At 37.1% G+C, this 52,695-nt stretch overlaps 7 protein-coding genes and 1 non-coding gene across 13 annotated transcripts in view; all 8 read right to left on the reverse strand.

The window, feature by feature from the left end:
* The window catches only part of LOC104778103 (putative LRR receptor-like serine/threonine-protein kinase At1g51820), a 4,461-nt gene extending 2,605 nt beyond the window's left edge, over positions 1–1,856 (reverse strand). The window contains exons 1-4 of the mRNA XM_010502470.3: positions 1,580–1,856; positions 924–1,449; positions 147–604; positions 1–70 (exon numbers count right to left, since the gene is read on the reverse strand). The exon at positions 1–70 is cut by the window's left edge and continues 90 nt beyond it. Coding sequence (XP_010500772.2) covers positions 1–70; positions 147–604; positions 924–1,449; positions 1,580–1,652 — 1,127 coding nt within the window. The 5' untranslated portion in view covers positions 1,653–1,856. The remainder of the gene's footprint in view (positions 71–146; positions 605–923; positions 1,450–1,579) is intronic.
* Positions 1,857–2,127: 271 nt separating this feature from the next.
* Positions 2,128–6,414, reverse strand: LOC104778104 (putative LRR receptor-like serine/threonine-protein kinase At1g51820). Of its 2 annotated transcripts, XM_010502471.3 has the most exons (13): positions 6,194–6,414; positions 5,566–6,091; positions 4,734–5,209; positions 4,497–4,641; positions 4,340–4,411; positions 4,191–4,262; positions 4,053–4,124; positions 3,793–3,968; positions 3,452–3,699; positions 3,229–3,355; positions 3,090–3,155; positions 2,791–2,980; positions 2,128–2,708 (listed from the first exon to the last, which is right to left on the reverse strand). In XM_010502471.3, exons 1-13 carry the CDS (start codon positions 6,267–6,269, stop codon positions 2,300–2,302), a joined length of 2,655 nt encoding a protein of 884 aa, XP_010500773.1. In that variant the 5' UTR covers positions 6,270–6,414; the 3' UTR covers positions 2,128–2,299. The 2 variants fall into 2 exon arrangements, with proteins under 2 accessions (XP_010500773.1, XP_087363115.1); XM_087506989.1 differs by lacking the exon at positions 4,053–4,124 and having other exon boundaries at positions 6,194–6,392.
* Positions 6,415–9,820: 3,406 nt separating this feature from the next.
* LOC104778105 (putative LRR receptor-like serine/threonine-protein kinase At1g51820) lies at positions 9,821–13,935 on the reverse strand. Its single transcript, XM_010502473.3, has 13 exons — positions 13,741–13,935; positions 13,123–13,642; positions 12,435–12,910; positions 12,207–12,351; positions 12,046–12,117; positions 11,899–11,970; positions 11,707–11,778; positions 11,445–11,626; positions 11,121–11,344; positions 10,899–11,025; positions 10,745–10,810; positions 10,464–10,653; positions 9,821–10,363 (listed from the first exon to the last, which is right to left on the reverse strand). The coding sequence occupies exons 1-13, from the start codon at positions 13,811–13,813 to the stop codon at positions 9,955–9,957; spliced, it is 2,628 nt and encodes an 875-aa protein (XP_010500775.2). The 5' UTR covers positions 13,814–13,935; the 3' UTR covers positions 9,821–9,954.
* A 6,810-nt stretch (positions 13,936–20,745) lies between these two features.
* LOC147947807 (small nucleolar RNA R71) lies at positions 20,746–20,852 on the reverse strand. The gene has a single exon (XR_015595677.1). It is a non-coding gene; the product is annotated as a small nucleolar RNA R71 (small nucleolar RNA).
* Positions 20,853–30,515: 9,663 nt separating this feature from the next.
* On the reverse strand, positions 30,516–34,921 carry LOC104778110 (putative LRR receptor-like serine/threonine-protein kinase At1g51860). Its single transcript, XM_010502479.2, has 13 exons — positions 34,457–34,921; positions 33,804–34,344; positions 33,234–33,712; positions 33,000–33,144; positions 32,822–32,893; positions 32,637–32,708; positions 32,474–32,560; positions 32,215–32,366; positions 31,873–32,120; positions 31,662–31,788; positions 31,515–31,580; positions 31,195–31,384; positions 30,516–31,117 (listed from the first exon to the last, which is right to left on the reverse strand). The coding sequence occupies exons 1-13, from the start codon at positions 34,536–34,538 to the stop codon at positions 30,709–30,711; spliced, it is 2,670 nt and encodes an 889-aa protein (XP_010500781.1). The 5' UTR covers positions 34,539–34,921; the 3' UTR covers positions 30,516–30,708.
* An 877-nt stretch (positions 34,922–35,798) lies between these two features.
* LOC104778109 (putative LRR receptor-like serine/threonine-protein kinase At1g51880) lies at positions 35,799–39,980 on the reverse strand. The gene is made up of 13 exons (XM_010502477.3): positions 39,754–39,980; positions 39,107–39,647; positions 38,431–38,909; positions 38,212–38,356; positions 38,040–38,111; positions 37,879–37,950; positions 37,714–37,797; positions 37,403–37,554; positions 37,070–37,317; positions 36,852–36,978; positions 36,723–36,788; positions 36,429–36,618; positions 35,799–36,334 (listed from the first exon to the last, which is right to left on the reverse strand). The coding sequence occupies exons 1-13, from the start codon at positions 39,833–39,835 to the stop codon at positions 35,926–35,928; spliced, it is 2,667 nt and encodes an 888-aa protein (XP_010500779.3). The 5' UTR covers positions 39,836–39,980; the 3' UTR covers positions 35,799–35,925.
* Positions 39,981–40,277: 297 nt separating this feature from the next.
* On the reverse strand, positions 40,278–44,423 carry LOC104778111 (putative LRR receptor-like protein kinase At1g51890). 4 transcript variants are annotated; one of them, XM_087506991.1, is made up of 13 exons: positions 44,074–44,423; positions 43,424–43,961; positions 42,862–43,343; positions 42,638–42,762; positions 42,490–42,561; positions 42,350–42,418; positions 42,173–42,256; positions 41,891–42,021; positions 41,570–41,817; positions 41,347–41,473; positions 41,200–41,265; positions 40,908–41,097; positions 40,278–40,817 (listed from the first exon to the last, which is right to left on the reverse strand). In XM_087506991.1, the coding sequence occupies exons 3-13, from the start codon at positions 42,865–42,867 to the stop codon at positions 40,409–40,411; spliced, it is 1,527 nt and encodes a 508-aa protein (XP_087363117.1). In that variant the 5' UTR covers positions 42,868–43,343; positions 43,424–43,961; positions 44,074–44,423; the 3' UTR covers positions 40,278–40,408. The 4 variants fall into 4 exon arrangements, with proteins under 4 accessions (XP_087363117.1, XP_010500783.1, XP_019099485.1 ...); XM_010502481.3 differs by having other exon boundaries at positions 42,638–42,785; positions 44,074–44,367; XM_019243940.2 differs by having other exon boundaries at positions 41,200–41,473; positions 42,638–42,785; positions 44,074–44,361.
* Positions 44,424–49,980: 5,557 nt separating this feature from the next.
* Positions 49,981–51,649, reverse strand: LOC104778112 (putative flavonol synthase 5). Of its 2 annotated transcripts, none has more exons than XM_087496349.1 (3): positions 51,104–51,649; positions 50,676–51,003; positions 49,981–50,570 (listed from the first exon to the last, which is right to left on the reverse strand). In XM_087496349.1, exons 1-3 carry the CDS (start codon positions 51,187–51,189, stop codon positions 50,340–50,342), a joined length of 645 nt encoding a protein of 214 aa, XP_087352475.1. In that variant the 5' UTR covers positions 51,190–51,649; the 3' UTR covers positions 49,981–50,339. The 2 variants fall into 2 exon arrangements, with proteins under 2 accessions (XP_087352475.1, XP_087352477.1); XM_087496351.1 differs by having other exon boundaries at positions 50,146–50,570; positions 51,141–51,604.
* Between the last annotated feature and the right edge of the window lie 1,046 nt (positions 51,650–52,695).

Here is a 52,695-nt window from a genome sequence, read left to right on the forward strand (position 1 = left end):
TGCCAACTGATTCTAGTTAATCCGTAAGTATCTTGAACATTCTTAATACCAACAACTGTAAAGTTTGATGATATCAAGAATCAAAACATAAAACACAGATATTTGTAGATAAGGTCAATAATGTATAAAAAATCGACATACCGTCATCTCCATTTGTGGTAAATCAATCACGCTGAAAGCCTCGATAGCATTAAGTATAGGTGGAAGGGTCGATTTCAGCGTCTTCACAAGCTGCAAAATGCATGCCCCTCCATCGCATTGCTGTGGGATCGAGTTGACTATGGATGCGGTTTTTAGCGGTAGAGGACTAAAAGGTCCAAAAGTATATATTCCGTTCTGTGTTACATTGAATTCCCTTGTGTCGTTAGCCCTTAGATTCTGAAGCTCTGCAAAGTGTACGTAAGAGTAATACTGTGTAGGAGGCTCTATTGTCCATGTGATGTTCAAGGTCTCGTTAGCCTCAAGGGGCGTTGCGGCTTTTGCCATTACACCTTGTGGTAGTTCATATGTAATACCAGTGTTTACATTGAGAGTCGTAGTTAGTTGTGTCCATGAGTTGTCGAAGAGAGGGTACCATTTACGGTCATAGACATCCTCCGGGAACCTGCACAATCATGTATTAGATTACATTACTAATCTGACATATGGCTTTCCATTTTTTCAAACGCAACAACTATATTGACATGTGAAAATTGTTTTGTTCTCCTCAAGAAATATAATTTATTTTTTCAAATAATTTTTAAGAAATTATAAAATGTAAACACAAAATCCAGTATCTATTTTTTTGGCAGTTTTTGCTTTCACGTTTGCAACGTAATTACAACGTATGTATAGAGAAAATTTCATTAGAACACATATATAGAGAAAATAAAATTTAGATAACATGAATGCAAACAAGCAATCGAAACATAAAGTTTATGTACCTTATACGAGTACTTGAATTGCTAATATACCCTCGGAATAAGTATTTCAGTGAACCGCTTTGAGTAACGTACATATTTTTCTTCAGCGGCCGTAGCTCCAACATATTTATAAAAGGTATACTTATTCCCGTGTTAACAAGACACACCTGTAAAGAGTTGGAATTGGTCACATGGATGATCTCCTCTATAGTGTCATTGCTACTCACCGTTGACCACAAATTTGGACCCAAGTAAAGGTCAAAGTTTGGCACAACGTTAAGACCATCGTAATTTCCATATACAAATGTGGCCTTGATCAAATAGTTGGTGTCGCGGGTGACGTTTAGATTGTAGCAGTTTCGTACCCCCTCTGGAAAATATCTCATAATCAAGGTCGGCCTATCGTAGAGCGGTTCGAATTCCTTGGCAACTCTACCGGTTTTCCCACTGTTTACTAAATCAGCATCTGATGTATATGTTAAACCCGTTTCTGGCGCATTGTAAGGAGATGCAAGAGGGGATAAACCACAATCCACACTAATGAAACCTAATAATTAAGACAATACATGAAAAGCAAAATAGTGTATCATCTAAGAAACAGTTTAAGAAATAAGAAACACGCATATATATATATATATATATATATATACAGACTGGATCAACAAATTAGTGCTTACCTGTTTGATTTTGAGCTTGTACAAGATGAAGTATCAACAGAAAAGTGACAACGTACACAAAATATCTCTCCATTGTTCTCCGTACTTTCCAAAAGAAAGAACGTTTTCTTAAGATATCAAGCTATGCATGTGAGTACATATGACTATATGAGCCACTTCTCAAAAGTCTCAAAGGCAGTTATACATATAAATAAAATAATTGAGAAATTTTTTCACGATGGAAAATGATACGACAGAACAAGTTTTGAGAAAATGACAAAGTGTCTTTTGTTTTTATGTCAATGACAAGAGTTATTAGTGGTCGAAAACATTTTCATGTACTTTAGACCGGTCACAATACATTGACGAAAGTTAACGAAAAATAATTTCGGTGTAGTCGACATCGCAGAACGAGGAATAATATCTAGAAAGGAGACGTGTATAAATAAATAAATGACGTTTTTCGTTGAATTTGACTTTGTATGGCATTTCATTGGTTGATCTGTCTAATCGTGTCTTCTTCGTTCTAGATGGATAACGTTTTCGCAATTGCAAGCTCCACCGTCAAAAGTCATCGATCATAAAGCTTATATCTCTTTGTGTACTGTTATACATCATAGTATTTGTGCATGCACAATGAAACCTCCAATGATGTTGTACATTAGAAACATATTTGAGTACTTAAGCGAAACAGATTAAACAAAAACTTATGTAATATCGCAGAAAATTTCTTCATTTGAACTACCGAGCTATTGGGCTCACTTGGGTAGTAAAGGTCAAGCTTACGTCTAAAGAACTTGTTGAGTCAATGTCTCGAATCGCTCCTCCCCTTGAATTTTCACATGTCAAACACTCATTTAATTCAAAAACAACTTGAGACATGGTGGGTCTTCTAGCTGAAGAAGAATTAAGACAACACATTGCTAGCTCAACAGCTTTCCAAACAGAAGTGGAATCATAATCTCCATTTAGACTTGGATCCATAATGTTTCTTATGTCTCCTTTTGTAAGCATTTCCCCAACCCATTCCGCTATATGTGGCTTTTCACGACTATGGTCGATCACATGTTGGTTTGTGATAATCTCTAACAATACGATCCCAAAACTATAAACATCACTCTTTTCTGTCAACCAATTTTTTCTGTAGTATCTGGAAAGCAAAACATATTATAAATTTTACGTAGTTTCTTTTTCATTGAAGAAAATGGATAATCACTTAAAAGGTAACTTACTCAGGATCGAGATATCCAGGAGTTCCAACAACAACTGTTGACACATGAGTTTCACCTTCGATTGGGAATGATCTCGAAAGCCCAAAATCAGCAAGTTTGGCATCAAATTTTTCATTCAGCAATATATTTGTTGTTTTGACGTCTCTATGAACCATTGGTGGTTTGCATCCATTATGCAAATACTCAAGTCCTATGCCACAACATTAGGTTTTAGCAATATTGCATAGTTTATCTAAATGAAAAATAAAATAAACAAACAAGTATAAGAACAAATAATGGGGGATAATCTCTAAACCGACCTTGGGCAGATTCAACTACTATTTTTAGTCTAGTTCCCCAATTTGAAATAAACTGGTTACGTGTTCCTGTATTTTAAATGTAAAGATAAATGTTAAAACTATAGAACTAATAAATAACAGTTAGTCATGATTGTCTTACCTGACATGTGGTCTTTTAAATCTCCGTTGGCCATGTATTCATAAATAAGAGCCAAGTTCTCTCCTTCGTCACAGTATCCAACAAGGCCTACCAAATTTTTATGATGAACTCTAAGAAGAAGTTCCACCTAAATACCAAGCCAGTAATCACAAGTTATATAATCTTTAAAATATTTGGATCATTGATTATTTCGTTTGAGATACTGATGAAAGTATGATTTTACCTCAGCTTTAAACTGTTTATATCCTTGCGATGAAGAATGAGAGAGTATCTTAACAGCTACTTGCTCTGTGCCGTTCACAAAACCATGATAAACAATTCCAAACCCTCCTTTCCCAAGGATTCTTTGGAAGTTATTTGTTATTATCATAACTTCTGAGTATGTAAATCTTCTATTCTTCGTCACTATTGCTGGTTTAGCTGATCTAGGGGATCTACCATCTGACGCTTGTACATATGATGTTGGTGGCCCTAAGTTACCGAAAAAAATATTGTAGTCAGGCTTAGAACTTGGTCTGATATTTAAGTGTGTTGTGATATTACTCTTGAGCTAAGGTATTATACCTTCAACTTTTGATCCCGTTTTCTTTTTGAGAACAAAAAATATTGCCAATGCACCTATAAGAACAGCTATTGAAGCAATTGATGCGATAATTGGCACTGTGATACTCTTTTTCTTATGTACATCTCCTTTGCTAACACATAAATCTGTGCAAAGAAGATGAGGGTTGCCTTCAACACTGCAAATTTTGTTGTTGTTAAAGATGTCAAATATATAAATTTGCTTGATAACAATCGGAAAAACAAAAAAAAAAATTGTTTACTTTAGTTTTAATCCTTTCTTCTGGAGAAGAGAGAGAGGAACCGAGCCAGTGAGATTATTACCACTTAAGTTTCTGTTGGAGTAGATGAAGAGTCAAACCATAAGCAATCATGTTTTAGAAAAAGTTTAGGAAACTTACATATCCAAGAGTGATTGTATGTCAGCTAGAAATTTAGGTATTTCTCCAGTTAATTTGTTATCTGACAAGTCCCTGCCATTAACAATAATATAATTCACTTCCAAAAGGCGAAACAAATATGAGGTCTGGTCAGCCGAAGAGATACGTACAGGTATTGAAGATTGGTTAGATTTTGAATTCCTTGTGTAATGACCCCAGTTAAACCACTTGAAGATAAGTCTCTGAAGACATGAAGTGTGAGAATTGTACTTGAATTGATATGATTAAAAAATATATATATATAAATTATCGAATGATTCTTCTCACAAGGAAGAAATTATTGGTGGCGTAGAAATATCGGAGTTGTTGCAATTTAGACCATCCCACAAAAACTGTTTGGGGACACATGGATCTCCTTGCCAACTGATTCTATTCAATACATAAGTGTTTTGAACATTCTTGATACCAGCAACTGCGTTTGTAAAGCTTGACGATATCAAGAATAAAAACATAAAAAACGCAAAAGACTTGTAGGTAAGACCAATGATGTAAAAAGCGACATACCTTCATCTTCATTTGTCTCCATTTGGGGAAAATCAATCACAGTGAAAGCCTCGATAGCATTAAGTAAAGGCGGAAGAGTTGATTGCAGCGTCTTCACGAGCTGCAAAAGACATGCCCCTCCACTACATTGCTCGGGGGTTAAGTCCTGTACGGTTTCAGTTTTGAGCGGTTTAGGACTATAAGGTCCAAATGTATTATCTCCATCCAACGTCACATTAAATTCTCTTGTATCATTGGCCCTTAGAGATTGAAGCTCTGCAAAGTGAATGTAGGAGTAAAATGGTGTAGTAGGAGGCTCTATTGTCCATGTAATGTTCAAGGTCTCGTTAGCGTTTAGCGGTGTTGCGGCTGTTGTCATTACACCTTCTGGTAGTTCATAACGAGTGCTAATATTTACATTGAGATTCGTAGTTACTTGCGTCCATGAGTTCTGAAAGAGCGGGTACCATTTACGGTCATAGACATCATCCGGGAACCTGTCAAAATCTTGTATTAGATCACATTACTAATCTGACATATGGCTTTCCATCGTTAATTTCAAACGAAAAAAAAAAAAAAAAAAACTATCGACATATAAAATCTTGATATCTTTCAAGAAAAAAATAAAACCATGCTTTTCAAAAATCTTTTTTACTAAATTATAAATGAAACTCAAAATACCTGTGTTTCTCTATCTGTTCTTGCAGTTTGATTATAAAACCAAATTTAATTAGAACGCGAAATATCGTAAGAAAATATTTACGATATAACATGTATGTATACGTAAATCCAAACAATCAGTCAAGAGTCTGACGTATGTTTATGTAACATGAAAGTTTGGATCGTTTAGTACCTTATACGACGACTTGAATTGCTAATATACAACCTGAATAAGTTCTTCAGTGAACCGCTTTGAGTAGCGTACACATTTTTCTTCAATGGTCGTAGCTCCAAAACATTTATAAAAGGTATACTTATTCCCGTCTTAACAAGACAGATCTGCAAAGAGTTGAATTTGGTCACATGGATGATCTCTTCCATCGTGTCATTACTACTCACCGTTGTCCATAAATTTGGCCCAAAGTAAAGGTCAAAGTTGGGGTCGACATTAAGACCATCGTAATTTCCATATACAAATGTGGCCTTGATCAAATAGTTGGTGTCGCGGGTGACGTTTAGATTGTAACAATTTCGTACTCCGTCTGGAAAGTATCTCAGTGTCAAAGCCGGCTTATCAACGAACGGTTCGAATTCCTTGGCGATTCCACCAGTCTTCCCACTATTTATTAAACCGGCATCTGATGCATATGTTAAACCGGTTTGGGGTGCATTGTATGGTGACTCGGGAGGGGATAAACCGCAATCTACACTGATAAATCCTGTTAAGAAAATAGCTGAACTATTATTTCGTAGTCAAATCATCTAAGAACAGTTGAAGAACACACACACACATATATTAAATCAACAAATTCATGGCGTACCTGTTTGATTTTGAGCTTGAGCAAGACGAAGTATCAGCACAAAAATGGCAATGAACACAGAACTATATCTCTCCATTGTTTTCCTTACTGTCCAAATGAGACGGCTTCTGTTTTTTTTTTTTTTTTTCTTTCTCTATTACGATATCAAGTTATGCATACAACTGTATAAGCCACTGATCAAAATTCACAGCCAACTCTTTATAAGATTAAAATTCTTGAATAGATAAATAATTGAGTATATATATATATATAGTTTATAGAATGAGTCTGAGTTTGCTTGTTTATTTAATTTTTAGTTTTTGATTCTCATTATGTTAAAGGTTTTATCAAATAGTAATTTAGTAAAAGAATTGTTTTGGCAATAATACGTTTTGCGTCAAAATAATAATTACAAGAGGCTCATAAGGTTGTTATCTAAACTTATGGATCATGAAACGATTCTAATAATTGCTACAAGTTTGTTTCTGTGGCTAAGTCAATTCTGTATAGAACTTCGGCGTAGTCGACGTGGAAAAATAAGGAATGATGGAGACGTGCTGCACAAGCTTCAAATGATCTACCATATTCGTTGACTTTGATTTTTTTTTTTTATTCTAATTCGAAATTTCGTAATTTTTTTCTTATTTCTGAGATCACAACTGGAGCCTGCACTAGTTGTGTGCTTGAAGATTTTTTTTTTTAATTGGAAATTTCGTAATTTTTTTTTTGTTTGTGACATCAAAACTGGAGCCTGCATTAGTTGTGTGCTTGATGAATTTAATTCTTCGAAGTATTTTACATACAGGTAGTTTATATATTACATCCAATATTTTGAGTTTTAAATATTCGGATGGCGACCTAAAACCTAGCATTTAACCTCATCTGAGCGACTTTAGAATATTTAGGCATTTATAAAATAATTTAATGGATATAAATTTATATTACAAAGTAAAGTTAATAAAATAAAATGATTTATAAGCAACATATATAATAAAAAACTAGAATATATATTTTTATCAATATAATATGTCAACTTGGTTACAAAAGTTTAAAATTTGCTTGTATTTTAAAATGTCATCTCATAAAAATATGAATATTTGCAGTTTAGATGATCATTCCTTAATTAAGAAATCATTGAGAATATAAGTTTTACATAAAAATTAGATGGGCAAATAATTTGATTTAATTAAATATTAAGTGGACAAACCCTAAACCCTAAATCCTAAACGTGTAAGCAAACGTTATTGATTTTGAAATAGTCATTGACATGTATGGTGTATGTAGCCTTCACTAGTTGTGATCTTAATGAATATATAACATATTATTTATATTATATAATTTTTTTTAGACGTAACTGCAGTTTACACCGTCCCATCAATAAATATGGGAAGAACTGATCACATAACAAACCCACCACGGCACCACACGTGCAGAGAGTAAACAAAATTTAATGATAATAACACATTGGTTAAAGAACTGTTTAAGACCTTACATTCATATAACTTTTCTCAAATTATGGATCGTTTTGACTTTATCTACCTCGTGGCTGTTATAAGAGGAGCAGTTGAGTTATGGTCATCGAGGATGTGAACTTGATTTTTGTTATATCCAAAATAGAGAAAATGTAGTGGTGCATACATGGTTGATATACGATGGTTTTTACGGTTTTAACCATATAAGTATGGTTTTTGAGTTTTTTTATTTGTTTTTTAGATTGTTTTTTAGTCTTTATAAGATAAGGTATTCATTGTCAGAGATGGAATATGATAGAGCTAAATATAAAGATTTGGAGCATATTTAAGCTTTAAGGCTGAGCTGTGAAGTTTGAAGACAAGTTAAGAGATATATATGCATCGATCATGCAAGTGATGGCATCGATCGATGCAGTTCTCACAAGACGAATACGAAGTTTTTCTAAAACTTTTGGAAGATTTACAAAGTTCCCTAAAGTTTTCCTTATTTGCAGTTAATATCAATCCGTGTTTTACGAATATATTTAAATATGTTTTCTAGATCATTGTTTAGACCTAAGTTTTATTTTCTGTAAATTTTTGAGAGAGAAATCCTGAGAGTATGTGGAGAGACAAGCCAATAACTCACCCCTGTTGAGAGAAGCTTTTAAACTCCAATATTTCTTTAGACCTAAGTTTTATTTTTTTGTGGAACTTTTTGGGAGAGAGAAACCCTGAGAGCTTTTGGAGAGACAAGTCAATAATCCAGCCCTCTTAATAGAAGCTTCTAAACTCCTTTGTTTTTTTTTTTGAATTCTTTTATGATATCTATTTTATTCATGGTTTTTGTTTCATTCATTATGTCTGAGTAGATCTCTTGTTAGGTTCAGGATTTTCATAGGGACTTTATGGTTTATTAGATCTCTTAATACTTAAGATTCATTATCTTCTTTGATCTTCATCTTTGATTGTTCTTCATATTAATTCTTGATTGATCACCTAGAATTAATAACTTAGGAAAGTAAATTGATATGAGAATATACTTGATTTTCCTGATAAAACATTTGATGAAAAAATTACTTTCTGCAAAGAGAATTAATTTAGTAATTTTGTGAACAAATCTAAACTTATTTTCAAAGTTGGTTTTTAACTTGAATTTTGCAAAGCGATTTGAATTTTCGGGTTTTAAAACTTAGATAATATTTGCAGTGAGGACTGATTTGTTTTACAATTGAGTTTAGAATTCTATATCTGATTTTTATTCATTCAATCTTAATTAATTGATTGATATGATATCCTAGAATTTCCCTAGACCTAGCGTTTTTAATTCTTAAATTTACAACACTTTTTAATTCTGTTTTTGATTGTTTTTAATATTATAATTTTGATTTAGCATAATTAAAAGATTAATAAGTCTATTGTGTGATCTAGAGTCTATGTGGATTCGACCCCTACAGTATTACAACTGCAAGGTTGTTAGTAGCATGAGGGTCATATCAATAGTGTAACATCCTAGTTTCAATTATTATGAGAAAACTTTTACAATTAAACATGTTTGAGCTGAAGTAAATTTAAAATGGGTAACTTTTTTGAGAAATAATTGTTGGAACCGTGCGAGCAGGTCAGCCCAGAGCTAAAGCACAACAAGCAAGGGTTTTAGGCAACAAAATAGATAAGTAGTTTTGAGGGCATCACAATGTATAATATTACTCATAGTATAGCGGTTAAATCTCAATCAGTATTTTCTAAAATATTTGGTTCGAACAAGTCATTAAAGTCTTCTAGACGTAACAAACTAACTACTGGATAAGGATGGGTCCACGAACCAAAAAAGACTTAAGAAACATTAAAAAAAGTGGTTGTCGGGTTGTTACATGTAGCACTTAAAATAATTAATTATGCTTTTTGTGTTATCAACATGCAATTATCTTTTCTGTCAAACAACTTTAAAGTTAGTGTATATATGGGCACCCAAACATAATGCCAGTCCTTTACAAATTTACAAATTGCAAAACTCATTAGACTTGAGTACAGTTGTTATACCGAGTCCTTTAGTACAAACCAACCACCTAAGTTCTGTTGAGAATTATTTCGTCTTGCAAAACTCCAAGTTTTTGTTCCAAAAAGTACGATAACTTTTCATTTTTTCACCTTCACCCTCCCATTTTCTCAGCTAAAAATTGAACTGAAGAACAAATTAGGAAAATAAAAAATAAGAGTTTGAATTCAGAGATGACTGATATAATACAGAGACAAATTTTATTACATTACATAGAAACAGATAAACAAAAATCCATGTGGCAGGGGCGAGAAAATTATTGTATGTATAAACTACCGAGCCCTTGGGCTGACTTCGGTATCAAAGGTCAAGCTCACTTCTATAGAACTCTTAGAGTCCATATCCCTACTCGCTCCTCCCCTTGAATTTTCAGATGCGAGACACTCGTTTAATTCAATAACAACTTGGGACATGGTTGGTCTTTTTGATGAAGAAGGATTTAGACAAGTCATGGCTAGCTCAACAGCTTTCCAAACAGAGCCAGAATCATAATCTTCATTTAAACTAGGATCCATGATGCTGTTGATGTCTCCTTTTGTAAGCATTACTCCTACCCATTCTGCTATATGTGGCTTTTCGCGACTTTGGTCGATCACAGGTCGGTTTGTGATAATCTCCAATAATACAATACCAAAACTATAAACATCACTCTTTTCTGTCAACCAATTTGTTCTATAGTATCTGGAAAAAATATATATTAAAAAAAAATTAATATCAACATAATGATTCACTAAGTTTCTTTATCACTAAAAGAAGAATTTTTTTAAGCAGTTATACTTACTCAGGATCTAGATATCCAAGGGTTCCAACAACAGCTGTTGACACATGAGTTTCACCTTCGATTGGGAATGATCTGGAAAGCCCAAAATCAGCAAGTTTGGCCTGGAATTGCTCATTTAACAATATATTTGTGGTTTTAACATCTCTATGAACCATTGGTGGTTTGCATCCATTATGCAAGTACTCGAGTCCTAGGCAACAACAATCATTTTTAATTAATAGCAAATAAACAAACAGTAGAAAATAGTATGGGGGTAATATCTAAGTAATTTCTAAACCAACCTTGTGCAGACTCGACAACGATTTTTAGTCTTGTTCCCCAATTCAAGATAAAGCGGTTACGTGTTCCTGTTTCTTAAAAGAACATATTAGTGTCCAAGTTTTATGTTACCTCCAAAGAACATAAATAAGTCACTCAATCTTCTTTGGGTTTTACCTGACATTTGTTCTTTTAGATCTCCATTGGCCATGTATTCATAGATAAGTGCCAAGTTCTCTCCTTCGTCACAGTACCCAACAAGACTGACCAAGTTCTTGTGATGAACTCTAAGAAGAAGTTCTACCTATACACCAAAAACCATAACTCAGAAGTTCAAGTGCTAGGAAAAGGTTCACCAATGTTTTTTAGTTCTAGATAAGGATGAAGGTGAGAGCTTACCTCAGCTTTGAATTGTTTATATCCTTGAGATGATGAATGGGAAAGTAACTTTACAGCTACTTGTTCAGTGCCATTGACAATACCATGATAAACGATTCCAAACCCTCCTTTCCCAAGGATTCTTTCGAAGTTATTTGTCATTATCTCAACTTGTGAGTAAGTAAACCTTCTATTTTTTGTCACTATTGCTGGTGCAGATGATCTAGGCGATCTACCATCTGAACCTAAGGTGTCAAGCAAAAAAAGTAGTCAGACTTAGTACTTAACTTTGATATTTAGGTATGTTGTAATAGTACTTTTGAGATCATTTATAATTAGAAATACCTTCCATTTTTGATGTCCTTTTCTTTCTAAGAATGAAAAACAGAACCAATGCACCTATAAAAACAGCTATTGAAGCAATTGATGCAATAACTGGCACTACGACACTCTTTTTCTTATGTCCATCATCTCCTTTGTTCACACATGAACCAGTTGTGCAAACAAGATGACGGTTGCCTTCGACACTGCAAAATATGAGTGTTGGTAAAGATACTATATTACATCAACCGACGTGATAATAATCAAAAAGATAAAATTAGTTTACTTTAACTTCATTCCTTTCTTCTGAAGAAGTGAGGGAGGAATTGAGCCACTGAGATTATTACCACTTAAGTTTCTGTTGGAGTAGACAAAGAGTTAAAAACTATTTTAAGCAAGCATATTCAGCAAAAGAAAGGTTAACCAAGTTTTTAAAAAACAAAACAAAACAAATTTGCATGTCTCATTATAAACTTACATGACCAAGAGTGATTTTATGTCAGCTAAAAACTCAGGTACTTCTCCAGTCAAATTATTATCTGACAAGTCCCTGAAAAATGAACGAACCCATATATGACTCATATTCCAAGGCAAAACTAGTTTGGTTAACCGTTGAGATACTTACAGTTCTTGCAGATGAGTTAGATTCTGAATGGCTTGGGTGATGATCCCAGTTAGTCCACTTGAAGATAAGTCTCTAGAGACAAAAAAAAAGAGTGTAAGATAATAGGTTAAAATTAACATGATTCGAAACTGATACAAATTGTATTGAAAGATTCATCTCACAAGGAAGTGATTATTGGTGGTGTAGAATTATCCGAGTTGTTGCAATTTAGACCATCCCACAAAAACATTTTGGGGACACATGGATCTCCTTGCCAACTGATTCTACTCAATCCGTAAGAATCTTGAACATTCTTGATACCAGAAACTGTAAAGCTTGGTTATATCAAGAATCTAAACATAAAACGCAAAGACTTGTAGATATGATCAAGAATGTAAAAATCGACATACCATCATCGGCATTAGTCTCCATTTGCGGGAAATCAATCACGGTGAAAGCCTCCATAGCATTAAGTAAAGGTGGAAGGGTAGATTTCAGCGTCTTCACAACCTGCAAAATGCATGTCCCTCCGTCGCATTGCTCCGGGCTTAAGTCAAATACGGTTTCGGTTTTTAGTGGTTTAGGACTATAAGGTCCATATGTATATTTTCCATTCAGCGTCACATTGAGTTCCCTTGTATCATTGGCCCTTAAAGTCTGAAGCTCGGCAAAGTGCATGTAGGAGTAAAACTGTGTTGTAGGAGGCTCTACGGTCCATGTAATGTTCAAGGTCTCGTTAGCTTTTAGGGGCGTTGCAGCTCTTGCCATTACACCTTGTGGTAGTTCATAAGTAATACTTGTGTTTAAATTGAGAGTCGTAGTTACTTGTGTCCATGAGTTTTGGAAGAGCGGGTACCATTTACGATCATAGACATCATCCGGGTACCTAACATATGGCTTTCAAATTTTTCAAATGCAAAAACCATTGACATGTGAAATGTTTTTTTTTTTTTATGAAATAGAATTAATTTTACAACATTTTTTCAACTATAAATGTAAACGCTGGATATATAAAGAAAAAAAATAATTCGAACACTAGAAATTGACGTTTTAAAACATGTTTATAAATGTAACATGAAACTTTAGATCCGTTCATACCTTATACGACTACTTGAATTGCTAATGTACACCCTGAATAAGTACTTCAGTGAACCGCCTTGAGTAACGTACATATTTTTCTTCATTGGTCGTAGCTCCAAAACATTTATAAAAGGTATACTTATTCCAGTCTTAACAAGACACACCTGTAAAGAATTGGATTTGGTCACATGGATGATCTCCTCTATAGCGTCATTAGTACTCACCGTTGTCCACAAATTTGGACCCAAGTAAAGGTCGAAATTTGGCCCAACATTAACACCATCGTAATTTCCATATACGAATGTTGCCTTTATCAGATAGTTGGTGTCGCGGGTGACATTTAGATTGTAGCAGTTCCGTACTCCATCTGGAAAATATCTTAGTGTCAAAGTCGGCTTATCGTAGAGCGGTTCGAATTCCTTGGCAACTCTACCGGTTTTCCCATTGTTGACTAAATCAGCATCTGATGTATATGTTAAACCAGTTTTGGCTTCATTGTATGGAGGCTCACGAGAACCACAATCCACACTAATGAATCCTGATAAGACAAAATCGATGAAAAAATATCTTATAATCTAAGATAAACCGTTCAAGAACTAGCACATATAAAGATTAAAACGACAACTTTTTACGTACCGGTTGGATCTTGAGCTCTAACAATATGAAGTATCAGAAAAAAGGTTGCAATGATGACACAATGTCCCTCCATTGTTCTCCTTACTGTCCAACAGAGAGCTTTTATATTTTATTTTTTAAATGCAAGTTATGCATATGAGACGATGGACTAAATGAACCACTTCTCAGAAAGTCTTTAGTCAACTTCTTATAAGATTAATGAATTGAATAAAACAATCCATAGACAATCATTTCTCACGATTCGAAATGATTCGTTAGAGCAAGTCGGAATAAAATGATAAGTGGTATTTGTTTTTCGTCAACAATGACAACAATTGACAAGAGTTATTTAGTGATCGAATACTCTCTTACGTATTCGTTGACTTTGACTTTTCTAATGGCATTTCCATTGATTGATTTGTCTCTTTGATTGAGTCTTTGTCTACCTGGACCGATCAACCGTAAAAAGTCAAACGATCAAAAGCTTGTAATGTTTAAGAAGTCGCTTATGATTACTCCGAAACTCCAATTGTGTCGAGTTTATTTTATCATATTGTTTGTGCATGCCAATGCAACATCCAATGATTTATAAATTTGTAGGATTCAGATAATTATATTGCCTCTACTTGTGTGCCTGATGAATTTAGTACTGCATATATTACATAAAATATTTTAGAAAAAATAAATCTCTTTTATATGTTTTTCCAAAAAAAAAAATAAATCTTCGAATGCCAAACGTTTTTAGGACAGAATAATCAAAACAAAGTATAGAACAGATCAACATACCAGAACATATATCTGTAACAGATATGAAAAGGATTCTCCTTTATTACTGAATATTTGATTTGTAACATATTAAAAACATTCTTATTATACTTAACCTAGAGGTTACTCTTCTGTTCATGTATAAATATGTATTCTACTCTTTGTAATAATAGAGAAGACATTCACTTAACATGGTATCAAGAGCCTAAATTTTTTTTAGCAGCCTCTCCGCTTTTCTCCTCTCTCTTTCTTCTCTGTTTTTCTCTCTTTCTTTCGTCTCTTCTAGACTATCCTTCCTATTTCCTCTCGTCATGGCTGCTGTTGAAGCTGTTGACACCACCCCCTCTCTCCTTAATATCAATATGATGAATATCACTAAGCTTACCACCGTCAACTACATGACTTGGAGCCTTCAAATTCACTCTCTCCTTGATGGTTACGATCTTGCGGGCTATATTGATGGTTCATCGATTCCGCCTGATCCAACGATCACCACTGGTGATCAGACCACCCTGAACCCTGCCTACAGCAAATGGCGCCGTCAAGAAAAACTTATCTACAGCGGCCTCCTCGGCACCCTCTCCTCTTCAATCCAGTCTGTAGTTTCCAAAACTACAACCTCTGCAGAGATGTGGAAGAAGATCTCTGCCACTTATGCCAACCCAAGCTGGGGTCATGTTCAACAACTCCGGATTCAGCTCAAACACTACACAAACGGTGATAAGTCCATTGATGTTTATCTTCAAGGGTTAACCACTCGTTTTGATCAGCTAGCTCTCCTTGGCAAACCGATTGAACCAGAGGCTCAGATTGAGTTTGTCCTTGATGGTCTCCCTGAGGAGTACAAATCGGTCGTTGATCAAATGGAAGGCAGGGATACACCTCCGTCTCTTACCGAGATCCATGAGAAACTGCTCAATAAGGAAGCCAAATTAATGGCCACCTCTGCCTCTGTGCCCATGTCTGCACCGGTCTCTGCCAATATTTCTACCTCTCAATCCTACCAAGGCAAAGAGCAGAGGATACCAAGGTCGCTGTCAACTATGTGGTGTGTACGGCCACAATGCTAAACGTTGTCAGCAACACTCACAACAACACGACGGTTTCAATAATCAAATGACTCCGCAGTTCCGTCCCTGGCAACCACGAGCAAATTTGGTCATGGGAAACTCGTCCAGTGCAAGTCCATGGGTCATGGACAGTGGTGCGACTCACCACATGACAAGTGATCTGCAAAACCTCTCTCTCCATCAACCATACAGTGGCAACGACAGTGTTCTTCTTGGTGACGGTATTGGTATCCCTATAACGCACATTGGTTCATTATCCCTACTCTCTTCTACCTCATCTGCTAAACCTTTATAGTTAACAAACGTTTTATGTGTTCCCCACATTAGCAAAAATCTCATATCTATTTACCGCCTGTGTAATGCTAACAAGGTCTCTGAGGAATTCTTTCCTGCGTATTTTCAGGTGAAGGATTTGTTCTCGGGTGTCCCGTTAATCTGCGGCAAACCAAGGATGAGCTGTATGAATGGCCACTATCCACCTCCACCATCACCTCTTTCTTTGCCAACACCACATCAAAACCTTCTATGTCTGATTGGCATCATCGCTTAGGACATCCCTCTCTTTCTATTCTCAAAAATGTTCTTTCTCTTTATTCTCTTCCTTGCTCGCAATCTGTATCATCTTCTTCATTATGTCCAGATTGCTCCATTAATAAAGCTCATAAACTACCTTATTTCTGAATCAACAATTGTTTCCACCAGACCTCTAGAATACATTTTCTCAGATGTTTGGTCATCCCCCATTACCTCAATCGACGACTACAAATATTATGTTATCTTCATTGATCACTACTCACGCTACACATGGATCTACCCTCTCAAAACAAAGTCACAAGTACGTGAAACCTTCATATCTTTCAAAGCTCTTGTCGAAAACCGCTTCAACACCAAGATTAGTACGCTCTACACTGACAATGGTGGAGAGTTTATTGCACTCCGTCCTTTCCTCATGACTGCTGGCATCTCTCACTTCACCTCTCCACCTCACACCCCCGAACACAATGGAGTCTCCGAACGGAAGCACATGCATATTGTCGAAACTGGGTTGACTCTTCTCTCACACGCGGGTATCCCAAAGACATATTGGACGTTCGCCTTCGCTGCTGCAGTATACCTCATAAACCGGATGCCAACTCCGGTCATTGCTATGACATCGCCGTTCCAGAAGCTCTTCAACACTGCTCCTAACTACACGAAGCTTCGTGCGTTTGGCTGCTTATGCTTCCCTCTGCTTTGTCCGTACAACACCAACAAACTCGAAGATAGGTCCACCCCGTGTGTCTTCATCTGTTAATCCCCGACTCAAAGTGCCTATTTTTGCCTCCAGCCCAGCTCCGGTTGCATATACACGTCTCGCGATGTCAAATTCGATGAGAAAATCTACCCATTTATAACAATTCATCCTTCACCATCAGCTGCCTCAATATCGTCAACAATACCCACCCCTGCCGTCACCAAAATTCTTGTCCTCCGGCCGTTTGTACAGCTCCCGCCGACACCCGTGATCACGATTCCTCACTGTCACCACTCGATGGCGTCTTTGGCTGGTCACCGTTCCACAGATACTGTGGCAGCATCATCACAGGTACGCTCCTCTGTTTCCCCTTTGCTACCCTTATTTGATTCTCGAAGCCCACAAGAAGCAAGCCCAACAACAAATCCACAGCCACAAAGCCCATCTCCCACTCCAAGCCCATGGAATCAAACCCAAACTGAAACATCTTCTTCCCCAAACCTCTCAACCACTCCCTTGTCTAATGCTTCCCCTGAAACTCAGCCATCATCGTCGTCCTCCACCTCTCCACCAACCTCTATCCAACCCAATCCACTCCCCTCGTCGTCTTCTTCTGACGGCACACCACCTCCCCAAAATAATCACGAGATGCAAACCCGCCGGAAAAAACAACATTGTCAAACCCAATCCCAAATACAACCTCTCCATGAGAATCTCTCCACACATTCCCCTAGAACCACAGACCGTGAACCAAGCGTTTGATACTAGGATTTTTGTGTGTCCTAGTAGGTTCAATTAACCTTATGCAGTTGTAATACTTAAGGTGTCAATCCAGTTGGGACACTTTACTATCACTCAAGATGCAATCAGGATTTTACAAGTCAAGCAAATTCAAAGAGAGTGTTTATTTCTAACAATCCTAGAATGATAAAAATGCAAAACGGAAATGAACTACAAGATTAGAAACGAACATGCATGACAAGAAGCGAAACTGAATGAGTAAAAGCAGAAAACGATTTTAAACATGAACTAGATAACAAGAACAAAAATGCAATATCAATCAAAAAGATAGAAGTCCTAAGGATGAGAGTAATTGATATCGGCGGAGTCTCCTAGTCTACCAAGTGTTTAACATGCCACAAGAAAACTATCCCTAGACAATGAACATCATAACTTAGCTAATCCAATCTCTTGGCAGAAGCAACTCAAACTCGAACACTTCCAAACCTAGCTCTCGCTAGAGAAACATGGTCAACCAGGCATGACGAACCAGTTCATTCACGTCAACGAACACGCTAGACAACTAATCTCTTAGGCTAGGAATGCAAGTCTCTGGCACTAGTTGGTCAGACATTTCATCAAACACCTTTTGGATGCGGAAATGTCTAAGACCTAGTTCCAATTGATAAGAGAGAAACTAGTATTTCTAACTCTAGTCCATAAGGGATTATACGAATCTAAACTTAAACACCCTACATACTAAGATCCTCCACCTAATTTATCCCATCCTCAAGAACTCTAACACTACTCAGATCCAGAAATAATCATCAAGGATACAAACTCAGAAAGCATTGAATCAAGCATCATGAGGTAGATAAAAATGAGGTGAACAACTTTGTATAAGAAATCCAGTGCAAAAACTCAATAAAATCAAAGCTATCTGGATTACAAGATTAGAGAACGTTTTAGGTGGCTAGTAAACCTTAAGGAAAATCCAGATGTCTGAGTAAAAACTTAACAAAACGTATTTATAGTAAAACATGGAAATCCCTAAAACATAAAACGACAATATAGAACGTCGGTTCAGGAACCCTTCTCGGACGTGTCTTCAGAACAAAACCAGGACGTCGGTTTAAGAGCGTCGATCGAGTCGGAGTTTAGGAAGTTTGATCGAATGGTGGCTTGAGATCGTTGATCGAGTGGCAGCTTGACACGTGTCGTCTGAGAGGTGATGATCGAGTCGCATCTTGAGGGTGCTCACTGATATGTTACGGTTTTGACTCACTTTGACCCCGTTTATTTGATAGTTTTGTAGTTGTTTGAGTCCTTTTCAGGTTATAATAAGAGGCTAGGAAGCTAAAAGTAAGGATTGGAACAGCAGGAGCAACCGGAGCAGAAAGGAGTTGAATTGGAGCAGAAAAGCTGATTTTAGACCCAGGAGCACATGCTCCCGATTTCCGAGCACATGCTCCCAACTCTACGGTTTCATGACGACACGTGGCAAGCATCTAGGCGCCGATTCCCTGCCTAATTCCCCTTATTTTAGGCGATCCTTTGTTAGAGAAAGAGGGCTGAGATCGCTTTTTAATAGGGAGATTTGAATTTGGAATCTTTCCTTATTTTTCTCTACTTGTATGCTATTTAACCTAGGGTTTTAGGAGAGAGATACTTACCTTTTCTTTTGGTTTTTGGGGGGAGCGACGTTTTGTGAGGGAGAGGAAGAGCGGCTACGTTAGAGAAGCGATTATGAACCCTTGTGATTTTTATATTTTTATGCTTTTGAATTTCTCATCTATGTTGGCTATTCATTTCTCTATGTCTGAGTAGTTTTCTTTGCTAGATTAGGGGTTTCAAAAGGGGTTTCATGGGTTAGCAACAAAACACAAATAGGGCTTTATATAATCGATTGTCTTCACTATTGTTAGACTTAATGCTTAGGTTGATTTGATCACCCAATCTATGATTCTAGGTTTATCTATTCATCAAAAGTGTAATAGGTTGCTAGAAAAGACATTAGTGGGCAAATTATCCTAGACCTGCGAAAGTTGATGTGTAGGTGATTTGTGAACTTATCATTCCTGTTCTTTAATGCTTGTCTGCGATTCTGGGCTCAAACGACAGTTTAGGGTTTATGGACCGCCGAGCATGTGCTCCGGATGTCTGAGCACGTGCTCCGCGTTTCCGCACAGAATCGATCAGATAGAGTTATTGATACCACGACAGTGGATCAGTTTATATTTATGTTTGAGTTCTAGACTGGTACTTAATCTATGCCCTGAATAGTTGTTTAGTTGCTATCTCTGAAATTCCCGAGAACTACCCCTGATCTAGTGTTTAGCTTATTGCCTTTTTATACCGTTCTAATCGCGTTACTGTTACCAAACAAACCCAACTTTGAATTGTCTTAGCTTGAAATTGAACCAATAGAACCATAGAGTAAAACTTGGTCTTCGTGGGATTCGACCCCTAAGTACTACTTCTTTGCTGTGCACTTGCAGTAGGAAAATAGGGTTTAAAACTCTCTGTATCAAGTTTTTGGCGCCGTTGCCGGGGACCAAATTTTTACCTTTGGTTTTCGGCGAAATTACTAGACTAAGACCTTACTGATTTGTCTTTCTGCTTCTTCTTTGCGTGTGTTTTAGGTGCATGTCAAGAAGATCTACAAGAAGAAACAACACCGAAGAACTAGTTGCTTTGTCAGCCGCAGAGCTCTCTTTGGCAGAAAGAACAAACCGCAAGAACAGAAAGTTTCAATCCGTCAACATGGGTGACAACAGAAACAATGAGGATATGGCTGCCGAGTTGCAGCAACTTCGACAACAGTTGGGGCAGTTGCTCCGTGCTCAACACGAAAGAGCCGGGCCGCCACAACCGTCCATTGGGGACAAGGACAACCCACATGTGTTCTACACCAACCGAGCGGCGATTGTTCCTCCCACCATCCAGAGACAAGATTTTGAGATCAAGCCACAAATGATCTCTCTAGTGAAGCAGCACCTATTTCACGGTCTCCCAGCTGAGATTCCGATGGACCACATCGAGAATTTTGAGGAGATATATAGCACCACTGGTTCAAATGGGATACCTCCAGACTTTCTGAAGTGCAAGCTCTTTCCCTTCTCTCTTGCGGATAGAGCTTCACGTTGGCTGAAGTCATTGCCACCTGGGTCTCTGACATCATGGGAACAGTGTAGATCTGCGTTTCTGGACAATTTCTACACCACGGCTAAGACCGCTGCCCTGAGGAACAAGATTTCATCGTTCCAACAGCACACTGGAGAAGCCTTCTGCGAGGCTTGGGAGAGGTACAAAGAGTACCGTAGAGAGTGTCCGCACCATGGATTTAGTGATGAACAGATTCTGGGCATTTTCTATGATGGAGTTAACTGGGACTACAAAAACGCTCTCAACTCGGCCAGCAATGGGGATTTTATGACAAAGTCTAAGGAAGGAGCATATCAGTTGATTGAGAACCTAGCTGCAAGCTCCAGCAACAAGGCTCCTGAGTATGACAGGTCCGTGAAGGTCAACAGTGTCGATACGCAAAAGATTGACGAGTTGACAGCCAAGGTGAACCTTCTTCTGAAGGGGAGCCAGAAAACTGTCCATTTTGTCGATGAGACCGGATACATGCCGCTAGCTCAGGAGATTTGTGATGGAGAGGATGAAACGATGGAGGTTAATTATTTGAGTGGGCAAGGTTTTGTGCAGAACAGGGGTTTCAACCCAAACTACAGAAGCCATCCGAATTTGTCCTATAGAAGCACCAACGTGGAGAATCCTCAGGATCAGGTGTATCCACTGCAAGGAGCTCAGAATCAGATGGGTTATCAGAAAACCTTCTCAAATAACTTCCAAGGCAAACAGTTTGTGCCCACTCAAAACCGTTTCCAAGGGGGGAACCAGCAGGCATATACAAGCGCTCAGCAAGCACTGCCTTTCACCAACCAGCAGTTGGGATCTTCATCTGCTAGCAGCTCTCAGGATGAGCTGAAAAACATGATGCAACAACTCTTGGTGAATCAACAAAAAGCTTCAGTTGAAATCAACGCTAAGGTCGATACCATGTACAATGACCTTAATGGGAAGTATGAGGCAGTAATGTCACATGTGAAGAAGCTTGATGTTCAGGTTGCACAGACTGCTGAAGCTGTGAAAAGAACTCCTGGGACTCTGCTCGGAAAAGGGGAAGCAAACCCGCGGAACGAGTATGTCAATGCGATTGAGCTAAGGGGAGGAAAGAAGTTACCCCCTAGAGAAGCACCATCCGCTAGGCTTGACAAGGGAAAGGGTATTGCTGAAGAATACCTTCCTCAACATGCTGCTGAGACTCCACCGTTGAGTCAAAAAGAAGCCGAAGCATCCGGCGAGCATGTGCTCCCACCCAGCGAGCACGTGCTCCCGACTCCCGATCAGACCGTTCCTACTGAGGTACCTCCTGCACGCGTGTACACCCCTAGGGTTCCTTACCCTGTTCCTCCTAAGAAATCTCGCAAGGATTTGGAGGATGCAAAGTGCAAGGAGATGTTGAGAGAATTGACGGTAAAACTACCCCTAGCTGATGCTGTTCAGATGATACCTGCTTTGAAGAGATATGTGAAAGGGTTAGTTTCTGGGAGAGTGTCAGAGGAAGAGAACGTGATGATGGTTTCAAGAGAGTGCAGTGCTGTGCTGCAAAACAAAGTGCTAAAGAAGATAGATGATCCAGGGCGATTTGTCTTATCCGTGAGAATCGGTAAAACGATTTTTGCAAATTCCCTCTGTGATCTAGGTTCCAGTGTGAACCTTATGCCATATTCAGTGGCTAAAAGGCTGGGATACATGAAGTTCAAGTCTACACGGATTTCGTTAGTATTCGCGGATAGATCCACCAAGCGCCCCATAGGAGTGTTGGAGGATTTACATGTCCAGATAGGGGACACGCTTATACCAGCAGACTTTGTGGTTCTAGAACTTGAAGAAGAACCACGTGACCCCCTGATCTTAGGTAGATCATTCTTATGCACAGCGGACGGTCCTTGGAGCGAGTTAAGAGCTCCAAAGGTAGAGCTAAAACCACTTCCAGCCGGGCTAAGGTACGCGTTCCTAGGTCCTAACTCTACATACCCCGTGATAGTGAACTCTGAACTAAACAATGTAGAGACCGCTTTGCTCCTTTGTGAACTTAGGAAGTATAGAAATGCTCTAGGGTATTCACTAGATGACATCCCAGGAATCTCACCAGATCTTTGCATGCATAGGATACATCTAGAAGATGAATCAATGACTTCGGTAGAACATCAGAGGAGGTTGAACCCGAATCTAAAGGATGTTGTTAAGAAAGAGATAATGAAACTTCTAGATGCGGGTGTAATTTATGCTATTTCTGATAGTTCCTGGATTAGTCCAGTTCATGTAGTCCCTAAGAAAGGTGGAATTACAGTGGTTAAGAATGATAAGGATGAGTTGATTCCTACTAGGACAGTTACGGGACATCGCATGTGCATAGACTATAGAAAACTTAATGCTGCGACCCGTAAGGATCATTTTCCTTTGCCGTTTATTGATCAAATGCTTGAGAGATTGGCTAACCACCCTTACTACTGTTTCTTAGATGGCTATTCAGGTTTCTTTCAGATCCCAATCCATCCCGACGATCAAGAGAAGACCACATTCACATGTCCTTACGGCACCTTTGCTTACCGCAGAATGTCGTTTGGCTTGTGCAATGCACCAGCGACCTTCCAACGATGCATGATGTCCATTTTCACTGACCTGATTGAGGATATAATGGAAGTTTTCATGGACGATTTCTCCGTCTATGGGAGCTCATTTTCCGTTTGTTTGTCTAATTTGTGCAGGGTGTTGCAGCGGTGTGAAAACAAACATCTGGTGCTGAATTGGGAGAAATGCCACTTCATGGTCAGAGATGGGATAGTGCTGGGACACAAGATTTCTGAAAAGGGGATTGAGGTTGACAAAGCCAAGGTTGAGGTGATGATGAGTTTACAACCGCCTAATTCGGTAAAAGGGATCCGCAGTTTCCTTGGCCACGCCGGTTTCTACAGACGGTTCATTAAGGATTTCTCCAAGATAGCAAGACCACTTACCCAGCTGTTGTGTAAGGAAGTGAAGTTTGATTTCGATTCTGCTTGCTTGGAAGCCTTTCACACGATCAAAGGAGCTTTGGTTAGCGCTCCGATTGTGCAACCGCCTGATTGGGACCTTCCCTTTGAGGTCATGACTGATGCAAGTGATTATGCCGTGGGAGCGGTTCTGGGACAGAGAAAAGACAAGAAGCTGCACGTGATATACTATGCCAGCCGCACCTTGGATGAGGCTCAGTGCAAGTACGCTACAACCGAGAAAGAACTTTTCGCGGTTGTGTTTGCTTTTGAGAAGTTCCGATCATACCTTGTTGGTTCCAAAGTGGTTGTTCACACTGATCATGCAGCATTGAGGTATCTACTGACCAAGAAGGATGCAAAACCAAGGCTACTCCGTTGGATTTTGTTGCTTCAAGAGTTTGACTTGGAGATTAAAGACAAGAAGGGTATTGAGAACGGAGTTGCAGATCACTTGTCAAGAATGAGGATAGAAGAAGAGCTACCCTTGGATGATAGCCTTCCTGAAGAACATGTTTACTCGATCGGCATCTTTGATCCCGCCGAGCACATGCTCCGCCTGGGAGCACATGCTCCGAAAACCCCGTGCAAGGCAATCGATACCAACAAACAGCTGAGTTTTCCTTGGTTTGGCGAGTGTGCAAACTACCTAGCAGCAGAGAAAGAACAAACTGAGTTTGTGGGGAACAAGAAGAAGAAGTTCATAAAAGACATAAGGCGGTATTTTTGGGATGAGCCTTACCTCTATAGGCATTGTTCGGATGGTGTTTTCAGGAGGTGTGTGACTGAGGAGGAGGTTCCTGGAGTCTTGTTTCATTGCTATAGCTCACCCTATGCTGGACACTTTGCTACTTTCAAAACCGTGTCCAAAGCTCTTCAAGCGGGTTATTGGTGGCCTACCATGTTCAGAGATGCACAGCGGTTCGTGTCTACTTGCGACACATGTCAGAGACAAGGGAACATCAGCAGGAGGAATGAAATACCTCAGAATTTCATCTTGGAGGTTGAGGTATTTGATGTTTGGGGAATTGACTTCATGGGACCTTTCGCGAACTCATTCGGCAATGAGTACATATTGGTGGCTGTCGATTACGTGTCCAAGTGGGTAGAAGCTTTGGCCAGCCCCAATAATGATGCAAAGACCGTGCTCAAGATGTTCAAGTCGGTTATTTTCCCACGGTTAGGTGTCCCACGGGTAGTCATTAGCAATGGTGGATCGCATTTCATTAACAAGATCTTTGAGAGTCTTCTCAAGAAGAATGGATTGAGGCACAAGGTCGCCACCCCCTACCACCCACAAACAAGCGGCCAAGTTGAGATCTCTAACCGGGAGATTAAGAGCATTTTGCAAAAAACAGTGAACACAACAAGGAAGGATTGGTCTCAGAAGCTAGATGAGGCTCTATGGGCTTATAGAACCGCCTACAAAACACCCCTGGGGACTACACCGTTTCACTTGGTGTATGGTAAGGCGTGTTACCTTCCTGTTGAGCTAGAGTACAAGGCTGCTTGGGCAGTGAAAATGCTGAACTTTGACACTAAGAGCACCCATGAAAGGAGGAAGATGCAACTGCATGAGCTAGAGGAGATTAGGCACCTCGCCTATGAAAACTCAAAACTCTACAAGGAGCGTACCAAAGCCTACCATGACAAGCGGATCCTCACTAGGACCTTTGCTCCTAATGATCAAGTCTTGTTGTTCAACTCTAGGCTGAAACTGTTTCCCGGAAAGCAAAGATCACGATGGTCCGGACCCTTCACCATCAAGGAGATTAGACCATATGGGGCTGTTGTGTTGCTGGACACAAAAGGAGGAGAATTTGTGGTGAATGGACAGAGGCTGAAGCCGTATCTTGCCGCCTCTGAGCATGCAAGGGGTGAAACCTTCGCCCTAGGCGACCCTCCTATTGCCTAAGGAGCTTTCGAGTCAAGCTAACGACTTAAAACAAGCGCTGGGTGGGAGGCAACCCACTAGGTATATATTGCTGAGTTTTTCTTTTTCTTTTTAGGATTTGTTTCTTCTCTTTTCGGTTTCAGGTATGTTGGAAGAAGACGCGGAGCACATGCTCGCAGGACGCGAGCAACCCGAGCACATGCTCGGCGAACTGAGAACAAAAGAAAAAAAAAGAGAGGAGCGATTGGGCCAGATAAGTTCAATGCAACTCTTTGGCTTATTTTCACACCGGAGACGGTGTGAAGTAAGTCCGGGGGAGGGTCACCTATGACATTTGTTTTCTTTATTTTTCTTTTTATTGAGTCAGTTTGTCATGTGAGTCGAACCAAAACTTGTGGGAATTAGGACCGGAATCTGTGATGTTTTTAACCATTTGTGAGTTTGACCGTTTTTCCTAGTGACCATTGTTGCAGAACTAAGAGTACAGAGATGAGCTAATACCTCGTCACATTCGGACCCTTCTCCTGGCCAGAAAAGCTTCATCCCATTAAGGTTTCACCGGAAAGACTTAGACTCTACTTTATTGGAACCTAACCGGATTTAAATTCTTCTCGTTTTGGGCATTAGGATAGGGAATGTGTCACATATTCAGGACTTCTTATTCATTTTGCCAATCTTGCTGATCTTGAATAGCTAGCTCATTTTAAGTTAGTACCCACCCCGAGCCTAACCTCCTTTCAAACCACTTGCACTTGTATTTTTGTTTTCTCATTCTGTGCAGCTATGTGCAAAACGGTCGGGGAGAGCAGGACTGACACAATCTCTAACTCGCTCTTGCTGGAGAACCAAAGAGGAAAGAGCCGGACGGACAGAGCACGTGCTCCAACCCAGCGAGCACCTGCTCCGAAATTATATACATCCGAGTCCGCGAGTTGTTTTGAGCAGAGAGAGAGCCTAGGATACGGTCCGCATGCTCCTGGGGCAATATCAGAAGAAGATCCCCCATCATCCTTCATATGTCTAAAAAAAAAAAAAAAAAAAAAAAAAAAAAAAACGTTTAAGGATGATGGAAAGGGACCAGAGCTAGTGTTACACACCCCCGAGCATGCGTTGTACCCTGAGGAGAAAAGAGAGGCTGAGTTTGAGAAGATAAGAAGAGGAGAGTGATTAGAGGTTGTGGACATCAATGAGTCCACTCTCCCTTACCATTTTGTGCGATATCCTGCATCTCTTTCGAAGTAATGGTAACCCCTAAACACTCTATAGCTCCACCATTAAAACAGCCTTTTATCTACCAAGCCTCGATTTCACTAGCTTAATGCCCTTAATGAGAAGCTCACGCCAATTTTAATTGAATGTAAAGAGTCTTTGTCTGGAAAGTGATCTTTTTCTGGGTTTGATTGCCAATTATGGTTTTGGTTTTGGAGATGTTTGCTGGAGAAGTTTTTGTTCTAACACATGTGGTCTGCAGGTCATGGTCTACTCACGGTTTCTGAGGTTTTTGCGAGTTCCCACCTTGGCTCTCTTGGCGCTTGGTTTGAGTTTGTTTGAGGACAAACAAAGATCTAAGTCCGGGGGAGTTGATATGTTACGGTTTTGACTCACTTTGACCCCGTTTATTTGATAGTTTTGTAGTTGTTTGAGTCCTTTTCAGGTTATAATAAGAGGCTAGGAAGCTAAAAGCAAGGATTGGAACAGCAGGAGCAATCGGAGCAGAAAGGAGTTGAATTGGAGCAGAAAAGCTGATTTTAGACCCAGGAGCACATGCTCCCGATTTCCGAGCACATGCTCCCAACTCTACGGTTTCATGACGACACGTGGCAAGCATCTAGGCGCCGATTCCCTGCCTAATTCCCCTTATTTTAGGCGATCCTTTGTGAGAGAAAGAGGGCTGAGATCGCTTTTTAATAGGGAGATTTGAATTTGGAATCTTTCCTTATTTTTCTCTACTTGTATGCTATTTAATCTAGGGTTTTAGGAGAGAGATACTTACCTTTTCTTTTGGTTTTTGGGGGGAGCGACGTTTTGTGAGGGAGAGGAAGAGCGGCTACGTTAGAGAAGCGATTATGAACCCTTGTGATTTTTATATTTTTATGCTATTGAATTTCTCATCTATGTTGGCTATTCATTTCTCTATGTCTGAGTAGTTTTCTTTGCTAGATTAGGGGTTTCAAAAGGGGTTTCATGGGTTAGCAACAGAACACAAATAGGGCTTTATATAATCGATTGTTTTCACTATTGTTAGACTTAATGCTTAGGTTGATTTGATCACCCAATCTATGATTCTAGGTTTATCTATTCATCAAAAGTGTAATAGGTTGCTAGAAAAGACATTAGTGGGCAAATTATCCTAGACCTGCGAAAGTTGATGTGTAGGTGATTTGTGAACTTATCATTCCTGTTCTTTAATGCTTGTCTGCGATTCTGGGCTCAAACGACAGTTTAGGGTTTATGGACCGCCGAGCATGTGCTCCGGATGTCTGAGCACGTGCTCCGCGTTTTTGCACAGAATCGATCAGATAGAGTTATTGATACCACGACAGTGGATCAGTTTATATTTATGTTTGAGTTCTAGACTGGTACTTAATCTATGCCCTGAATAGTTGTTTAGTTGCTATCTCTGAAATTCCCGAGAACTACCCCTGATCTAGTGTTTAGCTTATTGCCTTTTTATACCGTTCTAATCGCGTTACTGTTACCAAACAAACCCAACTTTGAATTGTCTGAGCTTGAAATTGAACCAATAGAACCATAGAGTAAAACTTGGTCTTCGTGGGATTCGACCCCTAAGTACTACTTCTTTGCTGTGCACTTGCAGTAGGAAAATAGGGTTTAAAACTCTGTGTATCACTCACTAACCCTCCTGAGACGTCTTGTTCGAGTCGCTGCTAACATGTTCGAACGAGTAGGAGCTCTCCTTTGCGTGCAGGTCGAGTCGGAATTCAGAACGTACGTGCATCCACTAAAATGGTGATAACTTTTGAACCACGCCTCCGATTGGCTTGAAATCAATGGCATTGGAAATATGACTCGATTCTCTACAACTTTTATGAAGACGTCAAAAGCTGAATCCCAAAGTAAAATCTTTACTCGACTCGATCAAAGACGTGGAAGGTTGGGTCGCTGGACTGCTCTCCTGCTCCCTGTTTGCTTTTGATGGTTTGGATATTTCCTAAAACACCTGAAATAACTCCAATATGCAAGATGCATGCAAAACCAATGCAAAGACTACCTAAATATGCATATTATGCAAAAGAGACTGAAAACAATAACAATGAGTTAAGGGAACAAAATGAATGAGAAATGCATGATGAGAGAGTGTAAAATATACATATATCAGCGTTAAAGGATAAAAGATGGAGAGGAGCGATGTCAGATGAAATTGATGCATTTGCTCGGAATGGCACAATGGACCTGGTTCCTCGACAACCACATCACAATGTGATTGGCTGTAAGTGGCTTTACAAAAAACAAATTTCATTCAAATGGAACTCATCACAGGTGCAAAGCTCGCTTAGTCGCCAAGGGTTACAGTCAATAATATGGTCGAGATTATACTGACACATTCAGTCCTGTCATAAAATCCACCACCATTCGCATGGTCCTTGAAATTGCAGTCTCCAAGGCATGGCCAATACAACAGCTTGATGTTAACAATGCCTTTCTTCAGGGCACACTTAATGAAGAGGTTGACATGGAACAGCCTCCAGGATTCATCGACTCGGACAAACCATCTCATGTCTGCAGGCTTCGCAAAGCGATCTATGGTCTCAAGGAGGCTCCTCGGGCCTGGTACACTGAGCTGAAAACATTCTTAATAAGCATTGGATTCAATAACTCTCTCTCGGATACTTCTCTGTTTGTTCTTAAGCAAGGTCCACACTACATCTATTTATTGGTGTATGTAGATGATATTTTGGTTACAGGAAGCAGCAAAGAAGGGATCACCAAGATACTCACACTACTCGCAGATAGGTTCTCCGTCAAAGACCTGAAAGATTTAAATTATTTTCTTGGTCTCGAAGCATATCGGACGGATCAAGGTCTACACTTATGTCAACGGAAGTATATTGTAGATCTCCTTCATCGATATAATATGCAAAATGCTAAACCGGTAAGCACACCTATGGCATCTCACCCGAAGCTGTCCTTAACCTCCAGTGCTACTCTCAAGGATCCGACTAGTTATCGCAAACTCGTGGGAAGTTTACAGTACTTAGCATTTACGACGTTGGACATCGCTTATGTCGTAAATCATCTGTCACAATTTATGCATCAACCCACTGAAGAACACTTGCAAGCAGCCAAGAGGATACTTCGATACCTGGCTGGAACTCCCACGCATGGCATCTTCTTCTTTGCCAATAATCCGCTCGGTATTCATGCCTTCTCGGACGCTGACTGGGCTGGAGACTCGGACAACTACACGTCCACCAATGCATACATCATCTACATTGGTAGCCATCCTGTTTCGTGGACTGCAAAGAAACAACGCGGAGTTGCTCGTTCCTCCACAGAAGCAGAGTATCGAGTTGTGGCAAATACTGCAGCCGAAATAAGTTGGGCCTGTAATGTTCTCACCGAGCTTGGCATCACCTTACCTACAAAACCGGTTGTCTACTGTGATAATATAGGTACCACATTCCTCTGTTCCAATCCAGTTTTCCACTCTCGGATGAAACACATTGTTGTTGATTATCACTTCATTCGTGGTCAGATACAACAAGGTGCCCTACGGGTTGCTCACGTTCACACCAAAGATCAGCTTGCCGATACATTAACCAAGCCACTTCCTCGTCCACGGTTCTTAGAATTACGAGACAAGATTGGAGTAGCTGAAGCTCCTCCATCTTGAGGGGGCATGTAAGAGATATGAAAAGGATTCTCCTTTATTACTGAATATTTGATTTGTAACATATTAGGAACATTCTTATTATACTTAACCTAGAGGCTACTCCTCTGTTCATGTATAAATATGTATTCTACTCTTTGTAATAATAGAGAAGATATTCAATTAACAATCATGATCTTTTTATTTAAGTTACAAAAACGAAAAAAAAGATTCGTAATACGTTTGTTTTTGTGCACACTCATATAACAAATTAAATATTAAATATATATAGTTTTATTTATACAAATATCTATTGAAAAAAAAAAAAACAAGATAGCTTTCCTTGAAATCACATCAAAGATATTCATAAATTATCTGGCTCCAGGGGCAAACTCTGAAGCAGAAGAGAGACTATAGTCAACAGAAGCCATAGAGTACATCTCTTCACTACCTTGTCTCCTTGCATTTTCAAATGCTACACACTCGTTTAGCTCCATCACAACGTGTGCCATTGTTGGTCTCCTGTTCGAAGACGGGTTCACACAAGCCAGAGCCAGCTCCACAACCTTCCACGCACCATTTGTATCAAAGTCCCCCATCAGTTTCGGGTCAACGATGCTCTTGATGTCTCCTTTAGTGAGCATGAACCCAACCCATTCGTTGATGTGAGGTCTTTCTCGCATTTTATTTATCACAGGCTGGTTTGTGACTATCTCTAATAGCACTACACCGAAGCTGTATACATCACTCTTCTCACTTAGCCAATTTGTTTTGTAGTACCTGAAAGGTTATCAAAGGAATATAAGAATTCAGATTCTTATTTAGCCACAACTTTGGAATTTCATTGTTCTACTCACTCAGGGTCTAGGTAACCAGGTGTTCCTGCAACCACTGTCGAGACATGACACTCGCCATCAATTGGAAAAGATCTCGATAGTCCAAAGTCGGCTAGTTTTGCTCCACACCGTTCATTCAATAAGATATTAGTAGTTTTAACATCTCTATGGACCATAGGAGGCCTACATCCATTGTGTAGATACTCCAGTCCTGTTACAAATGATTTTTTTATTTTTGTCAATTTTGCGTTTAGAGACATCATACACAGAATATCAAGAAACAATATTTTCTTGTCATGAATCAGACAATGGTAAGAAAATAAGTAAGTATTTGTGTTCACCTTGTGCAGCCTCCACAGCTATTTGCATCCTGTTTTCCCAGGTAAGGACATTGCCACCACGTTTTCCTATACCGAGTTTTAAATGCTTTTAAAATGTGGCAAGAGATGGACTGGACTAAATCATATCTAGTCTTTTAAGTGCTTTACCTGACATATTCTCCCTCAAGTCTCCGTTCGCCATGTATTCGTAAATCAAAGCCAAGTTATCTCCATCATCACAGTAACCCACAAGTCCCACCAAATGCCTATGGTGAACTCTTAAAAGAAGTTCAACCTAAGAAAAATAACAAATTGACCATTCATGATTAAGGAACAGATCATTAAACTGGACTAACCGATCCATTTCTTGTTTAAGTACCTCTGCTTTGAACTCCTTGTATCCTTGAGCTGATGAATGAGAGAGCATTTTAACAGCTACTTGAGCATCATCCAAGTTTCCATGATACACTGTTCCAAACCCTCCTTTACCAAGAACTCTCTCAAAGTTATTAGTCATCTTAAGTACCTCTGGATACGTGATCTTACGTTCCTTTGTCATGATTGATGGATTGGATGATCTTGTCTCACTTTTAACTATACCAGAAGCGACTGATGGAGGTCCAGGAGCTGTAAAACACACCAAAATATTTTAAATGAATAGAGAAAAAAACTAGAAAAGTTTTCATTATCCATCAAAGAGCTGGTGGTGATTTATATATACCTTTAGTATTTTTTGCACTTTTCCTTTTAATGACGAAATATATAGCAAAAATAACTAGAAGAGCGAACACGCCAGCCACGGACGCTGCGATAGCAACCACTGGAACCTTTTTACTCTCTTTTTTGGGATTCAGATTCTGGTTTTCACCCAAGCTGTGGTCAGTAGAAGTGATGGAAAACCGGAAAAAGGAAAGTAAAAGATTAGATAAGTTTAGTGTGCCACTACATTAGAAATGTTGAAGAGTGTATGATCATCTTACATTAGTGTTAATGAGTTACTGTTTACCCTTTCTTGAAGAGAGTCTGGAATTGCTGTGAGATTAAGCCTCGGGTTCCCGCTTAAGTTTCTGTGAATGAAAAAGACTGATTCTTTTAAAGCAGAACAAAAACAGAAGCTAGAGGGTTGTGAAAGAAAAAGCTCACATGAGTTTCAACAACTTCATATCAGCAAAAAACGCTGGAATCTCTCCTGATAAATCGTTATTTGATAAATCTCTGTCCATTAATCAGAGAAAAGCAAAGTTTTTTGCAGAGTTTAGTACATACTACATACTCCTATAGCAATAAAGCATACTAACATTTATTGATGTTATAATTCGGATGCTTACAGTACTGTCAACTGTGTTAGCTTGGATATGTCTGATGTTATGGAACCCGTCAACTCGCTCGCATTCAAGTTCCTAATGTTTGTGAGACAAAAAAAAAAAAGTATTTCCATAATCGTTAGAATATGTGAAAGCACCAAAACCAGAGAACATTGTGATGAAGAATTAATACAGAACATACAAAGATATGATCCGTGATGCCTCAGAGTCCGGATAACTGCAGTTTACACCTTCCCACAGATAAATCTGAGGAGCACATGGATCTCCTTGCCAGCTTATCTTTTTGCTCAAACCATATGTTTCCTTGATGTTCATCATAGCAGTAACTGATCAATCACATTCAAAACTCATCTCACAAACCAAATAAAAGTTTTAAAAGACAAGAATGGCATATATAAGAACACGTTATACTTACCTTCATCTTTGTTTGTCTCTAGCTGTAGAAGGTCTACAACTGTATAAATCTCGAGGGCATTGAGAAGAGGAGGAAGAGTGGAGTTACCCGTCATTGCGAAAGTGAAATTAAATATCCCATTTGAAGAACTCACAGCCTTTGGATTGGAGAATATCGAAATGCTGAGTTTGGATGGTCTCAAATAGCTGTACCAACGTATGCCTTCATTGTAAGTAATGTTGAATTCTCTAATGTCACTAGCTTTTAGATTCTGAACTTCGGCGAAATGCATGTATATATATGATTGTGCAGTGATGTCATCAAGCTCCCACCATAAGTGCCATGGTTGACTAGCATTTTTAGGGACAGCAGCAGTCTTCATCACGGATTGAGGCACATCGTAGATGTTACTTGTATCGACCGGTAGGTCTGTGCTTATTGAGACGGTTTCGTTATCTGTGTATGAATTCCATACTCGGTCATGTATGTCTTCATCATACCTGAAGAGATGGTCCTATTTAGTTAACTCAAGAAAAAAAAAACACACAAAGAGCAACTTTATTGTTGCCTAAAAATATTATTAGTTATTACCTGATGAAAGATGAAGAAGTGGATGGAAAGTATACTCTGGCGAACAACGTCAATGATCCGCTTTGGGTGGCATAAGTTTCATTGTTCAATGGACGAAACTCCAGGGACGAAATGAATGGTGTCGTCGGTCCAGTTTTAACAAGACAAACTTGAAGACTATTTTGTGGTATGACATGGATTATCTCATGCATAGAAGTATTTGTAACTCCTCGTATTTTAACAGAAGACCATTTATTAGGACCGATATGAAGATCAAAGCTTGGTAACTGATTCAGACCGTCGTAGTTCCCATAGACAAAGGTTCCTCTAATCAAATATTTGCGACTTGCCGTGAGGTTGACGTTATAACAGTTTCTTTGACCTACAGGGAAGCTTCTCAAGGCCCAAACTTGTTGCTGAAAGAGAGTCTTGTATGCATCATTGATTTTTCCAACCAATCCACTGTCGATGTAATCCGCGTCTGATTTGTACGTAATATTCGTGGACCTCTCCACATAAGTAGTTTCCTTAGGCACCAACCCACAATCCAAGCTGATGAATCCTGTTCATGATCAACACCAAGAAATATAAATCATCAAGAGAGAACACTTTTCATGTTTTAATTATGTGCAAAACAGAGTAATCCAAAAAAACATCGTCATGTTCTCATGAACCTGCTTGATTTTGAGCTTCGACTGATCTCAAAACGGTAAAAGCTATGATCAAAAGAAGCAAAAACCAATGAAGAGTCTTCATATTTTTTGGGTAGGTGGTCTGGTTCAGAGGCTATTATTATTCATTGTTCATTTCTGTTAATGGGCAAAAAGGCTGAAGATGATATAATATTGGTCAATTCATGCTAAAAGTCTTTTTAAAATTAGATTATTCAGGTGAATATAACAATACCCTTACATGCCTACGACATTCTTTCAGGTCACAGGCGTGGGAAGGTTCAAATTCTATCTACTAAGATTAAATGAAATATGAAATCAAATATATAAAACGATACGAAAAATCAAACAAAACAATATTGCAAAGTTAAAAATAAACAAAGGGAGAACAAGTAAAACGAGCCACTTGCAGTTGGAGAGAGTCTTATACTTATATTTTCGTTTAGCCAAAATCAATCCACAAATGACAAAAGTTAGTAGTGGTCCGAAACTCTCTTATATGCCCTTCAGAGACTAGATCACCACACCGTTGACTAAGTCAACTCATAGTAAGACGTTGTAATTTCCAGATATGAGACGTGCATTAAACCGCAACCATAGAATGATCTTACGTGCTCGTTGACGTTGACTTTTGTATGGCATTGGTTGATATGTCGTCTCTTTGTGTCATTTTGGTTCTGGATGGATTCTCAAAAGTCAACGATCATAAGGCTTTGTAGTGTCTCTTGTAAGTTGTAATTATAAGGGACATGTACAACTAAACGTATTACGTATGGATAAATCAGTACAACCTCCAATGATATTAGTTAGACGTTGACTTCTAATTTGTAGGGATCCGAAAATGAGCCTTCACTAGTTGTGTGGTCGATGAATTCAATACTTCATTTTTGAATAAAAACTCTTAAACAAATATATATATATATATGTCTATATAGTTTATCAGGAAAGAAATATTTTTTAAAGAATATTTACTGAAGATGGAGCATAGAGGTAAGTAGGTTAGAAAAAAAAGTAAGAAAGAGAAAAAAATAAATCTCACAACTGAGAGATTTTGAGAACTTTTCTAAAAATTCATTTTACACATGTAGTTGTATAATTATATTGATTTTTGATTTTATTTATAATTTAAATTTTAAATCAATATAAAATTATATTAAAAATTTTAAAATAATATATTTGAGAGACTAAAATGAGTTCTCTCCACTAGAAATGCTCTTACATTCATTTTGATTTGTGTCAAGCTGCAAAATGTTTAAGCCTATGTCTCAGAATGTTTAAGCCTTTATATGCCTCGAGGCCGTTCATAAGTAAGGATAATTGAGTTACCTATAAAGAAGCACTCATATAGAAAACTTAGTTTTATACAAAGGAATAGAATGTTCATTGTGTCTTTAAAACATTGGGAATTCACAATGGAAAATAGCTTTCCATGAAATCACATCAACAATATTCTCAAGCGCTGCATCATCAAATCATCTGGCTCGAGGGGAAAATTCAGAAGCAGAAGTGTGACTAAAATCAACAGAACGTCTTGTGTACATATCTTCACTACCTTGTCGCCTGGCATTTTCTAAGGCCACACATTCGTTTAGCTCCATCACAACGTGTGCCATTGTTGGTCTCCGTTTCGAAGACGGATTCACACATGCCATAGCCAGCTCTACAATCTTCCACGCACCATTTGTGTCATAGTCCCCCATCAGTTTTGGGTCAACGATGCTCTTTAGGTCTCCATTAGTGAGCATGAACCCAACCCATTCACTGATATGAGGTATCTCTCGGGTTTTATCTATCACAGGTTGGTTTGTGACTATCTCTAATAGCACTACGCCAAAGCTGTATACGTCACTCTTCTCGCTTAGCCAGTTTGTTTTGTAATACCTGATAGAGTGTGGAAGTATTATACTAACATTCTTAATTACTCTTTTGAGCTACACAACAAAAATAAGCGATTGTAATTGATTGATTCACTCACTCAGGGTCTAGGTAACCAGGTGTGCCCGCAACCACAGTTGAGACATGGCATTCGCCATCGATTGGAAAAGATCTAGAGAGCCCAAAGTCGGCTAGCTTTGCTCCAGACTGCTCATTCAATAAGATATTGGTACTTTTAACATCTCTATGGACCATAAGAGGCCTACATCCATTGTGAAGATACTCCAATCCTATTAAAAAATTTTGTTGGGTTTGTAACAATTAGTTTTTCTATCATACAACCAAACATAGATTGTTGTTCAATGAAGAGAAAACAAGTCAAGATTATGTTCACCTTGTGCTGCCTCTACAGCTATTTTCATCCTATTTCCCCAGGTTAGGACACGTCCACCGCGTTTTCCTGTATCAAATGTTTTTGAGAGTTGGATTCTACTAAATTAAAGTCTCTTACTTAAAGTCTTACCTAACATATTCTCCCTTAGGTCTCCATTAGCCATATATTCATAGATCAGAGCCAAGTTATCACCATCATCACAGTAACCCACAAGTCCCACCAAATATCTATGGTGAACTCTTAAAAGAAGCTCCACCTAAGAAAGATAGAGAAATGACCATTTCATAACTGAGAACTTAATGCAATAAAAGAAAAGAACCAAACTGATCCTTTTATAGATAAAGTACCTCTGCTTTGAACTCTTTATAACCTTGAGCTGATGAATGAGAGAGCATTTTCACAGCTACTTGAGCATCATCAAAGTTGCCATGATACACTGTTCCAAAGCCTCCTTTACCAAGAACTCTTTCGAAGTTATTAGTCATATTCAATACCTCGGGGTATGTAATTCTACGTTCCTTTGTTACAATTGATGGATTGAATGATGGTGTCTCATTTTCAACTATAACGGTAGGGACTGATGTTGGTCCTGAAGCTGTAAAATCGCACAAAAATGTGTAAAATGAATAGAGAAAACTTTTCATATTTCATTAATCATTAGTACCGGTGGTGATTCATACCCTTAGCATGTTTCTCGTATTTCCTTTTAAGGACGAAAAAGATGGCCAATATAACTAGCAGAGCGAATACGCCAGCCACTGAAGCTACGATAACAACCATTGGAACCTTTTTACTCTTGCCATTGTGGGTTACGGTTACAGCTTTACTCAAACTGTAACCAGTAAAAGTGATGGAAAACCGGAAAAAAAAATACATGGAGGCATGAAGTTTATTATAACATGCAAAGCATTTTGACAGGAAATTTAATATAATTTAAATCACTCAAAACTAAGTTTTAAGATTGATTCAAGTGAAATATAAAACATAATACATTAGTGTTAAAGATTTGCTATTTATTCTTTGTTGAAGAGAGTCTGGAATTGTGCTATCGAGACCAAGATTTCCACTTAAGTTTCTGCAAATGAAAAAGTTGAAGCTTTCAGAACATAAGACAAACGAATAAAAGCAAAGGGTGTTGATAAAAAAAAAAGCTCACAAGAGTTTCAACAACTTCATATCAGCAAAAAAAGCTGGAATCTCTCCTGATAAATCGTTTTTTGATAAATCTCTGTCCATTGAGAGAGAAAGAAAAAGTTTGTACAGAGAAATAAATGAAAGCATTTCGAATATTATTAACCTCATCGGTGTGACACTTACAGCTCGATCAACTCTGTTAGCTTGGATATTTCAGGTGTTATGGAACCGGTCAGCTTGTTTTCTGCCAAGTTCCTATAATGTAATGTTGTCAAACAGTGAAGTCATTATAAGAGTTAGAAAATGCGAAACCTTGAAATAGAAATAACCATGAGATGAAGAATACAGAACATACAAGGATATGATCCGAGGTGGCTCAGAGTCTGGATAACTGCAGTTTAAACCTTCCCACCGATAAGACTGAGGAATACATGGATCTCCTTGCCAGCTAACCTTTTTGCTCAAGTCATACGTTGTCTTAATGTTTACCATAGCAGAAACTGATTCAAAAACCAGACAGTTAAACAATAGAAAACTATGGTAAAATAATGGGTTAAGAACATGGTTAATCTACCTTCATCTTGATCTGTCTCCAGTTCTAGAAGGTCTAAGGCTTTATAAATCTCGAGACCATTGAGAAGAGGAGGAAGAGTTGAGTTACCGGTCATCGTGAGAGAGAAACTGAAATTCCCATCCGGAGAACTCATAGCTGTTTGACTGAATAAAGTTGTTATCTCGAGCTTTTCAGGCCTAAAATAGGAGTACACATTCTTGCCACCATTATAAGTAATGTTGAATTCTCTGATCTCACCATCCTTAAGAGTCTGGATTTCAGCGAAATGCATGTATACATATGATTGTGCAGTGATGTTGTCAAGAGTCCAATCAAAGCTCAGAGGCTGACTAGCATTTGCAGGTACAGCGGCAGTCTTTGCCACAGCTTGTGGCACATCATAGAGGTTACCTGTATCGACCAAAAGGTCTGTGCTTATGGGCACCGATTCGTTATGTAAGTGTCGAATCCAGATTCGATCATGGAAATCCTCATCATACCTTAAAAAACGAGGAAAAGCCACAGGACTCAAATTTGTTAGCTCAAAAGTCAAAATCACAAAACAAAACAAGATGTTGTTTGTAGCTTTTTCCACGTGGTTGTTGCATTTGGATACAAATTTTTCATCCTAAGATATCAACTGCATATAAGCAAACGCAAAGGGCTAAATTACAATTTGAAAAAGAGTTTTCTTTACCTAACGAACGATGGAGTGGGTGAAAAGAAAACTCTTGCGAACCCAATCAGCGATCCACTTTGCGTGAGGTAAGTATTATTGTTCAATGGACGAAGTTCCAGTGACGAAATAAACGGTGTCGTTTCACCTGTCTTAACAAGACAAATTTGAAGACGGTCTTGTGTTAAGACATGGATCATCTCGTGGATGGCACTACCGTTTCCTATTCCATCCATTTTAATAGAAGTCCATTTGTTTGGACCAATGTGAATGTCAAACTTGGGGATTTGATTTAGGCCATCGTAATTCCCATATATAAAGGTTCCTCTGATCAGATATTTACTCTTAGCGGTAAGGTTGAAGTTGTAACAGTTTCTTTTACCGTCAGGGAAACTTCTTAAGGTCCAAGCCTGTTGCTGAAGCAACGGTTTATACTCATCCCTGATCCTCCCGACCAATCCACTATCGATATAATTTGCATCTGATTTGTACGTTATATTTGTCGTCTTCTCCGTAAAAGTTGTGCTTTTAGGGACTAACCCACAAGCCAAACTGATGAATTCTGTTCATGCATGATCAACACCATAAATAACAATATTAAAGAAAATAAATCCATAGGGTTTCCTAATATCTAAATAGGAATCAAAGAAGGAAATAGCTGTAGGAACCTGATTGATCTTGAGCTTGAACTGATTCAAAAATGCCATTAGCTATGGTCAAGAAGAGCAAAAACCCATGAATAGACTTCATGTTTTGTTTTTTTTTTCGAAGTGGATGCTATGATTAATCAGAGGAGGTTATGATTCATCGTTCATTGTTCTTGATTGGCAAATATTGAGATACACATTATATTGGTCAACTGATTTGGCTCTCCATAGGTTGTAAGCTTTGTGCTAAGTCTTCATTCTTCAGTATTAGATTATTATATTCAGGTGGTTATTACAGTAAAAGTTACGTGTCTACGACATTCTTTCTGTTTTCAGGCGTTGGAGGGTGCCCAAATCGTATTTTATTGGGTAGGACGTTAAAAATTTGAAATCTAGCTAGTATTATCTATATCACCATTTATTTTGAAAACTAGTGAGTTTACTGTTAACGAGTTTACTTATTCTTAAATGTTACCAAGATTCAAGGCGTCCCTTATACCACAGACTACTAATACCATACATATCAATTTCTTGGATTCCAAGAATGTTAAACATAATAGAGACTAATACTTTTTAGGTAAATTTACAGAGCTATCTTATACATTTTCAATATGAACAGTAGATTTTTATAAAAGACAATAGCTTTAGCTTCACATCACATACAAGATTTTTCAATTTACCTTGCTCTAGGAGCAAAATCAGAAAAAGAGGATGGACTGAACTCAACAGAATCCTTTGTGTACGTCTCTTGACTACCCTGTTTCCTTTCTATCTCGAAAGCCAGACATTCGTTTAGCTCCATCACCACGTGTGGCATCGTCGGTCTACGGCTTGAAGACGGGTTTACACATGCTAGAGCCAACTCTACGACCTTCCAAACACCGTTTGTTTCATAGTCATCCATCAGTTTTGGGTCAACAATACTCCTGATGTCCCCATTGGTGAGCATGGATCCAACCCATTCTGTAATGTGAGGTCTCTCTCTGGTTTTATCTGTCACAGGCTGGTTTGTGACTAATTCTAATAGCACTACACCAAAACTGTATACGTCACTCTTCTCGCTTAACCAGTTTGTTCTATAATACCTGAAAAATCATACAAGAGAGAGAGAGATATTACAATTCACAATTCTTCATTACTAATTTTAGTATAACGAAAATGATTCGTTCACTCACTCAGGGTCGAGGTAACCAGGTGTTCCTGCAACGACGGTCATAACATGAGATTCACCATCAACCGGAAAAGATCTCGAGAGTCCAAAATCGGCTAGTTTTGCTTGAGACCGCTCATTCAGTAAGATGTTAGTTGGTTTCACATCTCTATGAACCATAGGAGGTCTACATCCATTGTGAAGATATTCCAATCCTGTTACAAATGGTTATTGTTTATGTCAATCTTGCTTTTAAGACAACCAGATAAGAAGATAAGTTGTGTCATGAAAAGAAAATAAGTCATAATTTTGTTCACCTTGTGCTGCCTCTACAGCTATTTGCATTCTTGTTTCCCAGCTTAGAACATTGACACTAAGTTTTCCTGTACCGAGATTTAAATGTTTAAGAATGTGGAAGGAGATAAATTTTACTAAATAAGAGTCTTTTATGTTAAAGTGTTTACCTGACATATTCTCCCTCAAGTCTCCGTTTGCCATGTATTCGTAAATCAAAGCCAAGTTATCTCCATCATCACAGTAACCCACAAGCCCCACCAAATGTCTGTGATGAACTCTCAAAAGAAGCTCGACCTGATGAAGATAACAAAGTGACCCTTTCATGATTGCGAAACTTAATGCCAATTTAAAAATAAATTGGACTAACCGATCCATTTCTTGATAAAGTACCTCTGCTTTGAACTCCTTATACCCTTGAGCTGATGAATGAGAGAGCATTTTCACAGCTACTTGAGTATCATCCAAGTTTCCATAATAGACTGTTCCAAACCCTCCTTTACCAAGAACTCTCTCAAAGTTTTTAGTCATCTTTAGTACCTCGGAATAAGTGAACTTGCGTTCCTTCGTTATGATTGATGAACCGGATGATCTTGTCTCACTTTTAACCGTACCGGTAGTGACTGATACGGGTATTAAAGCTGTAAATGCCAAACGAAGTGAATAAAAATCTAACAACGTTTCATTTTCATTAGTCTTCAAGACTAGTCATACCTTCATTAGTTTTCCGTTTTTTCCTTATGACGACAAAAACAATAGCCAAGATAAGTAGCAGAGCAAACACACTAGCCACTGATGCTGCGATAGCAACCACAGTTTTACTACTTTTTCCTGTTCCATCTCTACTGCAATCAGTAAAGGTGATGTGAAATGAAAAAAAAAAAGAAGGTTAGACACTATATGTAGACACTGTTGCACATGAGTCAAAACTACTTTTTCTGCCATTAAAAAAGGTTGAGAATGAATCCATTAAAATATGAAAATTGAAAACCTTACATTAGTATTAAAGATTTATTATCTATCTTTCGTTGAAGAGGCTCTGGAACTGAGCGACTAAGTTTCATGTTCCCGCTTAAGTTTCTGCAAATGAAACGACACTGAATCTTTCAGAACAGCACACAAAGAGTAGAGCAAGCGAGAACCAAGTTACGCATAAGTCAATAAAAAGCTCACATGAGTGTCAGCTTCATATTAGCAAAAAACTCTGGAATCTCTCCTGATAAATCATTGTTTGATAAATCTCTGCGCATTAAACAGAAAATTCAATTTATGTTTTAAGCAGAGTCAATATACTTTTAAGTTTGGATGCTTACAGTACTGTCAACTGTGTTAGCTTGGATATACCAAATGTTATTGTACCAGTCAAATTGTTTCCACTCAAGTTCCTAATAGATAATCCAAAAGTTAGAACTTGTGATAAACCCGAAACTAAAGAAATAGCGATGAACAAGCAAAACATACAAGGATATGATCCGCGGTGGCTCAGAGACAGGATAATTGCAGTTTAAACCTTCCCATCGATATAAATTAGGAGCACACGGATCTCCTTGCCAACTAGATCTTTTATTCATCAATCCATATGTTGTCTTGATGTCCATCATAGCAGAAACTGATCAATCAGACGATGTTATAAAAATAAAAATACAGAAATATCTTTTGGTAGAAGAATGGGTTCAAGAACTTACCTTCATCTTGGTCTGTCTCTTGCTGTTCAATGTTAAGGACTTTATAAATCTCGAGACCGTTGATGAGTGGAGGAAGAGTAGAATTACCGGTCATTGTGAAAGTGAAATTGAACTTCCCATCAGGAGAACTCACAGCTCCTGGATTGAATATAGTTGTTATACTGAACTTTGGAGGCCTAAAATAGGAGTACCAGTTTCGGCCACCATTAAAAGTAATGTTGAATTCTCTAGTCGCATTAGCTTCATCAAGATTCTCGATTTCAGCGAAATGCATGTATATATAGGACTGTGCAGTGATGTCGTCGAGAGTCCAATCGATGGTCAGAGGCTGAGTAGCATTTGCAGGGACAGCAGCAGTTTTCGCCACAGGTTGAGGAACATTGTAAAAGTTACTTGTATCAACCGAGGCTTCCGTGCTTATCACGGAAGTTTTGTTATCTAAGAATGGAGTCCAAGTTCGGTCATGGACGTCCTCATCATACCTAAGAAGGAGGCTCCTTAATTAGTCCTTTTTGTTAACCTAAAACCAAAGAGCAAAACAAGAAATTTACAAAAACCTTACCTGACGAACGATGGAGTGGGTGAAAAGAAAACTCTTGCGAACGCAATCAGCGATCCACTTTGTGTGACGTATGTGTTATTACTCAAAGGACGAAGTTCCAAGGACGAAATAAACGGTGTTGTTTCCCCTGTCTTAACAAGACAAACTTGAAGACGGTCTTGTGTTAAGACATGGATCAACTCGTGGATTGAACCATTTGTCACTCCTTGGGTTGAAACCGAAGTCCATTTGTTAGGACCAATGTGAAGATCAAAGCTCGGGAGTTGATTCAAACCGTCGTAATTCCCATAGATAAAGGTTGCTCTGATTAGATATTTGCGCTTCACGGTGAGGGTGAAGTTGTAACAGTTTCTTTGACCCTTAGGGAAGCTTCTCAAGGACCAAGTCTGTTGCTGAAACTGTGCCCTGTAGATCTCGTTGATCTTCCCGGGCGATCCACTGTCGATGTAATCTTTGTCTGATCTGTATGTTATATTCGTCGACTTCTCCACATACGTTCTGTCCTTAGGTACCAAACCACAATCTAAGCTGATGAATCCTGTTCATGGACAAAGAAACGAACTTAAAAGAGAGTTTCTTAATCTGCTTAGTAATCAAGCTTTCATGAAAACAGAGGAGAATAAGAAAACAAAAAGAGCAGAGTAAAGAACCTGATTGATCTTGAGCTTGAACCACCAATTCAAAAATGTCAAAAGCTAAGATCAAGAAGGGCAAAAAGCCATGAAGAAACTTCATGTTTTTTTGGGGGTGATATGTGCTTTTCTGATTCAGAGAGGACTATACATTGTTCATCAATTGTAATTTGGTCTTGATGGGCAAAGATTGACCTAAACAAAGTATTGGTCAACTAAGATGGCTAAGTCTTGTTCAACATTAGATTTATTCTGGTGATTGTAACATTACTCTTATTTTTGCCTACGAAATTTTGTGTGCGTTGTGGAAATGTTCAAACTAAGCATTGGTGGCAAATATATAAACAAAGAAAAAAAAAAGTGGAAACAAACGAAGTAAATAAAGAAACAGAAATAAACAAAGTGAGTTGCAGAGTCATGCCCTACCAAAATAATACAATGACAAAATAAATTAATAATGCATCACATCAACCAATTTTGGCTAATTTCGATACCATTCTATTTATTTTATTTGATGAACATTTTGAAATCTTCATCAGAATTAATAGAATTACAAATAACTTAATTTCTCTAATAAACTATAAACAATTAAGGAAAATTAGAAATTTTTGATTCATTTTTTTTAACTACGACCGGTTCAAACCTTTTAATTCATATTTTCAAACACAATTAGTTTAATGGATGGAGGCCTTAGATTTTGGAGAAATTGTCACGTTTAATTACAAACCTAGGGTTGTTCAAAAAAAAAAAAAATTACAAGCCTATTAGATGTTTTTCAAGTTACGATTAATAAATTTGTGTATTAGACTAGAACCTCACTAGTAATATAAATCAATAGGTTTACGATGTAGAGTTGAAGAGGCTCTAGAATCAGATCTGAAAACATTATAGTCAAGTCAACTTACGTATAAGGAATAGCTGTACTGTAAATTCCATTGAAAGAAACACAAAAAGTTTTATTTTTTTTCTTTCTTAAAAGGTGAAGTGAATAAATTTTACCAAGCGTTGATAGCTCAATTAGTAAAGATTTTCTGGCGAAGTCGAGAGGTGGCGAAGTCGAGAGGTCGCCGGTTTGAGGAGATGTACGGGAACCTTTTAGTAGTAAAAAAAAAAACGAAGAGTGAATGAAGTTTTGGAAATGAACAAGTTAACTAAGGTAATTCTGGATTTATGACCTCGTGGTCGCTGCCGATAGTAATATTCCTTGAAATTACAAAGCGTTGACTTCCGTGATATATTTGTTAGTATATGGATTTGATGCGTGAGTTGACTTGTTCTTGAATCAAAACATCAAATAATTGTAGCTATATTGTTATCAAGATTCAAAGCATGCATCTTACGTGATATGTATATGTATACAGAATACCTTTGACCAAAAAAAAAAAAAAGATATATCTATACCTTCGACTCCAATCATAACTAAAACTAAAAAGCCCATATACAGGAAATGAGTGGGTATCTTCTCAATTTGCTTCGTCTCTTCTCTCCCACGACCGAGCACACTCGGTGTCTTCCGGCGGAGCAGATATAGCCACGAGAAGAACGGACATGACTGGTTGGTCATTGATACAGCATCATGCAAATGCAACAATGCCTCTGTGAATCATCGACTTTGGAACATGGATACTGGATACATTGCCAAAGAAACCCTATTTTATTCTCCTTTTCCTAGGAAAACTTTTGGTATTTAGAGAATTTTTAATTTTCCAAAAATGTTAGGTTTTAATTTCTGATATCTTATATAATATGAGAATGTTTTTCTCAACTTTTCCTAAGGAGATAGACACTTGATTTACTATATTTCTGACATCTGTATTTTTTTCTTTAGACATAATTAATTATAGTTTAGACCTAATTAACTATAGATCCACAAAACCAAAAAAACAAAAAAAACTCTTATGTAATATGAGAAAATGTTTCTCAACTTTTGCTAAGGAAATGACCACTTGGCTTACTATATTTCTGACACCTTTTTTTTTTTGGACATAATTAATTATAGTTTAGACCTAATTAACTACAGACCAATAAAATAAAATAAAAAAAACCATAAAAAAAAAAAAGGACCATCTACATTTCATTTCTGTCTTCTTTAATCAGAAACATATGCAGCCCCCACCCTCTCCCCCCCAAGAATCTAAAGCCACCTTATATCAGTCTATGGTTGGTTTCATCTCGGAACTATACCAACATTACGTAAAATTTATAAGTTTGAATTCTTGGGTTTAATTTCTGTGTTTAAATCTTATATAATTTTCACGGGCACAAACGAAATCAAATTTAAGTAAGATGGTGGATAGGTATTATTTAAGTAAATTAAAATTGGTTATATAAAATTAAAAATTTGAGCTTGCTTTCAAGAAAATTACATAAATTGTTAGATGATTTTGATCTAATTCTTATTTTGTTCGATTCACATTTATTATTTCAAACGTCATGGTATTTTTGAACTACATAAAATTTATAAGTTTTCATATTAGGAATTTCAGAATAAATTATGAACATAATCAGTTATGTTTTGATTTGAAATAATATCATCATTTTATGCATTGCCTTATACCCACTATTTTCCTCAATTTTCATTTTTGTTTATATTATTTCTCATTTTTAACTTATTATTTTGAAACACTTACCAATTTATGATCATTAATATTTGATTCCAATCTCTTATCCTTAGGCTCAAACATTCTATAAAGTTTAGTTTTCTAAAAACAACCTATTACCATACAAAAACATCCTCTTTATTGTGAAAACTAAAACATTTCCTTTCTATTCTATCCTCTATTCAATCTCCAACGTAGAACAAAACACCGGTAACAATAGTATCGTTATTCGGATCATCCGTTTTTGGGAAGTTCCTAACTTTAGAAGAAATATTATCTTACTAAGTCTTGAATATGTTTTCCAAAAATGTAAATTATTTTTACTATTGTTCATCTTTTGATGATTTATGCAATCATTTTAAAATATTTATATAAGAAAATAAATAATTTTATGTGTATTTATTTTAGAAGAATTTTAATATAATGATGTTGGGCGTCAAATTCTTAGAGTAAGAGTTGAAAGAAACCTTACTCTATTATACTATCTAATAATAAAGTAAAGTTTTCTTTTGAAAAGCTCCAAAAAATTGTCATTTAATGTTTTCTTCTTTCACAAGTGTCATTTTGTTTCTTTAATTTTTAGTGTAACAAATTTATTCAATTGAATTTACATACTAAAATATTTGCTTAACAAATATTTTGATGATTAAATAGTTTAAGAATATAAGATTATAATATATATATTTGGGTTGAATAGGATAATGTCGAGTAATAATTGGCTGTTTTTTCTCCACACTTTAATATAGTTAATTCAGATGATCTTGATATTACATTATTTTATTTCATTTTCATTCCATTTAAATTAAACTAAAGTATATTTTAATATCTAATATCTAAATAACTAAATGAGAATTGAATATATTTTTTGATAAAGAGATAAATTTATATATATATATATATATATTTTTTGGTTTAAAGAGAGAAGTGAGTATATATATTTAAATTCATGATTTGATTAGCTAAGATGCATGTTCATAGATCTATATTTATAATATATAACTCTTGAATATATATTTAAAACAATAGACAATTTTAGTTATTAATTCACAATAATGTATTTTTATAAACCTGACACATTTTTTATTAAATTTTCTATTCTATCTCATCAATCCCATATGTTGTACTTTTTTTTTTGTTCAAAAATCCCATATGTTGTACTAACTCTCATTTTTGTAACTTTCATATTATTTATAGTAATGCAATGAGTGATTAATAATAATATTTAGAAATATTATATATATAAGAAAATATATTAATATGTAATGATTGCATATTTGTAACTCTCACAAAGTTTATGTGACTCCTATAACAATGAAATACTCTCTATCTCTTTTTTAGTTGTCGTTTTAGGATTTCAATGAAAATGTTTGGTGAATATACCAGTTTTCTATCTGCTATTTTAAAGTTTTGACCAATGAGATATTTATAAAATATATTAATAAAAGGTAAAACAGATAATTTAGTAGTTTTTTTATATTTTTGTGAGAAAATCTTAAACGAAAAGTAAAAACCGGAGAAAGTATAAATTATATTTACCTAATTGATATAAAGATTAGTGCATTTATTATCCAATTTTATAACAAATTTTTCATACATTCTTAACTACAATTTCTCTTATAAATAGAAAGATACACATTTTACCAACATTCATATCTCAAATTTTACATAATATTTTTATTTAATTAATATTTTCAAAACTAATAATCTCCAAAATTACAAAAAAAAATATCCAATACCTAAATCCGTGCGTAGCACGGAGTGACTACTAGTATAATATATATATATTAGGATTTACCCTGTGGAATACCACAGGTTAATTTATTCTTAATTTTTTATTTAAAATTTAGATAAGTTTGTGTAGTTCTAGTTTTTTTTTAGTTTAATAAAAATGTTTTAGTGTTATATATACATGTATATATATATATATATTTTTGTTCTTTGAAGTTTTGTTTATAATAATGTTAGATTTTTAGAATAATTTACCAAAGATTATGAAAGAACTAAACTCAATCGAAGACCTTTCTTGTGGAATTGGTTTTGATTTCGTGTTTTATTAAATCTTTAGAATCAAAGTGTTTCTATCTTGAGGCTTCAAAAACTCTTGTGCGACCATTCATTCTACCATCATTATTCTTGAGGCTTCATTGTCTTTAAAACCCAAAATCAGTCCAACAATGTTTTTTTTCACAAGTTAAAAGAAAAAAAAAAAGTAAAAGAAGACAAACAACAACCTCAAGTTGTTGGTAACTTGATCTTAGACCAGCAAACTGAAACAAACCTCAAGTATAATTGTCTGTTGTGATAATTATATTAAACTGTGGGCAAATGATTGGTTTTTCAGTTTCGGGTCTAATAAACTCAGACTACACAATATCTCCAAAAGAGAATCTGGCGGAACACCGTTAGTTTGAGTTTTTGAATTGTGATCTATCTTGGGTTCTAAAGAAACCAAACAAAGGAAGAAAAAAAAAAGACGAACAACAACAAACACTAAAAAACAAACACGAAAAAGAAAACCAATTAAACAAAATCAAGTGATACAAAAAAAATTCACAGAAACCTTGAAACGTAAGAGTCGTTTGGTTTTGCAAAATCCACTTTCATAACAAAAATACAAAAAAAAAAAACTAAAGCATTGTGAGTGACATAGAGTGATATATATCACCAATTCACACGATGCCGTGGAAATGAAGTGGATATGTATATATATATATATATATATATATAATATATATATATGTATTATAAATATAAGATGAAAGAGATTAGGTTTAGTTGTGATATATAATAAAATCTTTGTGAGAAAGCAAAATATATTTGATTGCATTGTAAGTGGCTTTTAAATCTTTGTTGATATGGAATTAGTTCCTAAAATATATATATATATATATATATATGTGAACGAAAATGTTTAAGGCAAGTTCTGCAGTATTAAATATAATAAGTAAATCTTTATATTTCAATTTATATATAATATATATAATGAATACATATATAATAAGTTTCCAAAAATATGAGGAACAAAAATTTGGGAGGATTAGTATACGCTATTTATGGAATATGGTGTTAAATATGTTTCTAAAAATTCTATTGTTATATAGATGATTTCCGATTAGACATAATTGTAACCTTTTAATTTATTAAGGAAAGTAGCAATGAACCGAATATTTATAATTTATGAAGATTCGATTAGTAAAATAGAGTTTTAATCTTTAATTTAAAACTGACCTGATAGTTAAAATAGAACGTCACAAATTGTATTTCAGAAATGTTAAGATAGATGTAGGTTCTAAAGATGAAATGTCTGTAAAAATTGTCCGAAAGATGACGTGTAACTGTATTCTTTCTGTTTTAAATGTTTTTTTTTGTTAAAAGTGTTTTAAATGTTACAGAGAAGAAACTACAGAATACGCATTTAGAAATACGCTCACACACGTATTTATGATGTGTATCATCTACAGAAACTCTCTAAGAAGAAAGAACAATAATCATTTGAACATAACTCAAAAAAGGAAACAAATAAAATGACGACAACAAAAATGAAAAATGAAAAAACAAAAAGCAAAAAGGAAACAAATAAAACAAACACGAAATCAGATAGTACGAACACTTGTACAGTTGATCATAAATTATTGAGGGATTCCTTGTTTAAGGGTTTGTAGGGTTTTCAGTAGAGAGGATTCTTTATAAGCTATAAAGCTTGTCGAGCGCCCAGTTTTTCATCGTCTCCTTCAAATAGTCTTTATAAACTATAGTCTGGAATTTTGGAGGATTCTCGTCTCCGGTAAGCTCTGGCAAAGGTCCGACGGACATATCATCCCTAGGCGCAGCGAAAAACGGCCACGAAATCCTCAACCTTTCTTTATCCAACGTTGGTCTGTGAAGCACGTTCTTGTACCTCCCGTTGCTAATCCTCTGCAATTAATTAAATCCACTAATCAATTCTCAACTCTAATAAATAAACTTTATATATATATATATATAACATAATAACATTGAAAAAAAAACAGTCAATGAGACCATGAGTTGATCGCCGATGAAAACAACCAAAGCGGAGTTGATATAGTTTACGCCCAGCCATTGTTCGTCCTTGAAGACTTGTAGACCAGGAACCTCATTGGGGATGAGGAGCGTGATTGCCCCTATATCGGTGTGGGCCGCGCCTCCTAAGGCTAATTCCGGTTTTGGAGACGGCGGGTAGTAATTAATCCTAATCAAATACTCTGCCGTTTCGCCACCTAAACTTTGCAACAACGCCACGGAGGGTAACCCTAGTCCGTCTGATAACCAACCAAGAATTTTCTCCGTTAGCTTCTTCATATGCCTTGTGTACTCCTCATTCACCTCCCTATAACAGCCACGTCGCAATATATTCACACATTAAGACCCAACTTTTAAAATTCGAATAATTTCTTAAGGAAGACATATAAAAACATGAGCCAGTCCACCTTATTGCTGATTGGTTTCCAAATAAATAACTCATACGGGTATGTACGTCCCCTGTATTGGGGAGGATTCTTAGGCCAATATTCATAATTGACGATTGAGGGCGGGGAGAGTCTGTGAAAGAGATGTTCGTCCCAAGCCTCAATACCTTCTAGATAGTTCCTCCTGTATCCTTCGAAGTCCTCCCCTTTGGCCATAGCTTCCTTTTCTGCCTCCGGGAGGTCGAAAAACTGCTTCCCAACCACTTGCAGTTGCTGCATCAGCTCCGTTGGAATCCCTTGGTTGACCACCTGAAAAACTCCCCATTCTTGGCTCGCTTTCGTCAACTCATGCACTAAAAGCTCTTCATCAGAAACGCTTAGATCAACCACGGGAACGTCGGCGCTTCCTTCGAGAGTTGATCTCGCCAACTGCTTGCTCAAATATGGGAAAGACGAAGGAGATGTGTTGTGGTTTCTCTCGTCATCCATGGCTTCAATCTATTGTCCAAGTTGGTTTTCCTTATAGTGATAAGTGTGAGAAGGATAAGAGAAGGCTAAAAAGGGCTTAAATAGGATAAGTACGAGCATCTCAATTAATATTATAAACGGGACCATTATTCGGATGTAACATTTTAGAATTACGAATGTCAACACAAATAAAGACAACTAGTAGTTGGCAAATGTCTACATTTCAACCAAACTCTAAAAAATAGTTGTTCTCTGGGTTCACATTGGATATTTAATTAACGGGACAAAGAGTGCATGAATTAGTTTTAAAATCAGTATTCTAAAGAACATAGTTTAGGTAGGTGCTAGCTAGGCGCCCGATCGTAAACCGTGGCGACTATATATGAAATTATACGGTTCTACTATTAACCAGAGTTAGACGACGTTAGACGGTTTTGACTACATTAACTGGTTATATATCTTTTTTTTTTTTCTTTTTTTTTCTTTTTTTACTGGTTATATATCTTCTAGAAGTAAACCTCATAGACAGTCATCCTTTGCTTGCTTCAGACCTTATGCAGCTATATATGGTTTTGGCACGTAAGTATGGTCAAGCTTTACGTCGCATATTGATGACAACGTAAATGAATACAGCAAGTTAAGCTTATCTTAAAAGTAAGACCAAATTTTTAAGGTTAATTACTATTGTAAGACCGACAGCGAAGCCACACCCGTTATAAGACCCATTTAATCATAATAATCCTAATAAATTACATTTGAATGTAAGTCTAGTATCGACCACATGATTATTTTATTTTTCCTAATGATCTAACTTTTCCACATGATTATTTCAAGATGAAGAAATGCATTGGAAAACAAAGAGTAGAAACTGTTGGCTACAAGTTGGTGACAGTAATCCCAAGTATTTCCACGCTTCCTCAAAGGTAAGGAAATTTCGTAACCGTATCAAATCTGTCATTGACAAAAATGGTATTGAACATTTTCGTGATGATGCAATTGGCAAAATAGCAGAGACATACTTATAAAATTTGTTCTCTACTTCAAAAGGAACAGAATTTGAAAGTACTATTTCTACTCTTCCAAAAAGGGTTTCATCAGAGATGATTAGTTAGTTAAGGCCAGTTATAGATATTGAGATAAAAAAG

Source organism: Camelina sativa, chromosome 3 (assembly GCF_030686135.1).
Source record: "Camelina sativa cultivar CO46 ecotype springtype chromosome 3, ASM3068613v1".
Lineage (NCBI taxonomy): Eukaryota > Viridiplantae > Streptophyta > Magnoliopsida > Brassicales > Brassicaceae > Camelina > Camelina sativa.

Excerpts from the sequence above, each read along its gene's own strand:
- LOC104778104 (XM_010502471.3), bottom strand. The coding sequence starts at position 6,269 with ATGGAGAGATATAGTTCTGTGTTCATTGCCATTTTTGTGCTGATACTT. Across the intron at positions 3,356-3,451 it reads ATAAACAGTTTAAAGCTGAG|GTGGAACTTCTTCTTAGAGT; the intron begins GTAAAATCATAC and ends CTTGGTATTTAG. Across the intron at positions 2,981-3,089 it reads AGTAGTTGAATCTGCCCAAG|GACTTGAGTATTTGCATAAT; the intron begins GTCGGTTTAGAG and ends GTTGTGGCATAG.
- LOC104778105 (XM_010502473.3), bottom strand. The coding sequence starts at position 13,813 with ATGGAGGGACATTGTGTCATCATTGCAACCTTTTTTCTGATACTTCAT. Across the intron at positions 11,779-11,898 it reads ATAAAATCACTCTTGGTCAT|AAACTTAAGTGGTAATAATC; the intron begins GTAAGTTTATAA and ends CTACTCCAACAG. Across the intron at positions 11,345-11,444 it reads AAGGACATCAAAAATGGAAG|GTTCAGATGGTAGATCGCCT; the intron begins GTATTTCTAATT and ends TTGACACCTTAG.
- LOC104778110 (XM_010502479.2), bottom strand. The coding sequence starts at position 34,538 with ATGAAGACTCTTCATTGGTTTTTGCTTCTTTTGATCATAGCTTTTACC. Across the intron at positions 33,713-33,803 it reads ACTTCTTCATCTTTCATCAG|GTATGATGAAGACATACATG; the intron begins GTAATAACTAAT and ends CCATCTCTTCAG. Across the intron at positions 32,709-32,821 it reads CTAACACAGTTGACAGTACT|AGATTTATCAAATAACGATT; the intron begins GTAAGCATCCGA and ends ATTAATGGACAG.
- LOC104778109 (XM_010502477.3), bottom strand. The coding sequence starts at position 39,835 with ATGAAGTCTATTCATGGGTTTTTGCTCTTCTTGACCATAGCTAATGGC. Across the intron at positions 38,910-39,106 it reads CCCACTCCATCGTTCGTTAG|GTATGATGAGGATTTCCATG; the intron begins GTAAAGAAAACT and ends TCGTTTTTTAAG. Across the intron at positions 37,951-38,039 it reads CTAACAGAGTTGATCGAGCT|AGATTTATCAAAAAACGATT; the intron begins GTAAGTGTCACA and ends CTCAATGGACAG.
- LOC104778111 (XM_019243940.2), bottom strand. The coding sequence starts at position 44,158 with ATGAAGTTTCTTCATGGCTTTTTGCCCTTCTTGATCTTAGCTTTTGAC. Across the intron at positions 42,562-42,637 it reads CCACCGCGGATCATATCCTT|GAACTTGAGTGGAAACAATT; the intron begins GTATGTTTTGCT and ends ATTATCTATTAG. Across the intron at positions 42,257-42,349 it reads AATATGAAGCTGACACTCAT|AAACTTAAGCGGGAACATGA; the intron begins GTGAGCTTTTTA and ends TTTCATTTGCAG.
- LOC104778112 (XM_087496351.1), bottom strand. The coding sequence starts at position 51,571 with ATGGATGACGAGAGAAACCACAACACATCTCCTTCGTCTTTCCCATAT. Across the intron at positions 51,004-51,140 it reads TACAGGGGACGTACATACCC|GGAGGTGAATGAGGAGTACA; the intron begins GTATGAGTTATT and ends TGGCTGTTATAG. Across the intron at positions 50,571-50,675 it reads TCATCGGCGATCAACTCATG|AGGATTAGCAACGGGAGGTA; the intron begins GTCTCATTGACT and ends AATTAATTGCAG.